We start from the raw sequence: 72,089 nt of genomic DNA, 5'->3' as shown, positions 1-72,089 counted from the left end.
CAGAGATTGAAAACAGAATGCAATGTAACAAAAAGTTTGAATACAATATTGCTTTTATTCAGAACAGAATTCCCCAATTTCTGAAGTTCATGTCACCCTTTGAGCTTAGTTTCCTTTGAACCCTGTTATTCCTTTTCTTTGTTAGCTGCTTTTAGAAAAGTAAGGATGCTACAATTAACAACGCTGAGCTTTTCTGACTTATTGAAGTTGTATTCCATTAAACGGAATCTTAACACTTTTTCATTTATTATTTACTTTTAGGTTGTTAATTATATTGTTTTTATCTGTTGTACTTATATCAATGCTTATTTTGATGCAGACAGGATAACAGTTCAGATACATGTGATCTGTACTGAACTTGCTGTAAAAACTGCATTTTAATAGAATTGCTTTGTTTTTTTTTTATCTTATTTTCATAATAATAAAATTTAAATTACAAGAAAAAATGGTTGAATTTACTGTCATTTTCAACCTCAATATACAATATTATTATGTTTCTGTGATACTGTGTTTCCTTTTATTAAACAGTCTCTATTATCTAGGGAATAATATAACCCATATTGCAAAATATAAGTCACCAAGGAGTCCCATAACCACAAAATCAAAACAGAGTGCTTTACACAGGTAATGAAACACGGAGGTGACCTTCAGCTATACCATTACCTAACAGCAGGGCAATAAGCAATGGAGGGGCACAAGGTCAGACATCTCATTTAAAAGGCTTAGTTCAATTTCATGCAAGAAAAAATACACTTAAAATAAATTACCAGTATTTTCGCTTTTCAGAGACATTTATGGCATATGCATTAACAGAGGCAGACCTAGGGACAGCAAAAAGTCAGGTCCAGATGACCCTGTAAAAATGGTACCTTCCTGTGTTGTGGATGTAGTCATTTGGCAATGTTTTAAAGGGTGATTGGGTACAGTATATCATCCATTGAAAGGCACCCGCATTCCAATAAAGGGTTACTACACACGTGCTTCCACATATGTCATTTATAGTATTAAATGACGTGGAAAAGCATAGGTGGGAAAAACCATTCGGAGTGCAAGAGGTAGATTAACATAAATCAGCTATTAGGAACAGTGTCGGACTGGGACACCAGGGGCCCACCCAAAAACCTTTGACCAGGGGCCCACCAATTAATCTTAGACCAGGGGCCCACTCTCAGTACTATTATTCTTCCTCTCCTCACTCAACCTCTATTCTCCTAGTCTCTTTCTTTTACATACTATTATCTATTATTCCATCTATTTAGCCTCTTTGTTCTCATAGAATTTGGGAATGGCCATGAAATAGGCCAAATGTTTAGCAACATAAGGGCCCAATGACACCTTGGCCCACCGGGAGTTTTCCTGGTATCCCGGTGGGCCAGTCCGACACTGATTAGGAATAAGCTAAATCAACCTATTGCTTAGCATTTTAATGAAAATGGACACACCATTAGTCAATTGAGATTTCAGATTCTGTACCAAGAAAAAGACAGGGGGGAAGATAGAGACAGGGAATTATTACACAGAGAAGTACATAAATTAGTAACTATGTCCTCTAATGGACTCAATCTTGAATATGATTTAAAGGGGAAGTAAAGTCTAAAATAGAATAAGGCCATAAATGCTGTATTTTGTAAACTAAACATAAATATAAACGTACTGCACCACAAGCCTAATCAAATAAATGATTTATGCTTTCAAAGTTGGCCACAGGGGGTCACCATCTTGGAACTTTGCTCAGTGTGGTCTGGGCTGCTTAGGGATCATAAATTATCAAAACAGCACAAGTCAAATAATATCTGCCAGAAGCCGATACAGCAAGACTGATTAATAATCAGAATATACAGACTGCACTGGGTCCTGTGTTGTCATGTAATCTAATGTGGATTTTATCGTTTTTGTATTGTTTAATACAAACTTTCTCCAACTCTGCAGAACCAGTGGCTGCAGCAAAATAATCCTCCAAATAGAATCCCAGTTTATCTGTTTAAATCTGGCTCCATGATCTTTTTCCCTGCAGCTGGAGTTGGAGGATGTAAAGGCAAAAATAAAATCCAATACAAATCTCTACCCAGTCGTTGACTGCTCTACAGGGAAACAAGCAAAGCTGCTTGAATTCTGCATGGCTGGGAAGTAAGGCGGGGGCTCCCCCTGCTGTTCATAAGTATGATTGTTTCCCTGCTCAGCAGTTAGGGACCATCTGACAATTCCTATCCACAGCAGTAAATGACATACAGTCAAGTAAAGTATATTGGAGATAGGTTTCTTTTTCATTAAAAAAAGTAAAAATGGGATTTTCATTTTTTTGCCTTTACATGCCCTTTAAATCAATTTTTATTTAAATAGATTGTAATTTTTTTAAATTGATTGTATTTCTTATAGGTGATCACAAGAACATATGTCCTTGTCCCAACAGGAATAAAATATAACCAGTATTGAATACTGACATTTTTAGATCATTGTGTACTATATTTTTGCATATGGATATGTTTGGGTACACTTGGGGGCATATTTATCAAGGGTCGAATTTCGAATAGAAAAAACTTCAAAATTCTCATTCAAAAAGACCAAGTGAAATTAAGTTGACTTTTTTTGGGTTGAATAAGTCAGTTTTCGATCGAATAGATCCGTATTCCACCATATTCGAATCGTATGGATCTAAGGAATAGCGCATTCGGTCGAATTCGATTCTAAGTTTTTCCCACCAATTGACTCCAAACAGGTTCTAGGGGGTCTCCCATAGGCTAAAACAGCAATTTGGCAGGTTTTAGATGGCGAATGGTCGAAGTCGTATTTTTAAAGAGACAGTACATGATATATTTCAATATTTGAATTTTTGAATTTATATCAAATTCGAATCGAATTTGGACTATTCCCTAGTCATAGCACACAAAAAATAGCTAGAAATTCAAATTTTTTTTTCATTCGAAAATTCACCTCGACCTTTGATAAATCTGTCCCACGGACTTTAGAACTTGTGACACTAGGGGGCAGTATACCCCTGGCTATATAGGATTTTGCATGTTTACAAGATTTGCTATAATTATCACATACATATTAGCATTACCTATTACAGTATGACTTCAACAACAAGCTACTGGATTACCTAGAGCTTCGTCTGTGTGGAGATCGCAATCGGCTCCAACGTCTCTCTCGGGATCTAGAGCGTTCTCTTCTCCTCCTTTCTCACTCCCTTGAAGCGGAGTGGGAACGTCTGCGCTCTGCAAAGAAAAATAAGCGCTAGTATCTTTATGTTCTCTGTTCTCTTGAAAAAGTTTGGTGTGTGTGCATGTGCAGTTGTCATTAGTTAACGTGAAGGGCCTAGAGTGCATGTTGAAACATCATTTGTGCATGTGTGATGATGTCACACCCATGATATCATTACATAACACCCCCCATCTTTGCAGCTCTTTGCTATGTGCAGTGTGGATCCCCTGGTAGCGGGACTTCACTGTTTGACATCTTTGGCTCTGTATAATTCTATAATGGTCATGTGTATCATGGGCGTGACTGTGCATGTGTGGTTTATTTTTTTAAATTGATGCCCCATTTTACTTGTTGCCACTTGTAGACTTGCGTTGGTGGGGGGACAGTTTGGGCATCTATTTACTTGGAATGCCAGGGTCTATTTTGAATCCCAGTTCGGACCTGATGAAGACCCATGATTACTGTTACTGTATGCACGTTCCATTAGAATCTTTAAATCGCCCAGGGAATGTGCAACAATGGCAGATTCTGAGAGTTACCTTTATAAAATAGATTATCGTAGACTCCTAATTAGCAGATGCTTGATATCAGGTTTTTAGTTACCACCTTGCTTTACCTTTACTAATTTGTGAATGGTATGATACCTGTATGATATTAACACAGTGACAGGAGTTCAGTGGTCCCAATTTAATCTGGAAATTAATGGTATCAATATAGATTAAACGACAGCCTTGTTTGGTTAATTGTAAGAACCTTATCTTAGATGTTTCCTTGTACTCTTTTCATTATATGACCGAGATGTGTACTTTGGTTGGAAATTGATTGTTTTGGGGTAATATGTTTTGATAGTATTGATTTTAATCAGAGTAATTAAAAGTTACATTTTAGTGAGTATCCCAGACAATACTCTGTCCTTTTCTTAGTAATTGTTTCCTGCACAGAGGGTATAACCTAGCAGATAAGTGCCTTGATTGCATTCTCCAAAAATATACAGGCAGGTGTTTTAACAAAACTGTCCCTAGTGTAGGTGTGTGCATAGTAGGAACCTTGCATTGTACATTTTCTTATGTTTCACTTATGTGAACAAATAGCACAAAGCACCTGGCAGGATAAACAACCCTTTATCTGAAAAGCTCTTATGACATACCTGCTGAAGGAACCAGCTTTCCGAAGACAGTCCTGAATTTCAATAACATAATCAATAAAAGATGCAGGGAGTATAATAACAAGGGTGGGTTAAAATGTGGAAGTTCAAGCTATATATTTTCTACTTCTCCTCTCTAAGTTCTCCAACCACACACATAAAAGCTAATTATGTGGGGAATAAGTAGGATATAGACAGTCATTGATATAATTAAGCCCAACGTTTTAGGCACAACAGTGTAGACACTTCCAGGATGCTCACCAATTCTAGTATATTCCCATACATAAACCTATAAAACCCTAATTAATCCAAAGTATCTGTAGATTAAATATCCCCTTGCTGTGGGGTGTGGGTAAAGTTGAACATTAAAGGCTCTGGGTATAACCCTCTCTTCCTTGTGTAGAACTTGAAAGAAGGGTATTGAATTCATTATGAGTGGGGTACGGAGTATGAAAGTTCAATTAGGAAAATAACATATTAATGTAATATGGGCAGTATTAATGTAATAAGGGCACAACGTTCTCAGGTGTAATAACCCAAAGCAACCAATAAGGTGTCTGAATCAAATATCTGACCAGTAAGTGCTTCCTTCTGATTGTTTTGTTATAGGTTACTTGGGGGTTAAATTCTACCTGCTGGTTGGTTATGGGTTGCTGGTAGCATTAGACTGCAAAGCTGCATTAGCTGCAAAGTCCAATCTGCCGGTAAACCACCTTCCCCGTGCACTGCAGGTGCGCATACTTGGGCAGCCAAGTTTGGGAGTTTTACTTTGAAAGCAGCTAGTAAGTTGCAGGTAAAACGCATTCGTCCCTTTTATAAAATGTATAATGAAACCATAGAATTCTTAATGAATCAAATGAAAATTGAGCATAGGACTGGCCAGATATGGGATGACTTTGACGTAGTTGGCCAGCTTAAATATATTGCAATATATGGACAAACAATCCCTGTTTTGTTTAAAGGGTAAGGCATTTTTCAGTAGCAGTATGCACAAAATGTCTCTGTCTTAAATATATTGATAATGGGTTGAGTGCAGAGGAATCTTGTATTTGTCTATATGTATTTTGTGGTCACACCCTCATTGCACCCCCGCCTAATGATTTTAAAAACTAGTGGTGAGCACAACTTTCCCTTGTTTGTTATATATATATAGTTTCAGTGGGTGTGTGTAAGTATGTGCGCTGGGTTTCATTTGAAGGGGTTGAACTTGATGGACTTTGGTCTTGTTTCAACCCAACTTAACAATGCAACTATGTTGCTCAACTGCTCTACAGTTTCCTATTTCAGTAACCAGGCCCTGGTTTGAACAAGAGACTGGAATATGAATATGAGAGGGTTTGAATAGAAAGATGAGTAATAAAAAGTAACATTAACACTGCAATTGTAGCCTCACAGAGCAATAGTTTTTGGCTGCCGGGGTCAGTGACCCTCTTTTGAAAGCTGGGAAGAAGTAGAAGAGGAAGGCAAAGAATTAAAAAACTATAAAAAATAAATCATGAAAACCAATTGCAAAGTTGCTAGGACTAAGGCATTCTTTAACATACTAAAATTTAACCGAAAGTCACCCCTTTAAACAAGTGTTAAACGCGAAATATGTTGGCTCTTTATAAATACACGTTAATAATAATAACACTCATCAAAATGAAAGAACTTGGCAACAATTTTATATCACTGTGGAATGAATTTATTTTGCAGGTACAGAAATAAGATAGGCTTAAGTGAATGAGCACAGAGAGAAAAGCCAGTGCAGTAAAGGAGATATTTACATTTTCTGATACATCACAATACCAAGGCATATCTGCAAAGAATGTATATACATTGGGGATACACTACAGACAGATTGTCGCACACACGCACCCTTCCCATAGTGGAATACAAGACAAGATGCATTCACTGTCAAAGTTTGGGAATACAAGTTCCTTACACACTCACAAGCAGCTACATGGGCACCTAAAATATTCATTCTCAGACAGAATTATGGACAGCTGCTGGTCGGTTCTGCTTCCGCCACTTCATAAGGTGCGAATAAGAACCACCGAATGTAAACGTGCTTAGCTCTATACAACACCGTCATTTCTAAAGGGCAGAGAAAGCTTATGGAGCTCCTGACTGACAATAGTTGCTGCTCGGCAAGTCATTTGTTGAGTTTGTGCCATGCTTGTTAATATTTGACAGTCGCAGCAAGATGCAGTAGTGTGAGACATTAGTAGGTCAGTCTGTCTAGAAAAACGCGTGCAGCAAAACTAATTTGGACCCATAAGCTACATACTGAAGAGATACAAAGTTTATAAACACAGCACCATATATACCGCATTCTTGCCAAAAGTCACCAAATTCTTTACATTCCCCAGTGGCAGTAGGTATGATTCCATTCTGTATATGCACCTATCGGTGTAGCACTAGCTTATTCATTATAGAGAGCTACCTATCTTATAATATTGTATCTTGACTATAGAATATAGGCATTCGTTTGTAATCACTGAACTATATGCAAATGCTATTGTTTATTTATAATTAGAAACTTTATATACCTAGGCTACAAATCCCAGCACACGTCATGAATCATAGGCGGCCCTGGAAAGCTTTTATTGGTGGTTCAGTGGAGAGCCATTGGGTGATGTCTAATTATTACTATTCTCTTACAATACAAGGTTGTATTTCCACAACAACACTAATTTCATCCCTTACTTTAAAGGGGTTGTTCATCTTTAAATCAACTTTTAGTACGATGTAGACAGTGATATTCTGAGACAATTTGAATAAGAAAATGGAATATGAATAGGAGAGGCCTGAATAGAAAGATGAGTAATAAAAAGTCATAATTACAATACATTTGTAGCCTTACAGAGCATTTGTTTTTTAGATGGGGTCAGTGACCCCCATTTGAAAGCTGGAAAGTGTCAGAAGAAAAAGGCAAATAACTCAACTATAAAATATAAATAATGAAGACCAATTGCAAAGTTGGTAGGAACTGGACATTCTATAACATACTAAAATTTACCCCAAAGGTGAACAACCCCTACTAAAACTCTATAATAACCTCATTTGTTAATTACATGTTATAGCCCAGTGTAAACAAGCAGCTCTCACAATAACTCGAGTGATACGGAAGTGCACAATGAGCAACCTCAGAGCCATCAGCTGATAACATACATATAATCAGGGTTTTCTCTTATTTGCTTCATCTTAAAAGAGAGTTAAGTAATAGGGCATAGCATACTGTGTGCATAGAACATTCTGTCTCTTCATTTATTATTATTTATACATCTGGCCCTTTTCCGTTTTATTGGTTAAATGGCCCTTTAAGAAATATCATTGCAAAAAATGCCCAGTTGAAAAGTTGCTTAGAATTATCCATTCTATAACACACTAAAATTTTACTTAAAGGTGAACCACCCCTTTAAAGGGCATGTAAAGGCAAAAAAATAAAATCCCATTTTTACTTTCTTCAATGAAAAAGAAACCTATCTCCAATATACTTTAATTAAAAAATGTGTACTGTTTTTATAAGAAACCTGACTGTATGCAGTGAAATTCTCCCTTCATTTACTGCTGTGGATAGGAATTGTCAGATGGTCCCTAACTGCTGAGCAGGGAAACAATCATACTTATGAACAGCAGGGGGAGCCCCCGCCTTACTTCCCAGCCATGCAGAACTCAAGCAGCTTTGTTTATGACGATCCCTAAGCAGCCCAGACCACACTGAGCATGTGCACAGTCTTAGTCTTGCAAAGATGTTTAACAAAGTTACAAGATGGTGACCCCCTGTAGCCAACTTTGAAAGCATAAATTATTTGTTTGATTAGGCTTGTGGTGCAGTAAGTTCATGTTTATATTTAGTATACAAAATTTACAGCATTTATAGCCTTACTCTATTTTAGACTTTACATGCCCTTTAAAAGTTGAGAGCAAAACTTGATTTGAAAGGCAGCATGGCCATTTAAATTCAATTTTATATCACAGTAAGGTGTAGACTTTCTTTCACATTCAATCTATGTACCAATCACAATCTTATAATAAAACCATTCACTAATTGTACGCATAACCCTATTGAGAGCAGTAACTCAGATTTCCTATTGCAAACAGATTATAAATGTGTAAAATCAAATTCATCACAGCTTTATGTTCCTCGAGGAGGGGGCAACCCCACTACACAGTTTTACAAAAAGAAAGATGAAGAATAACAGGCAGTATGAGTGATGAGCCGAGAAAGTTATACAAAATCCAAGCTGCACAATCTTAATTGGAAAAACGATTGTTCCAAGAGGTGGGAATTTTGTAGCATTCATAAATATTTAAGTATTAATGCCTTTGAGTAACTACAGGGTCACAATATAAAGAGTGTTGCATGAAAACAATGTACGCGTTTACAGGTATGAGATCTGTTATCCAGAAAGCTCCAAATTACAGGAAGGCTATCTCACATAGGGGCAAATTCACTAAAGTGCGAAGCGCCTAACGCTAGCGCAAATTCACCAGCGTGATGTAATTTTGTTACTTCGCCGATTTACTAATGGGTGCTGGCGTAAATTCGCTAGCAAAGTGGACCTACTGTAGCGCTACATCGCACCCTTACGCCAGGCGAAGTTGCGCTATGGCGAAGGGACGTAACTACGCTAATTCACTAACTTGCGCATTTTACTGAACGTTACCTATTGCGCCAGACTTGCCTTCGCCACCTCAGATCAGGCGCAGTGCAATAGAGTAGATAGGGATTGCTTCAAATATAGTTGAAATTTTTTCTAAGTCCCAAAAATTTCAGCGTCTTTTCCTTTTTTAAGGGTGATAGGCTGAAAAAGATCGTAATTTTTTTTGGGGGTACCCTCCTTCCCCCCACATTTCCTAACATATGGCACCTAAACTATACAGTGGGCACATGTATAGGGCAATATAACAACTCTATTTTATTTTATGAAGCTTTCCCAGGCTTGTGTAGTGTAATGTATTTGGTGCTACATATACGTCCATTGTACTTTAACTTGGCGCCGTATGCAAATTAGGCATCGATAGCGTAACTTCGCTTTCCTTGACAAATTAACGCTAGTGAAACTTCGCTACCGTTCGCCTCCCTGAGCACAACTTCGGATTTTAGTGAATTAGCGGCGCCCTGACTAAACTTCGCCTGGCAAAATGTGGCGAAGCCTGCTCTAGCGCAACTCCGCAGGTTAGTGAATTTGCCCCATAGACTCTATTATAGTCAAATAATTAAATTTTTTTTCTGTAATTAATCTTAATTGGTACGGTTTTATTATTACAGAGAAAAAGGAAATCATTTTTAAAAATTTGGATTATATGGATAATATAATATATGGGAGAGGCCCATTCTGTAATTGGGAGCTTCTGGATAACAAATCCCATACCTGTAATAGGTCCCATACCTGTACTGAGTTTAGTGCTGTAAACACTGGATTTTAACTTAATTATTAAAAACTACAGGCACTTTTCTGCTTGCATATTCCATAGAACACACTGCCCTAGCCACTATCTTCCACTTGTATGATTGTAGTGCAATCACATGCACGCACACACAACAAATAGAGTCAGTGGTCTGAAATCCTTTCATTGTGATATGTAACAACCCTGTAGCCTTATCTATGAAGGGCTATTCCACACGGGGAGATAGCGACGCGTTTGCGGTCGCGGCGACAAAGCGCCACGACAGTCGCCGCGACCGGCGCAGGCGACAGTTTTGTATGGGCGCCTATGTAAAAACGCCTGTGCTAACCACACGAGGCGATGCGCTTTTCAACAGTCGCCTGAAAATGCCTCGCCAGGCTTTTTCAGGCGACTGTTGAAAAGCGCATCGCCTCGTGTGGTTAGCACAGGCGTTTTTACATAGGCGCCCATACAAAACTGTCGCCTGCGCCGGTCGCGGCGACTGTCACGGCGCTTTGTCGCCGCGACCGCAAACGCGTCGCTATCTCCCCGTGTGGACTAGCCCTAAAAAGAAGGAGATCGGACAAACACATAAATGATTTCATCACATGACTAATCACAAGTTTAACAGTGTATACAATATTAAATGGGATAAAGAAAACTATAATATCCATGTACCCTTTCTTATATGCTAAGACTGCAGGGTTGTGAAGTATTTCTTTCTACACTGGCACACAGAGCAGACTTTGCCATGAAAATGCATACTGTAGCGTTTTCATTGTGCTGACAGGCTGAAACAAACAGAAGAAAATAACCTGCATGCCATTAGCCTTAGTTTCTGCTGGAACAAAGTGGATAAGAACAAAGGTATAACCAATATATTCATTTCTGGAGCTGGAAAAGCGGCAGTTACAAGTAAATCTATTGTCATTTTATAAATGTCACAATTGTTTTCAGGTGTAAATAAAACATTTGTTTTCCTGATAATAATGTCTCGTGAAGCTATTAAAAACCAGTGTTTTAGCTAGTGTATCCGCTTGGGGGAACATCCTAATGTGTTTCATTTTAGAGGTCACAGATGATATATGATAGCAAGAGCTATAAATATCCTGAACAAGTATGGGATCCGTTATCCAGAAACTTGTTATCCAGAAAGCTCTGAATTACGGGAAGCCAATCTCCCATAGACTCCATTTTATCCAAATAATTCGATTTTTTAAAAATGATTTTCCTTTTCTCTTTAATAATAAAACAGTAGCTTGTACTTGATCCCAACTAAGATATAATTGATCCTTATTGGAAGTAAAACCAGCCTAATGTATAGAAGCACTCAGCCTTGTGCTTTTATATGGTCATGGAATTCTTTGGTGACTTATAGGGGCAGATTTATCAAGGGTCGAATTTCAAAGTAGAAAAAGCTTTGAAATTCGACCATCGAATTGGAATACTTCAACTTCGATATTCAAATAGAATTTGGCCTTATGCGATCAAAGTAAAATCGTTGGAACGATTCGTATTTCATCCATCGATCAAATGATTTTTCTTCAACTTCAAAAAACTTAGAAAAATGCGGTGGAAGGTCCCCATAGGCTAACATAGCACTTCGGCAGGTTTAATTTGGCGAAGTATTGAAGTCAAAGTTTTTTAAAGAGACAGTACTTCGATTATCGAATGGTCGAATAATCAAAGTATTTTTACTTCGAATCGAATTCGAAGTCAAAGTCGTAGTAGCCTATTCGATGGTCGGAGTATCCAAAAAAATTACTTTGAATTTTGAATTTTTTTAATTCGAAAATTCCTGTAAATTCACTTCGACCCTTGATAAATCTTCCCCATAATATCCTTATAGTTTAAATGAGGGGTATTTTATTCACTATGTGTATATATATATATATATATATATATATATATATATATATATATATATATATATATATATATATATATATATATATATATATATATATATATATATATATATATATATATATATATATGATTGTAGAAAGTGGTAGATCTTGTGCAATACATGACCTTTCAGACATGGTTGTACCCTGTTACTCACCAAGAAGCTCCATAATTTCATTTGATTGGCAGAATCCAGCATTGCTCTTCATGTATTTCCTGTATATATTTATCAGTGTTACAAATGGAAGCATGCTTTAGCTAGAAACCTATAGTGCAGAGATGGGCAACCTGTGGTTTTCAGGATATTGTTAAACTCTAACCCCAAGCACCTCCAGACAGTTTTCAATGGGATCCTGTAGCTGGAGTTGAACATTATCTCAAGAAGCACAGATTGGATATCTTTGCTAGAGTGACACCAGCTGTGTTGCATTGATTTGGGGATGACAAGCAGTTCTGCAGCAACTCCTTCTAATTGTACCACCTTTAGGGCTCTTACAGACGAGCGTTTTTACCTGCGCTCCCCTGCGTTCCATTTTCTGCGTTCAGCCGCAGGGGAGCGCAGGAATAGACGCATCACATTTTTTCCAATGGGGCTGTACTCACACAGGCATGTGTAGGCGCCGAACGCAGGTTGAGACGCAACATGCTGCATTTTTCCTGCGTTCGGCGCCTACACGCGCCTGTGTGAGTACAGCCCCATTGGAAAAAATGTAATGCGTCTATTCCTGCGCTCCCCTGCGGCTGAACGCAGAAAAACGGAACGCAGGGGAGCGCAGGTAAAAACGCTCGTCTGTAAGAGCCCTTAAGCTTGCCCCAAATTGACAGGGTTTATTGGTCTGTCACTGACAATCAGCATTACATATGTAGGTTTATTTCACTCTAACATACCAGGGATAGAAAAATAAATAACTGAAAGAAACCACAAAAGCAAACAGTTTACTATGACAAGCCCAGTGATGTTGTGAGGAAGCCATTTCTGGATGAAGTTATTATTTTTCTTTATAAGATCTATGCCGGATTGTCCCATGAGGCAGTGCCCTTTTCTGTACCAGCAAAATCTAGACAATCACAGAGAACACCCACGGCATCCATTCCTGAAGGAATATGCAGCTCATCTCACCTTTGTTCCCTTATTTGGAAAGGTCTGTTTATTCCCCTTTGCTGCCACAGTCATGGAAGCAAGGGGACTTGTATATAAATAGAGAGTTCCTTTGGACCTCTGCTGTCAGAAGATCAAGACTCTGCTTTTTCTTTCTCTTTTTCTTTCTTCTTTCCTTTCTTCAGGAAGGATGGGGTGCGGAATTTCTTTTTCTTTTTGGAAGGCGACTTAGTGGGAGATCCCTCTGGGGATGCATTTTGTACGGTCTCGCTTTTTCCTTTAGGAGTTTCTGTATCTGTGACTTTGGGTGGCGTTTCCTCGGGAGGAGACTGATCCTCCTCTTTCCCATTCAACACCACTGCCGGTGGGATTTTCTCCTCCGTGGTGGTGGGCAAGTCTGTGGGTACTGAGGTTTCTTCCTTTCTTCCCGCTCCTTTACAAAGACACAACACGAATGTTACTAGAGATGTTAAGATTTCTTTCTCTGTTCTATGCCTTGCATAATTCATTTGTAACTATTATTATTACAGGTATGGGATCAGTTATCCGGAAACCCGTTATCCAGAGAGCTCAGAATTACGGAATTTCCGTCTATCATATTCTCCATTTTATCCAAATAATTTTTAAAAATGATTTCCTTTTTCTCTGCAATTATAAAACAGTAGCTTGTACTCAATCCAAACTAAGATAAAATTAATCCTTATAGGAAGCAAAACCAGCCTATTGGGTTTATTTTATACATGATTTTCTTGTAGACAAGGTATTGAGATCCAAATTACGGAAGGATCCATTATCCGGAAAGCCCCTGGTCCCCAACATTCTGGATAACAGGTCCCATACCTGTACTAATCTGAAAAGACGAGGCTGGAATCGCAATGGGTAATTTACAACTAAAGTAAATGGGAGCACAATAAAATTAACTTCATTTCACATTCATTTTTGCATAGGGTTTTATTTTTTTGTGATAAAAGCTGTTCACATTTCCTTGCCTTGGTGAAGAGCCAAAGTGAGGTGAGAACTACTTCATAGTGGAAGGGAGACTGGGATTCTTGTATTTAGTTATTCATTATTGAATAGACTGAGAGTGCAGGCAGCACATAACAGGGTGGAAGAACTTATTATGGACATACTGATTTCTAGGTATAACTAAACGTGAGCAATAAGTGAAAGCACAGGGTTCCCCAACTTAAGTGTCATTAGGGTAACCAAGCTATTTCAGCAGTTAGTGATTAAGGTGTGCATTAGTAATTATGTGTTAGTTCAGGGCAAAAAGCAGACCATCCCCTGTGATACCAGCATACAACATGCATGTCTACCCAGGAGCCTGAAAAGGGAAAACCTAACTCTCAGATACCTTCCCACACTAAAAACACACAGCAAAAAACACAACTCATTTGTCAGTCAATTCATTTCGAGTCAGACTTGCAGTGAAACATGTTTAAGCAGGGGTGGCACTCAGGATCATTAACAAACACTGGGAACATTTGCACGTGGGCGGTTACACATAGCAACCACCCTATGATTAGGTATATTCAGCCAACTGCAGGTAGAACAAAGAAAGCAAATGTTTGATTGGTTGGCAAGTTGGTACGTTATCTCCTTACAGTGGGCAAACGTGCACGTATGAAATAAACCACAACGACCAATCAGAGTCCTGCTTTTATTATCCTTTCCGCAGTAGACTTATTTATGGGGTAATATTGCTCAGTGTTTGTACATGAGCTCCATTGTCCTGCAGCTTTTGGGAACTTACACAAACAATTATCAGTTGCTGAGGAATGACAGACGTTCACATCAGCTGCAGGACCATGAGTGGCATCCCTGGTTTAGAACATAACAAGGCTAGATGGTTTATTAAACAGTATCAGTCTTTATTATTCTTTGTTAACATTGCAGAATCATTGCTGCATCTGGTTACCCTTTAGCCAACACACAAGCTTTTGCTCGTAACCTTAGAGGCTGCCATACAAGGTCCAATGGGGCTTTAGATTTACAGATAATGTATTTATAATTTAATAAATATTTAGTTTTCCTTGTCATGTGACTCTAGGTGAGTTTAACCCAAAAATACAGCCAATGATCCATAATTCCTTTGTTCTCTTATATTACAGTTCTGCCGCTTAATGATTTATGAACACAAAAGAAATGATTCTAGAACAAATTACAAATAGTCAACTCATAGTATCCCCTTAGCTTTTCTTATATTCACAGGCACTCTGTGACTTAAACAAGGGTCTAGAACCCTGCAACGTGTCTTGCAGTTTAATATTTTACATTATTTTCAGGTATGAACACATTTTACATTTTTTTTTGCAGGATAGTAAATTTAATTCAGAAGAGCTGATCATTTTTGGACCCTTGGAAATGTTGTACAGGTATGGGACCTGTTATCCAGAATACTCGGGACCTGGGGTTTTCCGAATAATGGATCTCCGTACCTCAAGTCTACGAGAAAATAATTTAAACATTAAATAAAGCCAATAGGCTGGTTTTGCTTCCAATAAGGATAAATTATATCTTAGTTTGGATCAAGTACAATGTACTGTTTTATTATTACAGAGCGAAAGGAAATAACTTTTAAAAATCTGTATTATTTGAATAAAATGGAGTCTATGGGAGACAGCCTTTCCGTAATTCTGAGCTTTCTGGATAACGGGTTTCTGAATAACCTGTAGTTCAACAAATGTGTGGACTGGAAATATTTTTTGCAGCCAATTTTCTCTAAATCCACCTAGTTATAAGGTGAGTATTTCAGATCCAGGGTAACCAGATGCTTACAATGTGCTGAGAAGGGGAGGTGAGAATATTTCCAGAGAAGCAAACAGGAGTGAGAAGAGCAGCAAGGTGGGTTCAGCCATACTTACTACAAAGAGAGGTATTCAGAGTCTGAGGTGACTCCTGCCATGAGAGAGCACATGGAAAGAGAAGGGAGAGGTTGTGGGGACACACACAAAAGCACAATGACAAAGTATGACCACAATGAGTACAAGAACAACTGGATGTGTCACAGAAGGAGAAGGAGGACAGGGCTGCGGGTGACACTTCTACTTTCCATGAAGAGCAGCTGCATTTCAAGAAGTGACAGTTTGCCTTTGTGTGTGTGTGTGTGTGTGTGACACAACCTTACACTGCTATCCACCACCTCTTTAATAACTCCCCCCCCCCCAGAAAATGAGGCACGGTTTGCAAACTGGTCAGTTTTTAAACTACTATGGATACTAAATGAATATGAATGATTTAGGCAGAACAGTATCCCACTGAGAAGTCTTCCTTCTCCCTCCACCCAAATCACAGTTATTTAAGGGTAAATATATCCCTTTTTAGTGACGATAACTCCCCCCCCCCAGAAAACGAGGTACGGTTTTCTAACTGGTGAGTACTTCATTTTATTAAAAATGGCAGTTTTTAAACTACTATGGATACTAAATGATAATCTACCAATTTGCTGATGTCCTACTGTATATTCTGCAGAATGATTTATCTAGAACAGTATCCTACTGAGAAGTCTTCCTTCTCCCTCCACCCAAATCATAGTTATTTACTTAAAATGTATATATATCCCAATTCCATGTAAGGGAACTTTTTTATGGTTTGGCTATTGAAAAATCAAAAGATTGATGTTCCATATATGTGCCTCAATGGGAAACACTAAACTCTTGCAAATGCAAGTTGGACTGTATGTGTTATTAGGGTGCATACTCTATATGAATGGCTAAATTATACTGATCTAAGGATTCTCCATGCAAGGGAAGCTAGAAGGTGTGATCCTGTAGTCTCAATAATGCAGGCAGTCCAGCTGAACAATGCCTGGTCATAGCATTCCCTTGAATGACTTTCATATTTTTAAATTTGGTAAGAATTAGGGGGTTATGTACTAAAACTTAAATTAATCTCAGTTTTTTTATGTAAACAAAGTCGACTAAACTTCCTTCCACAAATTGAACTCATGTATCAATCATTTTTCTAGACGAAATAGAAGCGACAAAACCGATCGTCAATTTGTATCGCACAATTGACAGTCCAAAAACTTGACTTTATGGAATTTTCGCTGCGAAAACTTGACTTTTTTGGATTATTGGACAAAACCCCCAACTTTAAGGATTATCCAGGGCAGATCAAGATGTGAAGAAACAACTTTAGGGAGATCTGCCATTGACTTCTATGTGGCCTCGACAGGCTTGAGATGGAGTATTTTTGGATTTGGATTTTTAGCAGAAATCCAAACCTTGACCAGATAAATTTGAGGTTTAATAAATGGACCCCTTAATGTGAATCCAAAATGTGGGGCTATCCCCCCCAATAAGGTTCAGAATAAATGGAATGGAGAACCCTCAGAGCAAATTTAAGATTTTTGATAAATAATTTTGGCTGACTTGAATATCCCTGGAGGTCCTGATTAATGTCACAGGCTACTTGTTTCTTCTACTAAAATTGATAAAATCCCTACATTTTAAGATTTCCAAAAATATGTGTTACATGTTCCTTCCAAGCTTGCATGGGGATTGAAGAAGAGAATCAGAGGATTTTCTTAGGATCAAGACACTGAGCTTGTTCTACCTACCTTCAGTGGACTTGGAAGGAGAAACAATAGGGACTATGGTCTTGGTGGGACTTCTTACAGGAGAAGTGGGTGGGGTCACCAGTGATGGCTGGGAATCATCTTCAGCTGGTTCCCTCTCATTTGGATCTATAAAAGATATATAAAAAAAGATTATGATCAAACTGGTCAATGGCTGCAACAATAATCCATAGATCTATAGTTTTAAATGGCTTTCCATATACAAATAAAGCAGTAACTAGTTTAATAAATGGAAAGTTGCATACATTTATCACAAGGGTTCCAGTACCAAGCACACCTTAATGCTTAGAATGTCCACACTGTGTATGTGAATACAGGTCCTCCCCATACCTACCATCAAGGACATGCTTTTTCCTCTCCACTTCTTTTTTATACTCTTCAAGCTCGTGGTCAGTCAGTTGGCTAAAGGGGTTTGGGGGCTCTGGTGAAACATCTTCTAATGGCTCCTGTTTGATTTCTGTTACAGTTCCTGAAGCCAAGTGGCTGTCTGCAGACTACAAAGAGAACATGGCTTAGCCTGAAATCACCCAATTTCACATGCACATTTATTAAATCATCACCTTCTATGCCCATGACATGCCGAATGTTTGCTCCATCAGCATATTTCCATTGTTGAAGAAATAAAAAAGTAATGGCAATGTCCCCAGTATAGAAACAAATGTTTAGAGTGTCATAGGCTTTGAGCACCATGAAAGTTTCATTATTATTTCACAATTTTCATTATTATTTCACAGTTCATCTCAAACAGAGAAATTGATTTGCTAGAATACCTCCAATTTAGAGAATTCAAGTCTAACATGGTCTAAATTTCTTGAGCCAAAATCCATAATACTTGACCCTCAAAGTTTCACTGAGGTCAGATATTCAGCCAGGGTGGCATTTATTATGCACATTTTCTGTTACAACTCAACAATGGCTTCAGATTTCTAGCATTGATTTGCATTTTTATATACTACAGTGGCCAACAGGCACTCAGTGGCTTGGAGTATTCATTGGTGGTAAGATCGGTGAACTGATGAATGCAAGAGATTGAGTTGGTCACCACCAGGGACTATAACTCCGTCACTGCTATTGTAGGAGGCTCCTTGGAGATCCTCATTTCCCTTATATATTTTTGAAGGGAAATCACAATAATCTCCTTATAGTTATAATTATACAGACTATTAATAAGCTTAGTGTATTGCAAACAATAAAGCTGAGTTCCTTGGCCCTCAAGCCAACTTTGCTAGTTGGGACAACAGACTGATTCCCAGAGGTTGTCTATTTCTGAGTTAGGCGGTTTTGCAAACATTTCTGCTGTAATGAACATTGGCAAAATAAGCAACGTGGTAGTTAAATGATTCTGAGCTGAATAATTAAACAACTTGTATAAAATCAGTTTGTTTCACTTACTGGTATGTCATGCATATGGATCCATTACAAGAATATATAACAAATAAATACATGGAAATGGCAGAGTTAAATGGATAGCACCAGTAAGACTGAGACTTACATTCCCAGCCCCCACTGTTAAATATACTGAATGTGCACATTTCAATCCTCACCCCCACTTGGAAGTAACATAGATAAAAAGAGAGAAATGTTCTTACCGGACTTCTGCTTTTGTCAGTTATCACGCCTGCTAATAATTGAGACTGAGGCCCAGCAGACTTGATATCCTGGCGATTTTGTTCTCTGATCTATGGATAAAAATATACATTGGTTAAAATGTACAAATATATATTTTAACATATGGTAGTGCTGGATGCTATTATTTTTTCAACATTAACTATCTCCAGTTGGGAACTTCTTTACTAAAATAATAGATTTAAAGCAGATGAGGTTGAAATAAGGCAGAGAGGGTTTGGCTGGCAGTTAGCAATGCCTACCCAGGCCAATATGTAGTCCTACTGCAATACATGCGGCATTTTACACAGAGAACTCTATTTCTTACCTTATTCCTTGTCTCCAAGACTTCTTTTGGGTCAGTGAAAAGTGGCACAAACTGATTGGAGTTCTCGATGCGGATGGGCACTCCACTGCTGGGTTTAACCACTTCATCTGCTTTCAGCCACTGTAAATAGGGCACCAAGCAAGAAAAGCCTTTTTTTATTCTTATCACTACAACCAGCATAATCAGATTAACATCTTTACAGCACTTATATTACTTATACACTGGTTAGTGAACTGTTATGAACAGAAAATATCAAGGATTTTATATTATAGAGGCTGCTAAGCCTTTTTCTCACACCTGGAATTGGAAGGCTCTGACCTAGTTGACATAGTTCCTTACCGTGGTCTTGGGGCTGCCTGTGTCTTCAGCCACATTGACCCGTAGGTAAGTGTTTGGCGTGTTCAGCCAACGGGTCTTCTCCTTCTGCTGCTTCTGGGCATGCTGCCGCAGGGTGGACATGGGCACACCTTCCTCCTCAAAAAGGAAAGCAGTTACCGTGGCTGGGATCTCCACTTCACTCTTGTGCCTAGTCTTTTCCTGAACAAACGGGTGGCGGTAGGAGTAACCTGTTCTGTAACCCTACAGGAAAGCAAATCAAAACAACACCACTGAAGTAAATTAGCCAGGTCTGAGAAAGGAAACACATAACAAAAAAAAACCCAGTCTTGTCAGCTCATATGTAAAACCTTGCATATAAACAATTTTCATAATAATATACTATTTTATTACTATGTGTCATTGGGTAATCATAAATAGAAAACAGCCATTTTAAAAAATAAGGGCCGCCCCCTGGGATTGTAGGATTCACGGTGCGCACAAACATACCAAACAAACCATACATGTTAGGTCACATGAGCCAATTAACAGACAGAGTTGTGTCTTTTGCTTCCACACTTCTTCCTGTTACAGTTAGAGCTGTAGAATTTCTGGTCAGGTGATCTCTGAGGCAGCACAGAGACCATCACGTAATGGTGGTTCAAGGAAAGAGTTGTAAAAGGGCAATATTTACTTAAATATATATTCCAGTTTGATAAGATTTTTTAAAATGCCACTTAATTTGATATAAGCTATCTGTTGCTCAGATATTCATTTTGGGGGTACCGTTTTCCTTTAAATGCTGCTGGCAAGGTTCTCACAGGCTCACTGACTGCTTACAGGCTCATGGGCTAAGAAGATGAATACACATGAATGGAGCAGAGAACTATTATCTGCTCTAAATGTTCTACAGACTTACCAAATTATCCATCATTCTCATCAGTGCCTCAAACTCATGTTCCCCCAGCCTGCTCTTCTGCATGGGTCCAAACTTGCTCCCAGCCCAGCCCACTGTTCCCACTTCATGGGGACGATATTTCTCCCTGTCCAGCAGGATAAGATTATCTGGGCCTCCAGCACTGGGCACGGCTGACGCCTGAAACCCAAATCAGGCAATATCACCATTAACACAAGAATGAATCAAAGTGTCATTTGCAGTGTTACAGCATTATGCATATGGTCTGTAATCATGGGACTGTCCCAGTGTAAGAGGGCTAAGGGCATCTGTGGTGGATCCAATTCCAGCTTGATAATGTCTCTACATTCTGCTGTTCCCTTTGCTTGTATCCACTAGGCATACATACTCAAGTAAACTGAATGGCAGGAGGCAGAAATATAGATAGAAGATTTTCTAGGTGTGCCATTAGCCTAAGTTATATGATAGGACTGTCTGTGTTTTAATTTAACATGTGTCCTGTAATGACAGGGGATGCATTATAGCATTAGTTTTTGAACCATTGCTAACTTGGTTGCTAACTCTGCTGCACTGAAATCAATGCTAACCTGATGTTTTATGTTTAAAGTGTTGACTATATTATGGCCCTTGGTGACGTGCCTATTCATTTTAGTCTATGTAAGAAGCTTGTGGAGTCCTGCAGAACACAACAGGGGGGAGAGAAATGACAAAATGAAAGCGAAGCTCTGCCAGAAAACAAGATGCTATGCCGGGTAAAAAAAGAGTCATTTTTAGGGCTGAAAAAATGTACAGGTACAGGACCCATTATCTGGAAACCTGTTAACTAGAAAGCTCCGATTTACGGAAAAGGCCATCTCCCATAGAAATCTTGAAATATTGGTTGTGCCGCAGGAGTGTGTGCTCATTTCAGGATTTCCTTGAATCTCACCCCAAGCTACGGGTTCGCACTGGACCACCCATCTTCGTCGGTGAGCGCGAACAATTCACACATATACATTGTTTATGTAACAGTGCCGAGAAGGTTGACCCCTTTAGAGACGGACCTGGGGCTTTGCACCCAGGTCAATTTTCATACAGGATGAGCGCCGGCTTTTTATTAGAAATTGTTAAATATTTAATATTTGGATAGAGCCGCGGGTTTTTCTTCTTGTTCATCTTCCATAGACTCTATTTTGTCCAAGTAATCCAAAATTTTAAAAATGATTTCCTTTTTCTCTGTAATAATAAAACAGAACATTGATCCAAACTAAGATATAATTAATCCTTATTGGCCTATTACAGCCTATTGGGTTTATTTAATCTTTACATGATTTTCTAGTAGGTATGAAGATCTAAATTATGGAAATGATCCTAATTATCCAGAAAACCCCAGGTCCCAAGCATTCTGGATAACAGGTCCTATACCTGTATAGATATGTTAGGAGAAAGCTACGAATTGCGGGAATGTCGTCTCCCATAGATTCCATTTTAACTTAATTACTCCAAATTGAAAAAAATATATCCTTTTTTCTCTGTAATATTTCCCTTTTCTCTGTAACAAAACAGTACCTTGTACTTTATCTCAACTAAAATTAAATCATTCCTTATTCATGGGATAACAATCCTATTGGGTTTATTTAATCAACATGAAAAGTTGTGGTTGATAATGGGTCCAATAGGCAGAACAAAGTTCTGCCCAGTGGACCCATTATTAACCACAACTTTTCATGGTGGATATTATGCTTCATTGGACGGAAGCAGTGCTTATAATTCTTTTACACTGAATATACCGCAACTTGGGTTTATTTAATGTTTAAATTATTTATTTTTAGCAGACTTAGGGTATAAAGTTCCCAATTACAGAAACAGCCGTTATCCGGAAAACCCCAGGTCCCAAGCATTCTGGATAACAGGTCCCATACAGGTAGTGACTTTTTCAACTTGCATGATCAAAAACAGCATTTCCTCATGTTTATTCTATGATACCAAACAAAGGAATAGTACAGAGTGTACAAAGTTACAAATTGTAACAGTAAAAATAGGTAAGAGAAATCATACAGAATTATAAAAAATCGGAAAAATAAAATGATAGTGTTTCACCTAACACTTGGGTTCTGGATCTGAGAAGTTTCTCCCATTGGTTTCATGATTAAATCAGTTTGATCCTGATTTTCTATAAGCTCCATCCATTTCTTAGCCTGTTTAATCTTTTCTCCCTGCATTACCATTGTCTGGCCAGTAGGTCACGCTCTCATGTCACCGTTTCCCCTTCTACATTCATTTACAGGAGGAAGCATTTTCTTAACCACTTGTGATTTGGCAACACACGGTGGGGTGACCAACATAAGCCGTTCACTGGCAGTTGCCATGGTTATAACATGACAGTTTCTATCAACGTGTTGATTATTAAATACCCCTTATTGTGATCTATTCTGGCCCACTTGTGAGCCATAGTGACGAATGTAGTTACAAATATAACGGCATTAATTATATACGGTAATAGTGTATCATTGTTTTATCCTGTGCCATTTTTAATACAATGACCTGCATTATAAACATTATAAACATTGTCCCTTAAATAGTAAATGTAGGGGTTAGGTAGTCCAGGTATGGGTTAAGTTAATCTTTAAATGATTTTTAGTAGTCTTAAGGTATGGGGATCCAAATTACAGAAAGATCCCTTATCCAGGAAACCCCAGGTCCCGAGTATTCTGCATAATAGTTCCCGTACCTGTACTATAGAATGCTGTCTATGTAGAATTAGTAAATTTGCTCCGGATAACACCATGTTTATTGTTTCACTGTGCATGACAAAGGGTGGGCATGCTTTCCAAAATGTTGTGAAATTAAACATTGAATACAGATTTATATCCCCCCAGGAGCTGCCTGCAGCCTCTGTATATGTGACACAGTGTCGGACTGGGCCCCCTAGGGCCCATTTAAGAACATGACATCGAGGCATTATGTTAATGTACTAAATGGCATCTCTGTTACATATCTCTATGGCAGAAATGAGAGAGGATGGCATTTGCCAGGCAGATAGGGTTGCCACCTGGCCGGTATTTTTCCGGGCCTGGCCGGTAAAAATGATGGTTGATCCCAATGTTATTAATAGGGGAAAAAGTTAAATATATAGGAAGTCCGGTATTTTTTTCTAGAAAAGGTGGCAACCCTATATGCAGAGGGGAGATCCCAGGTATCCTGAGTCTGGTCCCACCCTGATCTTTCATTCTACCTACTAATAGGTGGTGTTTGCCAGTCACAAAAAAAACATGCTGACACCAGAACTGGAAAAGCCAGTATTGAGAGAGGGGTGCTCCTGCTAGTCTCTTCCACAGTCAGCTTGTAGGCAGGGCATATGTTCCTCTAAACAAAAAGGGTGTTATTGTTTGTAAATACATTTATACTCTTCTTTTTTCCCCCTTGTATGCATATGAATGGGGATTGCAATATACAGGTATGGGACCTGATATCCAGAATGCTTGGGACCTGAGGGTTTTCCAGATAAGGGATCTTTTCATAATTTGAATCTCCATACCTTAAGTCTACTAAAAAATTATTTAAATATTAATTAAACCCAATAGGATTGTTTTGCTCCCAATAAAGATTAATTATCATTTAGTTGGGATCACGTACAAGGTACTGTTTTATTATTACAGAAAAAAAGGAAATCATTTTGAAACATTTGAATTATTTTATTAAAATAGAGTTTATCGGAGTTGGCTTTCCCGTAATTCTGAGCTTTCTGAATTATGGTTTTCCGGATAATGGATTGAATGCCTGTAATATATGATTCTCTGCAAGGGACCCTTTCCTAATACATGCCCTGAGCAGACTGTAAATACTGGGCTTCCTTTTACCTTGAGCTCTCAGCACTCCTGCTTTGCATGCTGCAAGGTTACTGGCATTCCAGGAGGCAGGACAATCCAGGGTCAGATTTGGCCAGCAGGACACTGGGAAAAACCCGGTGGACCACAGTCTTCATGGGCCCCACCAGCCCAGATCCACTCCCCCTGCCAGCCTGAAAATATCGCTCCCTGGCTCAGATTTCCCCCAGTCCAAAACTGGGCACAAACAGAACTGCACACGGAGAGAGGTGAAAATCTTTGCACTTCATTCTGATCTGTGCACCTTCCCTGAGGTGGGTAGGAAATGGGCAAGATGAAAAGTGCAAAAACCATGTTTTGGCATGATAAAAAATTAGGGGCTAGTCCCCCTTGTATCAGTTTTGAGTTGTGTCATAAGACTTCCATCTAAATGATACTTTGGAGGGAATGGCATCTCCCGAATACTGAGCACCAGGCACACAGTACAAGAGGCCTGGATGTGCACTTGATCATTTTTCCTTATCTGATAAGAAATGGAACTGCGTTGGTTACCTGGGTTTCACAGGCTGCCTGCAGGTGAAAGATTTTATAGAAAGCCTCTTCTACGGTTTCTCCCAGCGCAACAACCCCATGGTTCCGCAGAATGAGGATCTGTGGAGTTAAAGATGAACAGATTAGAACAGCATCCAGCTCTGGCATTATGCATACAGATGAGCCAACAGATGTTCAGCGTGTACACATTAAAGGATCAACTTAATCTAACTGCTCCACTTCCAATCTTGGTGTTACAGTAATAAACAATGTTCCTAGAGATGATTTCATTTGTATCATTTGTACATAGTCCCTGGAATGCTTGGGACATGGGGTATTCCAATAAAGGCAAAACCCAGACACCTATTACTTTGATTTTGATAAAAGATTAATTATTTCCAAAAAGAATATTGCTATAAACATGCTGAGCCAAGCATCATTAGACACAGTACAGCAGATGGATTTGCTGCCTGGTTTACATAGAGGGAGAAAGGTTGAAAGTTTGGAACATAGAACTATCCTTTGCCCATGGAATTCCAACCCTCAGCATAATACGGTCTGACAGGCTGAATCCCATTGATCTACCCAGATTACAGCAATAGCTGCATTCCTTCTAGCAAGCAGATAGAGGGACACTATTATGAAGTAGAAAAGTATTGTGTTTGTGCCCAGAATAATGACCAGAGTTTAGGCAATGTCAGTGAATGATGTTTCAGAGGACGTCACCTCCCTCCTACAGTTTTCTAGTGGTGAATCAAAGGGGTCAGAGTGTCAAGCTCAGGGCCGGATTTACATAGTGGGCGCCTTTAGACCCGCTATTGTTCAGTGTCCCGTCCCCTCCCTTTTATTTGCTCAAATTAACATCATCAGGACCAGATTGGTGCACGGAAAATTTAAAAAAACTATCGTATCTCCTGTACATCCCCAGTGTATCTAAACCAATGTGGGTGTGGTTGGGCAACATGCTGCCCCCTAAAATTCTGCCGCCCTAGGCCTGGGCCTTGGTGGCCTCTCCACAAATCCGGGCCTGATCAAGCTTCCTAATGCCCAGAGCATTATTAGAGAAATACTCTCCCAGTGGTGAAAGAAAGACATTGGTCAGACATACGGTGAGTGGGGTCCATCAGTTACCACCTTTGCCACATGCAGAGAACTTCCCATGATTTTCTATATTTACTGTAGCACTGTGTAACATAGACACAAAAGTCATTTTTTTAACAATTTTTCCATATGTTGATCTGGAACTGCATGGATAATAATAAAGACTTAGGAAGGCTTAGCCTCCCCAATAAAATGACCAATTGCCATATATAATTATAGTTATAAGCTGTCCAATGGAAAACCATACTGTATATTGTTGTTTCCCCAAACAAAAATGTCCCCCTCTTCCCTTGCCTAGGTGCATACACAATAAGGTGGTTTACAAGCTGGACTCTGGCTGACAACTTAATTTGCCACCTTACCAGGTAAGAATTACTGGGCAAAGAGGTTAATTGGCATGGCAGTGTCATCAGGGGGAGGTTATTGGGTGAATCTGGGGCAGTAATCTGTTTTGGGAGTGGGGACTGAGGTGGATTGGGGGTGTTATTGGGTATGCCAGTGGCAAAATAACATGGAAGACTACATTTACTGGCAAAGTTTTGGTAGTTTACCAGGTGGGAATTGTACTATGAACTTTTGAAAGGCAGATGATTGCCCTTACCGTCCTGAGGACCAGTGATGGGCGAAAACCACTGCCGAATAAATTCACGAAACAGCCACAAAAATTGTGGACACGCGTCAACATTATTCGGACGCCCATTGACTTTGACGCCAGCGTTAAAATTGACGCGAACGTCAGAATTAACGTGGGCGTCAAAATTGACTCGGGCGTCAAACTTTTTTTTCGCAAATTTTTTGCCGTTTCGTGAATTTTACGGGAAATTCACGAATTTTACGGCGAAGCCCATCACTACTGAGGACTAAACAATCCCATCAGCCCAATCCATATGTCAATGCTGCCCAGTTAAATATTGATGGGTCAATAAACATATACCATTGGTCAAGCACCGCATTGCACCCTGAACTAGCCTATTATATTATCTGATAGCATGAGTCACCACTTCTGAGCCTAATCAGATAAAGATCTGGAGGCAAGTACTAGCAGTTACAGCAAATAAGGAAAGCTTGTGAAAAATATAAAAATAAAATCTAATATAATTCTTACTCCACTGAGCATATGGAAATATCCAGTGTGGGAACACAATTGTATATCTACCTTGCAGGTAGGTCCCAGACACTTTTGGAGTTCAATCCTGTCATCTTCCTCATCCATGTCTCCTCTGTAATCGTAGTACATCACTTCCCCCGCTAGCAAGGCATCATGGGAGATGGGTAAGAGGCCACATTTCATTGCTGATACCTAGGACACATACAGAACTAGTTGGTAGAACTCGTTAATGTGTAAATGTGGCATTTGCACATACAGGAACATTTTGTATACCTTAAGTAACAGAAGGGGGGGGTGTATTTCTGAACCACCCTCCCAGAATGCCATGGTGCTTTAATCCATATCAGTGATAATTCCCTTCAGTGCTACTAGGGAATGGTTTGATTTGAAGAAGGGATAGGCACCTCCAAACATTGCTGTACCTCAGCTCCCAGCATGCCACAAGGGGCTATAGGGAAAATGCTGAGAACTGTAGATTAATAAGAACCCAGGAGGCTGCAGATGGTTTCCCTGCTTTTATTATTAGTTAGTCATTCCCTGACACACACACAAAGTGCATACACTGAAGCCGCCCACACACTGTGCTTCTCTTCGCGCTTTATTTTATATCTTACTAAGAATATCCCACATTTCCATCCCTGCACACTGCATTACTAGTAGTTCTATGGATTGCTGTCATGGTCGTGGAATGCCTCTCCTACACAGTTTGGTCAATGGAAACCCCATGAGTAGAGCAGATCTTACCGCTGTAGCGGCTGCCGTGTGTAACTGGATGATGCACCTCACGTCTGGTCGTGCTGAGTAGATGGCTGAGTGCAGGCTGAAGTCACAAGAGGCCACCTCAAAGCTGGTACTTCCCGATTCCACCATCTCCCCAAGAATGTTAACCTTCACCTGTCGTGACATTGAACAAGACTGGCTAATATTTTGCTCTGTAAGCAGAAGGATGTTTTCTGTTTCTGAATTCCTTAGTGCTTTACAACATGAACATTATTACCTGCCATTTGTGTCTACCGTCCAACAATGGGCTGGTTGGTGGCTGTGTTGCTGGCATGAGTTAAACATGGACGGAACAATGCCACGGATGCACCACCAGCCAACAAGTTATATGCCCAGTGCCAATTCACCCACCAGCAACATGTTGGATCCTGGAAAGACCTTGGGGTATATTTATCAAAGAGTGAAGTTAGAGATCGCCACAGTCCTCTAGAGTGAAATTTCGCCACTCTCCATTCATTTCTACAGGAGTTTTAAAAGAGAATTTATCAATGGGTGAAAGTTCAAAATTTCCATAGAAATGAATGGAGAGTTGTGGAATTTCACTCTAGCGAATGGTAGCCATCTCTACTTCACTCTTTCATAAATACACCCCATAGTATCTGCCTCTTCTGCCTTTCTGGTAAGAAAAAGCAGTCCGGTCTGACTTATATACTGACAGGGATTCTTGATATAGATCAGTGTTCACTCTAAGCCACCATCTCTTATCCTTTTATCAGGGGACCCAAATATTCTGGGAGCCCACTTCACAAACCAAAAAAAAAAGGTTTAAAAGAAATTATGCAGCACATTTAATATTTTACATTTACTATTTTATACACCAACATTATTACATTCCACTGTAATGAGGGAGGTCAAATTATAATAAAGGCCTGATTACTGTGTAGGGGACTGGTAAATTAGTTCCCTAGTATTATTTAGCAGGCAGTTCCCTAGTGTTTTAGACACCTAACAGGGTCCTAAAATACAGTTAGGAGGTGGAACTTTTTCCTATTTCTGCTCTAAGCTATGCCCCTTGTTGTTTCTCAAAATGACCAGTAGATGGCACTGTGCTAGAGTATAAAAGCCTCTGAAGCCATGTTTTCAGGGTCCATCTTGTGCTAGCTCTAGCCTGAGCAGGCAGGCAGAGCTCGAGTGGAACCTAGACAGGTCAAGTCTAGTAAGGATAGGCTACTCACCTTCATAGGTCACTCTAGGAGTGACAGATAGACAGGATATTTAGCCGAGCAGCTTGAGGCTCCTCTGAGGATTGTGAGTGGGATTAAGATCCCGGGTTCTAATTGCCCAGAAGTAGGGACTAAGTGTACAGACCTAGGGTAGAGTTTCCCCTCAGATTCCACTTAGGGAAAAGGCTGAAAGCTGGGTGTACCTCCTCAAGGCTGCATACATTGTCCTCATTCACGAGGGAACTTATATTGACCAAAGGTGCTGTGAGTATTGCCTATCCAATGTTGATGTATGATCCTGCATGTTCTCTTGTGTACACTTCACTGAGGATTGTATACAGTATGTCCAATAAATATGTTCTATGGTTAAGTTATAAGAACCACTGGTGCCCAATTATTTGTACCCTGAATACAGTTACAGTTGCACTACACCCTGCCTCCACACCACTGCGAGGGTTCACTCCCTAAGATTTTAAGGTCCCATCCAGAGCACATTTATTGGGAGTGGAGCTTATAGTAGAGTAAGGTGCACTCATTTTACTATAGCGCTACAACTGAGTGACATTATCAATAATACAATACTTTTCTGGGAATAAAGAAGAACTAGAGAAAATGTCTGGTTCTGTTTGTCTGTTATGCTAAAATACATTTTAAGAAGGTTAAGAGGTCAGATATGTATCTTTATACATAAACAGGGCTACTAAACATAGTAACATACACACAGAAATAATTATACATAGAGGTGGTCACTTGCTACATGAGCAACCCTATGTTTGGCTGCCCTCCAGGCTTGCCACCCAGCTCCCCCATTCCTGTGCCTGAAAGGGGTGGTTCACCTTTAAGTTAACATATTTGTATATAATGGGTAATTTTAAGAAATATTCTCTTTCTCATGCTTTTTTCCTTATTTGCCTTTTGCTTCTGATTGTTTCCAGCTTTCAAATGGGGGCCACTGACCCCATCTAAAAATAAATGCTCTGTAAGGCTACAAATGTATTGTTATTGCTAACAATTTTTTATTTTTTTATTACCCATCATTCTGTTCAGGCCTCTCCTATTTTTATTACTCATCTTTCTATTCAGGCCCTCTCCTATTCATATTCCAGTCTCTCATTCACATCAATGCATGCTTGCTAAGGTAATTTGGACCCTAGCAACCAGATTGCTGAAACTGCAAACCAGAGAGCTGCAGAATGAAAAGCTAAATAATTTAAAAAAACTGTAAATAATAAAAAATGAAAGCCAAATGCAAATTGTCTCAGAATATCACTCTCTACATCATACTTAAAGTTAAATTTAAAGGTGAACAACCCATTTAAAGTTAAATGAGCTCCTTGGGAGCCCGTGTAACTGTTTCTGTTGGTGACTATGTCCCAGCAGGAGAGTCACCTGAGCGAGGTGGTCTTGCCACACATCATGGCTGCCAAACCAGAAACATTGCTGCTATGTGGCATTGTGTTCATTCCAATGCATCAGCATGTGTTATGCTTTTCTCTGTAAGTCTCTCTCTCTACATCTCTAACATCAGATATAATATTATAGATATAAAGTTCTGTGTGCATGCGCATTAAACTTACCAGACTTGATGCCGTCACCTCGTTACAGGAGATTCCCCGCGGGCTGATTAAGAAGTGGTCTTGCTCTTTATTTACTCTTATCTGAAAGCCAAACCACATTCAATCATGGGTAAGTTGTTTATTTTCCTGCCTGTATGCCCAGCATTTCTATATAGTTAGCGACTGCCTGGTGGCAGCCATGTGACTTTTGGAAAATATCCCTGATGCAATGGGGTGGGGTGGGGTTAGATAACACTAATGTAATCTGAATACTAAGTTAAGAGCAGGCATATTCTGCCCGTATATTTTCCTAGCTGTAATATTTTTAAATCTATATTTATCATTTTACTTTTGATTAGTGATTTATGGGTAGATCTCCTATTACTGCTGAAAACCACCCAAACTAAAGCAAGAATCTCTTCCCCACCAAAGGACTAGGCAAATGAACAAATGGAAATTGGGGCATTGACTTGTGAGACCATGATATTTCAGAGCAGTGGCATACATAGAAGTTACTGGGCTTCACATCAAAAATATTGTTAGGGGCCCCAAATCTTTGTGAATAAGACATTTTTGGGAAACATATATTGAAACTGCTCATCAGCCAGTGCCTACTGGACCTTCATCTCTTGGGTGTATTTATCAAAGGGTATAGACCCAGTGCCTGGGTCCTATCAGTCGCAGGTTCTGTACCCTTTGATAAATACACCCAATCATCTATGGTTATTCTTCCAGGTACTAGTATTACTATTACAGGTCCCAGTGGTAAAGAATATCATATTCTAGGGAGAAAAGGCTACATGCTGGCTATAAACCAATAATTAGCAGATTGCTATGTAGCTGTCTTTCACAGTACTGCCATAATGGGCATGTTTATACTACTTGATAACATACAAAAGCTACAGTATTAGATAGGAGGATAGGAGCTCTTTGGGAGACTACATATGGATCAGCACTCATGCCACATATTATTATAGTCCATTAGAGTGGCATCATATTCCTGTCAAGAAAGGTCAATGTAAACTGTACTCACTGAGGAAAAGGTACCACTAAGCTGAGCCCAGCCATTAAGGTCCATCAGTCTGTAGACACTGGCAAGTTTGCATCTCATGAGCCTCTCGCCTTTTGCCAGAGGGACAGGGTCATTGCAGTGGATATCGTTGATTGGCAACACCATTGAGGAGCCTGAAATGAAGTTTGTTTAATTTCCAATTTTTTTGTTTCATTCTCATTGAGACCACCCCACTTATTCTCTACACACACACATACACACACACATATAATACTATTAGACTGACCTACAGAGAATTAAATATCAAGCTCAATGTATCACCCTCTACCCCTGAGATTGGACGGTATGCTTATCTTCTCAATGGAAAAACTTGAACAACAATTGTTTCTGGCAAGTTATAAGTAAAAGGCACCTACTGACAGGACAGGTTGGGAAGACGGATGGAGTAGTGCTGGCCATAAAGTCTGCGATTTGCCTGAGAGCCCAGATATTAGAGGAGTTGTTTCCCTTCTTCATCTGTTCCTGGATGAGACTCTCCAGCTCTTCCCTGAACGACTGAAACATAAAGAAATGTCATCACTTTCAGTGGCGTAACTATATATTACTGGGCCCCACAGCAAATTATTTTTCAGGCTCCCAAAATGTCTATAGGTTAACCTGTTTGACCAATATTTATTGAAATTGTATATGAATTAGGACCTCATGGGCCCCTATACCTTCAGGACCCCTTCAGTCACAGGGTCTGCTTCCTCTGTAGTTACCCCCCTGATCATTTTATAGAATTGTTCATTATTGTGCCTCTGTGTTAAAGTATATAATAGAGATCACAAAGTTTGCACCAGATCTAGTAACCCATAGAAACTCGCTCAGATATTTACTCAACAACTAGTCACCCAACAGATGACCAGTAGGGCTGATTGGTCTATATGTTACTAAACCATATAATAAATTTTATTATATTGTAGTGTTAGAGTCCAAAATGTAGCTTGCAGAAGGTATACAGAATACAACATAATAGGGAACCTGTCAATTATTAAACTATTAAAAATAGCCACATTAGATATATGATTGGCTTTTTGCACTTCTTTTGGAACTCATTCCAAATGGAATCAGAAATAAAATACCTCCTTCAAGATATCTCCCAGCTTTGGGCCTCCACATCAACAAGAGCTTCAACCATGCTGTGTCTGAATTGGAGTTATAAGTGATTCATAGTTCCAGATTGCTCTGGACCTCTTTAATAGATCCAAATATATTTTTTTGATATTAAATACATGTAGAACAGTAGTCAATGTAATGGACATTTATTGTCCCTGACTTGACTGAGAGGCTAGACATCAGGAGCAGGATATAGATGAATGGATGGAAAGAACCACTGAAAAACTTGGGATAAGGCTCCCAGTAAGGCTCAGTGTATATACTGTATACTTTAGTACAGCTGGATTTCATGTGCCTTTAAAATCTAAGAGAGTGGTGGCTTTATTTAAAAGGAAATCCTCCAGAGACCATTTTATGCCTTGAGCATCAAGAAGTCAAGGCCAATTATGGAGTGGAAACGGTGGATTTGTGCAGATCTCATTTCACTGCATTAATGCAATAAATTATGCATTACAATACAGCAATCATTTCATGAAAGCATAAGAGGAAACAATAATTCATGGACAAGGAAAAGAGGTGTCGGAGAAGAGCATGAATACTTTGAAACTTCAGCAAACTGAAAATACATTTGTTCCCTGGCAGAAGTAATAAGACATTGCACAAATATTAAGAAAGGAGTAAAAATGTGAGTTTTGCCTTTAATTTCTCCCCAATAGGAGATGAAAGCTGCAAGGGAGATGTTACTAAACAGTGAATGGTTTCCCTGTTTAAAGGATTTTTGCTGTCTGGACTTGGAATCTATAGTGTTGTGGAAGGAACAGGCAAACCAGAAAATCCATTCCAGTGGTCTAGTTTGCATATTGGAGCTCACTTGTCTCATAATTAATGAGAGTGTTAGGAAGGTCTCTCTGAGTAGTGCACATATCAGGAAGGTCACCTGTCTGTGTTAGGAACTCCAAGTGGCTGGGGGCGCTGTCTGCAATTGCAAGGAGCAGAGGGAGAAAAACTAGAAGGTGAGAAACCCAAACTGGGGAAATGTTTTGAATGGGTGCTGTTGAAATGCCAATGAACTGTGTTCCTGTGACTTTATGTTGGGAAGAATTTGCCAAAATAAACCTTTGTTTTTGCCTGAAGATGCTGTGTCCCTGTCCAGGGTCGGACTGGCATATTGCTCCTGCTGCGACCTTCCTTCCAAAAATACATTGTGCACACTTGCTTGCACACGTGCATGGTGGGGGGGGGGTCCAGAGCGGGGCCCCGGGCCCCCCAGTCTGACCCTATCCCTGTCTTTATGCTGCTGATCCTCTGCTTAATTACCTGTCTACCATAGCTTATTTCCCCAAAAAATTACATGTACAGGAAGCCAGCTTGTCACAATATGTATGTATATATATTTATATAGTATTTGCCCAGGGCACAAAAGACCGGGCTGGCATAAAATCAAACCCTTTATTGAACTGCCAGTAAAAATGACTAATTCACTCATTAAATACAGAATCTAATCCTCCCTGCTTTATGGGCAGAAGAACAGTTTGTAACAGCCTGAAGGGAACAATGAAATGGCAGGATGGAAACTCGAACACTGTCTAAGCAGAGAAGAACTCTACATCATCTTCTACATCAATCATTTACACTCAGAAAAAGACTCCACCACAATATGACTTATATTTACTTTTTTGTCCAGGTCTACAAACCTATAAAAACCTACAAGAAATGTTTCTTTATTCAAATTGCACTAAATGCTAACTGTTACTTGATTGCTATGGGATACTAGAACCTGGTCCCAGTATGCTTCTATTATTCCCTTCTCCCTTTGCAATAAGTTCACAAAATAAGCAGGACATTTCTTGTGAAGCTGAAGTTACAGTTGGCCAGACTCAATAACAACACATTATTTTATGGTTTATCATGTGCCAACTATAGTTTGATTATAGTTTGAGGAGAAAACATTTCTCTCCTAATACAGTTCCAGTTTTTCCCCTAGACTGCAATAGAGTTTTCAATGAGATGAGTTTTTTGAATATTTGCAGAGCAGTGGTTTCCAGACTTTTTCAACTCTAACACCTCTTGGAGGTGAAGCCTTTGGTCAGGTCACAACATGGTTACATATATAGCAAAACATTCGTGTATCAGGGTTGTATCTAGGGAACAAGTATGTTTTCACCCCAAATGACTTTCATGCTGGGCTTTCTGGTGAATCTAGTAGAGCAAATAGGCTTTCTCCTCACCTCTCTCTCACCCTAAGTAGAGTTCAGGCTTAAACTCCCCTCCCACTGTGCCAAGCCAACCCCTAGGGCGGAAGCCTCTACAGTTTGGGCAGCACTGCAATATAAGTATTTCTATTAGTGAGATTTTCTCTAATTATTTCTTATCTCCACTGTCTGTCACTCTGGTACTTTTCTATATGTCTTTTTCTTATTATTATTTGATGCAGTATTCCTTAGGGCCTTTGCACAAATCTAATGGGGGGATGTGTGACCATTAGGCTCCTTCTACCCCTGAAACTCGGCCCTGATGTAGATGCAAATGTCAGTGGACCTCTTCGGAGGTCACTGGTTATCCTTTCCCTTTGAAAGTCATGTGGCTGTAGAAGACTGGACAAACGGACCCCCTAGCCTTGCAACAAAGGGGGTCTGAAGAATCCCTTTTTACATTGTGCATTTTGGAATGACTAAGGAGATGGGGACTTGTTTTTCTTGATGCTAGTCCTATTGTTTTTTTCACTGGTGTGATCACGAAGCACTCGCTCGGTGCTTCAATAAAAACAAATTTCTGTTAGTGAGATAATCCTATCACGATCTCTTCCTTCAACAGCATTATTAGAAGGGAACTACAGTGGAATGAAAAAATACATTGACTGATGCTACATAATGAGAAAAAATCTACTACATTGCTCTATTTGTACTAATTAAATTATTCCTCATGTCACATTTTGGACCAGATTCAGTTAGATGAGAAAGACTTATCTCCTAATGCAATTCAATGAGATGCCAGATGCAATTCAATGAGAAAAACGTATCTCACTGTTTATCGCATGAAAACTATTGATGTCTAGAGGAAAAACTGGAACTGAATCAGGAGAAAAGTTTTTCCTCCTCTTATTGAATCTCGCCCCTAAAGTTATCATGTTATAAACCATATAATAAGTTTTGTCTGGCCCTTTATTAGAAATCTGTGATAGAATTAAGTTTTTTTTTGTAGAAAACACTCAACTGGACTGGTCAACTGGTTGCCAGCTCAAGATGAAAATTTAAGGCATTGCTGATTTAGTGTGTAGTGAAAAGCACCATGAGAATATGGGGTAGGCGTTTAATAATGTGATTGTGTCCAGTGATAAACATTTCTTCCAATCACTCCCCAGTTTAGCACTTACTGGACTTTGCATTATCATGGTCACTCTCTTCTTCTGCTCCATTATATTAAAGTCTTGCCTGACATCAGGCGCCATATTTCGGACACGCAGATATTCCGGGTCATCTTCAGTGTATCTGTCAAAATATTTCTGCTCCAGTGGAGAGGACACAGCCTCAGGGGTGGCCTCACTGCTCATCTTTGCGGGTCACTATGTTCTCCACCTTGTGTTGACTCCTGAAAGTCAAGAAACATATTCAGTACGTTATGGGGAATATCATTACCATCACAACACCACTAAGCGATAAATACTTATTCAAGAACAGCCTAAATATGGCAAATATCTATTTCTGGGAAGGTGCTTTTAGTACAATAGTGTTAAATGTGTTGTTAGCACAATATCATGAAACCCATCTGCTACCTATTTATTATACAGTACAGGTATGGGACGTGTTATCCAGAATACACAGGACAAGGGTTTTTGGAAAATTAATCTTTCCTTGAAACTTCATACCGTAAGTCTGCGAGAAAATCATATCAACATTAAATGAACCCAATAGGCTGATTTTGCTTCCAATAAGGATTAATTATATCTTAGTTGGGATTAAGTACAAGCTACTGTTTTATTATTAAAGAGTTTTTAAAGATGTGAATTATTTCATTATAACTGAGTCTATGGGATATGGTCTTTCCGTAATTCAGAGCTTTCTGCATAACTGGTTACCGGATAACGGATCCTATACCTGTATAACCAACAATGACATTGACGTGTTTCGATCCACCTGGGACTGTCATTAGGGTGTGAAACAGAAAGTGAGTTCACAGCTTAAATACCCCACGCACCACTTATTTGTTTTCACATGAACACATGAAAAACTTCCAACAAACATGTCTTAAGATCATACAGATAAAATATGCAACAGTGTAATAAAGCAATGTGTTTAAATGTATCATTTATAGGGATACATGTGGTACTGTCAAAATTGCATCAATTCAATAACTCAAAATATACAAATGATAACATTATATATATATAATTTGACTTCATTGACTTCAATGCGTTTCGCAAATTTTTCGGCAAAGCGAAACGGGACTCCGACTGCCTATTATATTATAGGGAAGCATGGACACCAGCAGTGTTCCATTGGCTACTGTACCTTGAGAAGAAGGGACCGTCAATTCCTATCCACAGCAGTAAATGAAGGGAGAATTTCACTGCATACAGTCAGGTTTCTTATAAAAACATTACACATTTTTAAATTAAAGTATATTGGAGATAGGTTTCTTTTTCATTGAAGAAAGTAAAAATGGGATTTTATTTTTTTGCCTTTACATGCCCTTTAACCACTATTTGGCTGAAGAAGCCAGTAAATCTAAGGTCTAAGGAACTTGTTTGTATTTTTAAATGGATGCTTCACCATTAAATTAACTTCAAGTATGATGTAGAAGTCATATTTGAAGGAGATTGCCAGCTGGTTTTCATATTTTATATTTTATACAATATAAAAAATGAAGACCAATTAAAAAGAAATATTAGTTTATGGATTGTGCTGTGTACTGTGTGCATTATGAGAGTGTTTCCTTCACATGGTGGGAAGATATGGTTATTAGTTTCATGCAGAGAGCTCTGTTTAGTGGGGGCCCATGGGACCTCAAGAGCAGAAGGCATAGGAGCACTGAGTGCATCTCCCTCTTCAAATATGTCAGCTCCCAAGTGGCCTATGTGCTTAAAAGTGTCTCCAAACCCTGACCCTCTCCCCCTGATGCTGATGTTAGTGAAAAAGAAGCTGCTGCTGTTTTCCATCTTTCTATTAATAAGCATGCATGCATATACACACATATGTGCACACAGGGAGGCACATTTATCAAGGGTCAAATTTCGAATTCATGTCAGTAAACTCCCATAAATTCGAAATTCGACGAATCAAAATGTATTACTAAGATCAAATTAATCTAACTCGGACTGATTTAAACGACCCAAAAATTTTCAAATCTAATTCGATCAAACTTGATTCGCGTTTTTTCAATTCGAATGTCAGAAATGTCCAAGATTATCCCTTGACATATCCCATTGATTTAAACAACAATTCGGCTGGTCTTAGGTGGCGAATAGTCGAATTCGAATTCTTAAAGGGCCAGAGTATGATAAATCTTGAAAATCTATTTTTTTTTTAAAAAAAAAACAAAAAACTCAGATCGAGTTTGGATAACGCCCTTGTCGAATTTGACAATTATAACCATAACAAAAAATTCAAAAATTCTAAATTTCTATTTGACCCTTTATAAATCTGCCCTTTATTGTATGTGTCCATCGTTTCCACTGTCGCACTATGCGTTACAATTGCTGCTGCTGATTGGAATCAAATAAAAAAACATGGTGGATCATGTCCCACTGGCAGCAAAGAATAAGTGCTGCCTGCCGTTGCTTTTGTTAAGAGCAGTGAAGGATCGACAAAAGATTAAATAAGATATGATGTAACAGGCATAAAGCTACTGTACACATTGGTTGTAGTTGAACTATACCATCATCTATATAGTATGTATTCATTTCTGACCCCAGTTTAACTATGCTGCAGATCATTTCTCCCCTCTGACTGGGTACTACACGCAATTTGTTTTGTGAATTGGAAAAGACTTGGCATTTAAACCACTGTGCATCTGGAGCCTTTTTTCCTGCAAGTAATAACGCTCTGTGTATCATCACTCGCTAAAGTAGCCTGGTGAATTATTTAGTTTCTGTGAAATGCCCCTTGTGATGCTCGTACCTGTAATTCTGCATCTGGATGAATTTGCAATCTGTGCATTTTCCTATATACAGCACCGGAGTCAACCAAGGCCAGTTTATGGGTAGAACGGAGAGGACGTTTTTCTGAGCCTCAGTCTCGGATTCAGCTCCATGCTCAGTAAATGATTTGGTAAAATTAAAATCTACATTATTACATTATAATACACAAAAGCCATGAATATCTTGTAAATGATATCCTTATAAACGGTGAGTTCTGATGTCATCAGTTATAAACGGTGAGTTCTGATGTCATTTCAGTCACATGACTCATTGAAATCTGTGTATTATAATAAATAAAGTACCCCCAGTTGTAAAATATGAGGATATTAGAAGTTACCTCGGAGTTCCATGACCTGTATAAAAACACTCGGCCTTCGGCCTCGTGTTTTTATATGGTCATGAAACTCCTCGGTAACTAATAATATCCTTATATTTTACAAGAGGGGGTACTTTATTCACTATATTACTACAATATTATTTCCCGTAACATTCTGTAGAAATAGTTTGATATAATGGAGGTTCATCCTGCGGCCCTTCAGCTTATTTATTCAAGCCTTGGCATGGTTAAAAACAGGGAGGGGGTGTGGCATAGGGGCATTCTCAGGCATTAAGTTCAGAGCTAAATTCTGTATTTTGCACTGGGCTTCAACTGACCAATGGCATTCATACAAGCAATAATGCAGCACTTATCACTCCAGAGCTTGTACCAATACCCAAAAGGCCCCAACCTCCCTGTATTATACTATTAGCCCTCTATTTCTCTGATTTAGTCTTTGTGAATCTAAGGAGTGACTTGGGGTACGCTGTAAGTATATAAGTATATAAGTATATAAGTATATCCAGGTATGGGTCCTGTTATCCAAAATGCTCGGGACCTGGGGTTTTCTGTATAATGGATCTTTCCATAATTTGGATTTTCATACCCGCATATTTATTCGATGCAAATTCATGCTCTAGATCCAATCCCTGTATGTGTAGCTCGGTGGACTTTGTACGTAAATCTGCATCTTTTTGCTTTTCATGCACCTGAGGCCGTCTGTTACTGCGTCTCATTACGCGAGCATCTCAGGCTATTGTGAGCATCTCAGCGTGTGTGTGGGTGTGCAGAGTAGTAGATAAGAGAACTCTACCACCAGTACCAGGGTATCCTTGTGCTGAACAAAAAAAGGCCCAAAATGACAGCAGCTTTAAATTCTGTTAATTTATTGCTCTATGACAACATGCCAAGGAAACCAGTGAAATGTTCTCTCTTGATAAATATGGATTATTTGCTTGACAGCAGCAGCGTCCTAGTTTTGCCTTGATAAATACTATCTCAGAACTGAACATCCATCTGCACTGTGTTACATGCCAGCCTAAATCCTCCTGCTTCACAGCCTTTATTGCTCATTATAGGGCCTCTGGTGTGTCTTACATATAATACAGGTCACCTACAGGCACCTAACAGGAACCACCGGGACATGCAAGCTGAATTAATAGACTGTACAGGCCTTGTAGGCCCAAACATGACTCTATGGGCTGCTTCCGTGTTCCATGAACTAATCTGCTGGCTACAATATATGTTCTGTCACCATAATAATTAACATAACATTTTCTGTATTTATTTAGATCTGCCTTTAACTTGCCATTCTTTATATCATATGAAAAAAGAAAGTACATTGACTCCATGGTACTGAAGCGGTTAAAGGCATTAAATCCCAGTTCTCTCTATTGCCCTCCTCCTCTTCTACAGAACTGCAGCATCCCTGGGGTTGCTAGGATACAGTGACAGGAGTGAGGATAGTCACGCAGCAAGCTAACTGCCACCCTCGCTCTATCTCTATAAAGTCATCTAGTCATAAACATGTACAAACATACGTGTTACAAGAACACAGGCAGCTGCTGCCAGCCAACCGTCCCCCAACAATTACTGGCAACCCAATGTCCCAGCTGTATCCAGAGGCTCAGCTGTTATAAACATGTCACAGAATCAGCACAGCATTCACTGTAGGTTCACATGATTAAGGGCAGCCATAAACCTTACAAAAATAGCACAAAAATGGGGAAAATGTTAGCAGTAAAAAACAATTAAGGGCCCCGTCCCCCAATGCTAGACTAGGGTTTGGGGTCCGTATAAATAGCTTCTAGGGTTGCCACCTATTAGTTCCGCAAAAAATGAATGAGGGTCTGGATTATGGTATCGAGCATGATGCACTGATTTATGGGGTGCTGTTAAGAGATTTGGGGGCATGTTTGTGACTTGTGCAGGAGGAGTTTTTTTTGGACAGATTATTGTTCGGGTTTCACAAAGCTGCAACCCGAACAGGCAGTTGAGACCCCAACAACCTTAACATCATAAAATAGAATTTGAAATTATTTATTAAGGTGACAAGTCCCCTTTAAAGGGGACCTTTCATCCGAAGAAATAATTCCAAATTTTATTTTTTGGTGTTAGTCAAGCAAAATAAACTTTACTCACAATTCTTGGAATTCACAATCATGTGAAACAGGCAGCAGCCATTTTCTCAAAAGTTTTATTAAGGCAAGCTTTGCCGCAAGACAAAATCTTATTTATGCACCGGAATGGGGCACCTTATGCCCATGCACTGGCTACACAATTAGATGGTGAGGAGGGAGAGGGAATGTGGGGAGAGCAATGACATCAATAGCAAGTGCAGAATGGAAAGTGAAAGTAATTACCTGCCCCATCTCTATGGCATAGAGGAGGGGTAGACAATATATGATTGACAACTGAGACGTTTAAATGAGTTTATAACAGTTATGGGTGTCTTAATAAACAAAATAATTTGTAATTCATGTTTAACATGAAAATGACTTATTATGCAGCTTTTTTTTTATGAGTGACAGGTCCCCTTTAATGGGACTGCATTAGGCAAATCCATAATGGAAAAGGAACTTGGAGTCCTTGTATATAAACTTGGCTGTAGCAAGCAATGCCAGGCAACAAGGTAAAACAAGGTAATGAGCTGTATTAAAAGGGGCATAGATTCATGGGAAGAGGGGGTTAACCTTCCACTGTACAGAGCCCTGGTAGGGCCCCATCTAGAATATGGATTATGGATAGAATATTTGGTCTCCAGCACTCAAACGGGTCACTAATGAATTAGAGAGGGCCCAGAGAAGGTAAAGCTGGTAAAATGTATGGAAAATTTCAGCTATGAGGAAAGATTTGGCAAGTTGGGTTGTTCTCGCTGAAGAAGAGGCCCTTAATATATAAAGGGATTGTACAATAACCTCTCCAATACTTTATTTAACAGTAGGTCTTTCCAGCTGACACAAGGTCACCCATAACGATTAGGAAAAAAAGAGGTTCCGCCTCAATATTCGGAAGGGGTTTTTTACAGTGAGAGCTGTGAAGATGTGGAATTCTCTCCCTGAATCAGTTGTACAGGCTGATACATTAGATAGCTTTAAGAAGGGGTTGGATGGCTTTTTAGCAAGTGAGGGAATACAGGGTTATGTGAGATAGCTCAGAGTACAAGTTGATCCAGGGACTGGTCAGATTTTGGAGTCAGGAAGGAATTTTTCCCTCTATGAGGCAAATGGGAGAGGCTTTAAATGGGGTTTTTGCCTTCCTCTTGATTAACTAGCAGTTAGGTAGTTTATATGTAGACTTAAAAGGTTGAACTTGATGGACATTTGTGTCTTTTCAACAATGTTAATTTGTATAAGCACCATAGAAAAAGCACTTGTACAAAAAAAATTCCCCTAATTATCAGATATCATTTCATACATGGACTCTGGGAAATAAACATGAAACATGAAAAATTGCACCAGTTTTAGCATTTTGCACCGTATCCACTTATACTGTAAATAGTGCCTGATAACTCTTTAGTCTGCTGCTACGCTCCCCCAGCCTGAGCATGCAAACTGGTGTGATGGTGCTGAAGTTAAATGTTCCCAAAGCAATTTCATTATCTTACGGCTCCTCAAAACCTGTAAGAAGATGATCCAATTTGCACAAATATACTGAAACTGTTAATTATTCAGAACACGATTATGTCCGTATCCTGTTTATAGTCCCTGTTAATAAATGAGTGCAGCTCTGTGGCAGGAATCACCTTTCCCCCCTTTTTTGACGACACTCACCAAAAACCTCTCTAAATTGACCAAGAGACGTGTTTGTCAAAGTTTGTCAAAATCTGATAAAATTATGTATATATCAGGGATGGGCGAATTTTTCGCCTTGTTTCGCTGCGAAAACGACGACCGTAGACTAAAAAAAATGGGCGTCGGCGAATTTTTGTCGAAACGGGTCAAATTCGCCCATCCCTAATATTCACAGATATTTTATTTTTTCACAACTCCTTTTGCATAGAGAAAAAGAACCACTGTTCATAACAAAGGGACAGCCAGCAGTCTCAGCGTGGGGAGGAGCCACAAAATGTGACTACCCTTTATATTTAATATTAGATCCTGGGGTTTTCTTTTCACTTGTGCAAAATATAGGGGCCGTGAGCTGTTGTGAACTAAAACTCCCAGTAACCCTAGTTGCTTGCAAATTAGAATAAATTCTTTAATACAGTATGTTTGCCCTCCATGGGGTAATCAGACCTATTAACTTACCCACTCTAGGAAGTGCAGCAAACAATGTGAGGCTGAATAGGAATAATATATATTCATGAATGAAAATTCCCAGCATTCCCCAGTGGCCTGATGGCTGAATTACATACATGAGGCATGTAGTCCTCTAGCGGTTGTATTACATCTCCCATAATCCCCCAGGCAGCAGTCAGGAGCTGGGAGTTGTATTTTAAGGAAAACTGGAGCCAAGCCTTACATACAATATATACATACAGAAATAATCTAATGACTGTTACACAAAATATTATTTATTTTGTACTTTGATATATGGGGCCCCTCAGATTCTGATGCCCCAGACAACTCCTCTCTTTCCTGCCAAATAACTGTCCCCACAACACACAGTTACTCACTGAGCATCTCCCAGCAGCATCAGGCAAGAGGCAATCGTCTCAGACTTCAGGGACCTTCCACTCCTGGCAACGGGCTTTGGGCTCCAGTGACTGTCCCATGTGGGCCACCGTGTACTGTCCCTGCAGTCTGAAAATGTGACAGCATCTCCCACATGCAGATCTGTCTCATGATCTAGTCAGAGAGGGGACAGATGGCTGCTTCCAGGAGATAAACTCACTGCCTACTCCACCCACTGCTCTACCTAAAAAAATAAACTTCATAGCTATTAAATAAAAGCTCAAAGAGGGAGGGAAAAGTGACACATGTTACCAAAATGAAAAGGCAAAAAACAAGTTCCCATGGGCCTCCAGTCTCCAGTCCAGAGAAGTAAATGTCCCTAGCATAAGTACCAATGACCAAGTTGGAAATGAGACATTTTTAATAAATAATAGAATAGCATAATACAGAAAAGCCTATAATTGGATTTTTACAGCCAGCTGTAGGTTGAACAATGAAAGGCAATGTGTGATCGGTTGCCATGTGGTTACTACCCAGTTTTAAATCTGCCCACTGTTTATAAACATAACATAGATGCTAAACTATACCAGTACCGTTACCCAGAGATATCCATCAGCGATTAGTTTTGATTAGGGATGCCATCTTTTCTGGGGGAAAATAAAGCTAGAGTGACATGTCAGCAGATAAAGCTAGAAAGTGTGGACAAGCATTGAAGCATTAAAGGCTGATCAATGCAAGGATGCCAGATGCCAAGCTTCTCTTTGAGCAGATCTAGGTTCATACAAGGTTAGCTTTTATTAAACTTGAATTCCTGAAATGTAATGTAGTCAGACGCACAGCATTCGGTCATTTACTAACAGGGATATAGGTCAAGTGATGAGAGCTGAATTCCATCCTTCCCAAGTATCTTGTGCTGTCTCTTTAAGATGGCGTTCCCTTTTTATCAGGTGACACAAATAAAGCAACTAAAAAAATAAAGCAACACCACAAGGACCCAGGCTGTCGGTTAGAGATCAATGCTCTTAAAGGCGAACTATCACGAAAATTTAAATTTTATATAAGCTTCATCATATTAAAATAAGAAGTTTATTATATTAATATATAATAAAAATTCTGTACCTTTTTCTGAAATAATAAGTTTATCTTCACTATCCCTCAGCTCTGTTTCTCTTAATTCTATCTTCATGCAGCAGTTGGGTGTCAGATATTCATTGACAGTTAGATCCAATATATCTTATAGGGGGACTCCCTTTCCTAGCAGATGTATTAGAGCTCACTCTATTAAAAATCGCCAGACATCATGTGTCTTTACATGCAAAATTTGGGCAAAAGGCAGTTATTTTGTTAGATTTTGTTTGTACTGGAATCAGTTATTTAATTCATCTGCTAGGAAGGATCCCCCCCTATAAAATATATCTGATCTTAATGTCAATAAATATCAGACACCCAACTGCCGCATGAAGACAGAATAAAGAGATAAACAGATGCTGAGAGAGGAATAATGAACATAAACTTGATTATTTCAGAAATGATGCAGAATATTTAATTGATTGTATTTAGAAGGTTTCTTGTCTCAGTATGAGGAAGCTCATTTTAAATTTTCATTTTCAAGATAGTTCCCCTTTACATTCAAGACATTGACACATGTTTTGTCACCTGCATAATTTCCAACTTCAGCATTTGGCAAAACACTAGAAATTTCCAGATGCATTGATCTAAATAGAAATCCTGTTGGTTCATTTTTTGGTCATTAAATTATCAGCCAGAGACATGGTTGCCAATAAAGGAACAACTGCAAGTGTTTGGTTTGCCCTAGTGTCCATCAAGCTGGAAATTACCCAGAGCACCAAAACACCAGTTGTGTTAATCAGCTTGCTGCAACGTTGTGTCAGGAGTCAGAACCAGGAATAAAGCCACACAGATACAGCTTTCGATCGCAATCACTTTTATATGTAACTTTACATCTATTAAAACATGTGAATGAATGTATAGTAGAAAATTGCTTAATTTTCTTAAATTATGCAGGGGTTCCTGCCTCAGTTTCTTAAACTATAATCATGCTAGTGTTCTGATTTCTACGTTTCAACATGCTGAATATCTGAACTCAGTTCTAATGAGCCCTGAAGCATGTCCATTTGGCAGGTGCTTGCTTTCAAAGGCACAGCTATTAAATACACAGGCGCCAATGGATGGTTAGTAATAAGCTGTGCTGTATTTTATATGGCTGCACAGAAGGGAAGGCAGTCTGCTGCACAAACTAAAATGGATTTTTCATCAGCCATTCAGTGCACTTTATAGTAGGCTGCCAATAGCATCCTTTAGCTGGCCCAGGTCCATAAAATGCATGGTGTAAAGGTAATGTTTTAAGTGCGTTCAGTCATATAATTGTATTTATTTATCCCGATTAAAGCCATCTGTACAACATACTCATAGATAAAGGGATGGAATGGCGACCCTATGTTGCATTATACTCATAAAATCTTGTATCTGTCTACAGAAGCCTCAACCTCCTGGGAATAGAACCCAAAGGGGTCTATGTGTAGATTGCAATTATGGGCACAATCCACTGTGTTGTACTTTGCGTTGTACCTTGCACCCTGCTCTGTGCACTCAATGAACTGCCCGATGTTTCTGCATTCCAAAAGAGAGCCCATAGACCTCTCCTGAGATGTTCAAATGAAAACAGTGTTGGCTGATGACTGTCAAAAGCAATGAAGTCCTGGCTAGGATTCAATATAGGTCAGCCCCCCTCCCAGTTACTAGTGATTGTCTATGGCATCTTACAGCAGCCCCCCTGGAATTTCCGGAAGCTACAGTCTGGGCCGTATAACAATGCATTTAACCTGAAGAGTTTGTAAAATACATGGCATAACTGTTTATTATATTTTTTATTTACCTTTGCTACCTATTGTTTGTTCATGCTAATGAGTTTTTATGTGCAGGATGCAGCCTTTCAGAGGCCCTTTCCTTCAAGACATTAACTCCATCTGCATTGTTTACTCATTAATATTCCCTTTTCTCTTCCTAATACAAACCGCCTTTGCAGTCCCCAGTACACAAGCTAATTAGAGAATACTGATATATCACTTATTTCTCTGCAGTTCCAAGCATATCTAGGTAAGTAACCCATTTTCACCCTAAAGATCACCCTAATTGACCTTCAATCTAGGCTTTCAGGTGTATCTAGGAGAGCAAATAGATATTCTTTTAAAATCCCACCCAAACTGGCATATTTTGGTGATAAACATTTCAAAATTATGTTGGGGCATGACCACTTCCACAAGTGTGATAAATTCATTATAAATAACACCAATAAATTCAGATACTGCCTATGCTCAGCTGTCACTTTGTTTCCATAATTCTTTAAAGCAATGGTTTTAGATGGGATGTTTTCAGGGCTCTAAACAGAAGGCAGGATCCATTTTACCTTCTCAATAAGAGCAGCCAACAAACAAACTGTTTCCACTTACCACTAGACTGAAAGTGATCATATTACTATGGAGGCTCAGGATAAAAACATGTGGTAGAGAAGCCAAACTGAGCCAAAAATACCTTTAGAGGAATGTTATCTAACGTTCATGTTTTAAAGGATGGATAAGTATAATAGTACTCAAATTCCATTGCCTTATGAAGATTAAACATTTGTGATCCACTTGATGAGTTTAGAGTTCAGCTAAATGTGTAAAGAAATCTGCTTTTAGTTGCATATGTAAATTCTTGTCATACAGTATATATGACTCTGGGAACACCCAGTCCACAAGTCCAGTTAGGGTTTGATTTGGGAAAAAGTCTATTTGCTTTCCTACATATTCCTGGAAGTTTAGCATGAGGATCACAGAGAGTGGGGCTTGGGAACGAGCACACATTTGCTGTTCTATATATTATTATAACTATGGCTGATACTGCAAAGTTTTCATATAAAGTATATCAAACATTGCTATGAGTTCTTCAAAGAGATGACCTTCAAGGTGGGCTTGACCCAAAAAAAATCCATCAAACGCTGGGATAGAATGAGAATGGCTTTGGAGAGCTGTCCAGAGTGCTGAAACACAGTAAAAAGAATACACCTCTCACTGTCAGATCTGTTTCATTTGGACACAAATACTTTTGTGCTGCTTTGCTCAGATAAAGATACAGGGGACGGTAACTTGTACTGTAACAATCTTTGAAGCTTTGGGCCATAAAGCTTCTTTCCCAATAGGCAGAAGGGACACTTTAACTGCAGAAGAAACTTAAAAGACATTGGAAAGTTGTATTTAAGGTATTAGTGAATATGAGGGGTCCCTGTGACTCTTAGCTATTCTTCCTTTGTGCCGTTTATTGTCATGACCTTATTTTTAAACAAAATGAATTGTCTTACATTAAAGGGGCTCTTTATAACTTTTAGTATGCTGCAGAGAATGCTATTCTGAAACAATTTGCAATTGGTCTTCATTTTTTATTTGCCATCTTTGAATTGTTTAGTTTTTTGTGCAGCAGCTCTCCAGTTTGGAAATTCGGCAGCTCTGTTGCTGCTCAGGTCCAATTTAACCTAGCAGCCAGGCAGAGTTTTTGAAAGAAAGACATAAATATGGATAGATGAGGGTCAAAATAGAATGGAAAGAAAAAAAAGTAACAATAACAATAAAACTGTAGCCTCACAGAGGAACTTGTTTTTTTGGCTGCAACAGAACTCCATTTGAAAGCTGAAGAGTGTCAGAAGGAAATCCAAATATTCCAAAAACAATAAAAAATAAAACTGGGGCCATTCTATAACATACTAAAAGTTAACCTGATGGTGAGCCACCCCTTTAATTCGATTGTGAATAATGACAGTTGCCATAGCAGTAGTGGTGGACAATTCCACAGTTATGCCATAAGTTAGGGGGTTCCAATTATCATGTTTGGGAAATGAAAAGAAACAATTCCATGTGTTTTGCCAGTGCTGATAGTTTAGAACAGGTTGTCTGATTGGAGGCCCATTGGGCTTCATAGACTGCTTTCTATTACATCTATGATATGACTTCTAATGACTTCTTTCAGATTATGAAAGTTTTTGGTTTTACATTGGATTTTTTTTTCTTTAAAAGCCAAGGTACTCAGGCCAAGAACAGATGACCTCTGCTCGGAAATGTGGAGTGTCTCAGAGTGGAGTCTGCTGTATTTGCCATAGTGTTTCTTATGGTTTGCAAAGGGACGTAATGAATGCTGATTTTGGCCATAATTGACTACCACCATTCTCTTTTTGAGCACCACAACCCCAAGTGCCGTAGATCTAAGCCATAGGGGCTATTTCTATGCCCTGTTTTCAGTGGACACAGGATTAGACCGGGTTAGGGCAGTCAGAGTACTGGGCAAAATTTTGGTGGGCACCAGTGTATGGTCTGAGGAACAGGGGTTGTGTTTCCTTCGTGTGCATATGTCAGTGCAGCAGGGTCAGACTGGGTCGTGGGAGACCAGGAAAAAACCTGGCAGGCCCTGCCAACCCAGGCCAAATCCCAGCTCCTCACACGGTCACATATAACTTTGAAAGGCTGTGCAGCAACATCAACTGATGTGATGCTGGGGGATGGGCATGGGCAGGGCCCAAACTAGGGGTAGGCAGAGTAGGCACGTGCCTAGGGCGCAAAGTTGGAGGGGCGCCAGGCACGTACCTGCTCTGTCGCCTACCCCATGTCCGGTTCTCTCATTTCCCGTCTTCTTGCACGCGATTGATGCTTCTGCGCATGTGCGCACGCCGACTTCCGCTTCTGCGCATGCGCACTGGCGCTAAAACGCGCATGCGCGCCGGCGTCAACTTGCGCATGCGCACATTCAGCCGGCGCAGCGTCGGCCCAGGTTGCCTAGGGCGCCTGCCCAGTGTGGCCCGGCTCTGGGCATGGGTTGGTATAGGATGGGTTGGTATAGGATGGCCTGCCAACTTAGCAACTGGGGTGGGAGCCCTGGCGGGCCCTGGACACCCCAGTCCGACACTGCAGCGCAGCCAGAGGTACCCTGCATGGGGGAGTAGACTATTAAGTCCCTGTAAACTATTTTAGAAATAGCAGCCACTAACCCCTCTGGGTGACATATGCATTGGAATTTGCATAATAATATTACTGCCTTACATACAAATTATCCAAAAATAGTATAGTGGAGTTCATTCTAAAATGTGGTGATTCACAGGATGTAATAAAGGGGTGAACCTTTATCAATATTAATCATTTTATTAATTAATATTATTAAAAATATTAATACAAATATACAGTATCAATGATACAACCTTTTGATATACTGCTTGTGAGCAATAACTTACACACACAAGTAAAAACATTTACTTAGCTTCGTATGATAGTAATTTACAAGAATAGCCAGTTCAGCATTAATTCAACACAATCGGGGAGCCCCACAACCTTTGGTTCATCACCCTCAGGTTCCTGATAATCAAGCGATGATCCAAATCCTGGCACCCACTCATGGGTCCAAGGTGAAGCTCCTGATGTAAAGTGAAGCTCCCTTTTATAGAAACCCCTCAACCCAACTGCTTACTTGTGCATTAATGTGTTATGCAAACTGTTGTCATAAACACAAATTTCTAACTAGTCAAAGTATTAGCTTTGTACCAGGCCTTATTTGTTACTCAGATAAGTTGTCTGGATAGCTTATTGTTAGCGATAGGTGAATTGTTCCGGCAGGTGCGAATACGCTGTGAATTTCTGCGTCTTGCTGCCGGTGAATTAATTGGCCGCGACAATTTGCCGACACTGGTGACAATTAAAGCACGCCCATCGACTTTAATGCGTGTCGGAATTGTCGCCAGCGTAAAAATTGTTGCCGGTGTAGATTTTTGATGCCCGGAAATTGATGTCAGCGTTTCGCAATTTGGCGGGAAATTCGCCCATCGCTACTTATTGTCTGCTGTCTGTTTGTTAAGTCCAAGGATATTTGCTGGGTAACAATACCCGTGTTTGCTGTTTACCCAGCAATATACATAGAACAAAGACATTGCACCTTGACCATTGGTTAATAGCCGCCCCAAAATCTGCTGCTTTTACCTAAACCAAGGATTTGATTCATATATCAAAGCAGATGTATATATTGTAAATCATTATCAAACCAATTATTTAAAAACCGCTACGCGACACAGGAAAATTATGTTCATTTATTCATTAGAATATTTGCATTCAGAGAGAAATGTATATCAGTGTACATTCATTAATGTAGCTTGAATGGTCTAATTCAATAGTAAATCTGTAGGAGGCAGAAAGAGGATATCGGCATATACACCTTCTAATAGCATTGCTAGTTGGACAGGGGATGCCCAAAAAGGAAATACACATTTAGGAAGAAATGTTCCAGGCTGCAATAGCACTGAAAAGGTTACCAATCAATGAGACCATAGCTACAACAAGGAGCAGAATGCTGGGGAGATGCAGCAGGTTTGTGTTCATGTGGCTGCGTAGGAGGATAACAGAGGAGCGAACTTAAAATAGCCAAGTGAGTCAGACTGACTGCTGATATCTTAAGAAGTGTCCCTTTTCCTTATTCTGCCAGGAGTACCTGGAATCATCAGACAAAGTATATGGTCTTTGTCTTTATGATTAAGGTCAATTTAGTAGTCATACAGGCCATGAGCAATAACCACCTATGAAACAGAGCACACAAGCATCATCTCAATGCTCATTCAAGACTCAAGAGCCGACGGTATCTGCTCTTAAATCCTCAACTATGTACTGAATCAACTACAGGAACCGCTACAGCTCCATACAGCTACTAGCTCAGCTGTTAATAGAGCAATTCACAATGGGGAGTTCCCAAATGTATTTAGTGTTGTACATCAAACACATGACATTTCAACCGGGAGGACTTTATCAAGAGCAAATAACAAACCTCCCATCAATAGTAGCATAGTATTTGGAAAAGGCAGGTTACAATTAAACATGCACATCATTTCCTTTGAAATATGTGAATGGGGCTGTGCCGTAACAAGGGCAGCAGCTTTCTGGGGAAGATTCCAAGGATGCATATGTTCCCTAGGGTTGCCACAAAAATGAGTACTGTAACCCACTGAATATGACATCTGCCCTTATGTGTTTAGCTGCAGACACAAAGGCAGATAATGGCAACCTTTATGGCCAATTTGCCTACCAGTGTGAGTAGCTAAAGTAGCTAGTAATCTTCCGTTCAGCTGTTGCAGATGAAGAGACACATCTGTATGTCTGTATACAAGAATCTTTCTTGCCAAATGCAATGCATTTGGAGTTATTACAGCGACACAGTGAAAAAAAGGGTCTAGGACCAAGGCCAGACTTGAGTATTGCATTAAAGTCTTTGTATTTGCCCTGCAATACTCCACACTAGTCCTGACTGACATCATACTCTGTAGAATAGACAATAACTGGGGGCGTGGCTATGTGAGGGAACGGAGCAGACGTGTCTGGCTGGAGCTCCGCACTTAACCCATCCTGAAGTATACCCAACGCCGATTTTTTACTGAGAAAGTGAGTGGGCACTGCACCGGATACTCTACTTATCTCGTCCATATGAGCGGTAGGCGCTCGAGGCGATCCCAAAGGGCACCGCGACTCTCTAAAAAACAACTACGCAACAGCGGGCCGGACGCCATCTTGGGTATGACGGAGACACCTCCGGGAGCGGCGTCTCCACCGTCAGCGGCTGGGGCTTCAGATGCCGACTCAGTACAGCTCAAAGAACTCTCGCCGGAGTCCACTATGCTGCTCAACGCTATCCGGGAATCCCAGACGGCCCTCTCCTCCAAAATGGACGACCTTCGCATGAAGATCCAGGCTGAGGTCTCCATATTTCGGGCGGATCTCGAGAAGGTGAGAGAGAGGGTGTCGGAAGCTGAGCGCCGCGTGGGGGATGCGGAGGATACTCTTGCAAGACAACAGCCACTGGTGGCGGAGTTGCAGCGACAAGTAAAGTTGCTACACCAAAGGGCGGAAGACGCTGAAAACCGCTCGCGGAGAAACAATGTACGCATTATGGGTTTGCCGGAGGGAGCTGAGGGGCATTCTCCTACTGATTTTATTGAAGCTCTGCTTAAAGATGTGTTGGCGCCTGTTGCTTTGTCCGCTGCGTATACCGTGGAAAGAGCCCACAGGATCCCCACGCGGCGCATACCAGGTGAGACGCCGCGGCCCTTTATCCTACGTCTCCTGAATTACAGAGATAGAGACGCCATTCTGTCTGCAGCTCGGCAAAAAGGCGAAGTTCGTTTTCTCAACGCTACGCTGCAATTCTATCCTGATTTTACTGCGGAGATTCAAAGGCAACGCCGCACTTTCCAGGATGTTAAACGGAGACTACGTGAGAAAGAAATTAAGTACAGCATGCTTTACCCCAGCAGATTGCGGATTATTGATGGTGCAGTTACCCGCTACTTTACAGATCCGACTGAAGTCAGCCAATGGATCGACAATCACCATCGTTAAGGCCGGATGGCCTCCTTGTCTAGTGCACTTTACGCAGTAAGGCTGTTTGCAGGACTGTGACAACATACGGGGTAAGACACATTGGAGCCCCAGCCACCATGAGGAAGTTTTGGTTACACCTTAGATAGTTACGGTGTGCCTCCTTAGTTAGTTAGACAGGTTTTGGGATTAGGGCCTCCGTCTTTGGTTCGGTAGGTCAGGGCGGGGGGGGAGTTAGTGGGAATTTGCAGTTAGGTCTGCCTTACGGGCTGATTTATAGGCCTATGCTTGATTTGCCTAGGGGGATTCCCCTGTATGATGTGATGTCATGTTTAACAATGCTTCCTCTTGTATATTTTTTGTTTGGTTTACTTTTTCTATGCTTTTTCTGTCTCTCCTCTCTTTCTCCTTCTCTTTCTTCCTCTCGTCTCTTTTCTGTCTTGGAGTGTTGGAGGGGATCTAGATGGGTTGGCAGTCGGACGGTTCCTATTTGCACTGTACACTTATGGCATCTCTGAAACTACTCACTTGGAATGTACGGGGTTTGGGTACGAAAGAAAAAAGAGCATTAGTGTTCCAGTTTGTGAAAAGGCATAAACCAGATGTTCTTGTGCTCCAGGAAACCCACCTCTCGGGGCAAAAAATTTTAGCACTTAAGCGGGCATGGGTAGGGAGAGCCTTTCATGCCACTTACTCCACCTATTCTCGGGAAGTGGCGATCCTGGTGCACAGGAATATTGATTGCCAAGTAGAGAAGGTCAAACAGGATCACCATGGGAGATACATATTTGTCCAGGCCCGATTTAATGGGGTTAGTCTTCTACTGGCCTCTATCTATGCCCCCCCTGCTGTTGAACCCACTTCCTACCCCATCTTGTAACGCTTCTGGCAGACATGGTCCCGTCTCCTATTGTATTGTTGGGGGATTACAATGCGGTTTTGAACCCAGCGATTGATACGACTTCTGGCTCGCACTACAGCAAGCTGCCTTTAAAGAGCTGGGCGGATAGCAGTGCCTTTACTGAGGCGTGGAGGTGGAAACACCCGAATTCGAGGGAATTCTCCTGTTACTCGGCCACACATAAGTCGCATTCCCGTATAGATCTGGCCTTTGTATCTCCAGATATATTAGCAAAATTGTCCTCAGTGGAATACTTGCCCAGGGGCATATCGGATCATTCCCCCTTGACGCTCACATTGGTCTTACGGGCCGAACCTATTGATAAGATTTGGAGGCTCCCCTCCCACTGGATTGATACCACTGCCACTGAACCCGTAGTTCAACCCGCTTTAGTGCAATATTGGCAGCTTAACCCGGGCACTGCCGATACGTTTGTGGTCTGGGAGGCGTTTAAAGCAACAGCAAGGGGGGGTGTACGTGTCGGGCATCAGCCAGGCAAAAAGGAAACTGGGTAACACGATTGGCTCTTTGGAGTCAGACACTGCTGCCAAAGAACAGGTATATTTAGCTGATCCCTCTGATGCGAATAGGAATGATTGGTTGCAGTCCTCTCGCTTACTTGCACTGGCCAATGTCGAACAGGCACGGGCGTACATTCAGAAGCAATCGCATAGGCTTTTTGAAATGGGGGACAAAGCTGGTAAGCTTTTGGCCATGCTGGTGCGAGACGAGTGTAGTACGGCTTCCATTCCATGTATTGAAAATGATGCTGGTGAGTTGATAACCCAACCTCGATGCATTGTGGATGTATTTCGGCAGTTTTATCAAGAACTTTATTCCTCAAAGGTGACATGTTCTGACGTACAGTTGCTTGACTATCTGGGGGCCGTCCCACTGCCATACCTTTCTGATGCTACACAGGAACGGTTAGATGCGCTCATAAAGCAGTCGGAAGTAGAGCAGGTAATTAAATCGCTACCTACAGGCAAGGCCCCTGGCCCTGACGGCCTCCCGGGTGAGTTTTACAAACACCATCTCTCTTTGGTGGTGGGGCCACTTACGGAGATATTTAACGATGTTGCTCTGAGGGGTGCAGTGCCTGAGTCCATGTCCCGTGCATATATTTCCATTATCCCTAAAAAAGGCAAAGATCCGCGGAAATGTGCTTCTTATAGGCCTATATCGCTTATTAACTGCGACGCCAAGATTTTAGCTAAAGTGTTGGCGAACAGGCTTAAGCCATTTATGCAAGATTTAGTCCACTCGGATCAAACTGGCTTCATTCCCTCTAGGGCGACTGATATCAACATTCGGAGGCTTCTCACTCATCTACAGGTAAGGCACGACAATGCTGGCTCCCGAACCATTGTGGCATTAGATGCGGAGAAAGCCTTCGATTCAGTCGAATGGGCCTTTTTGTGGCAAACTTTGAAGCGATATGGTTTTGGCCCTAGATATGTGGGGTGGATTCAGGCACTGTACCACTCACCGGTGGCTCAGATTAGGGCAAATTCTATGCTCTCGGTCAGTTTCAATTTGGGGAGGGGTACCAGGCAGGGCTGCCCCCTCTCTCCTTTTTATTTTGTTTGGCGATTGAGCCGCTTGCAGAACTAATTCGCATTCTGATGGGATTACGGGATTGAGAATTGGTACTCTGACCGAAAAGATATCGTTGTACGCTGACGATATGTTGATATACCTTGAGAACCCTGGCCCGGCCCTTGATGTCCTACTGGGGATTATAACTGAGAATGGGAAATACTCTGGGCTTCATGTAAACTGGCATAAATCCACATTGTTTGCCTTGGATCAGGCGGCCAAAAGACAGTTATCTCCGGATTCTCCGCTGCAATGGGTTGACACCTTTTTGTACCTGGGAATTTGGATTACTCAAGAGATAACCCGCTATAAGGCGGTCAATGTTGATCCTATTACTGCAGATATGGTTGCCAAATTTGCCCAATGGGAATTTTTGCCATTGTCACTATACGGTAGGATCAACTTATTGAAAATGAAGTATGTTCCTAAATTTCTCTATATGTTTAGAAATTCTCCTATATGGCTTACCAAATCCTTTTTTCAACAAGTGAACTCAGTTATATCCTCCTTTATTTGGGCCAAACGGGTTCCCAGAATAAGTATGGCAACATTGCACAGGTCCACTCAGGCCGGGGGTCTTGCCGTCCCAAATTTGTACTTATACTACTTGGCTGCTTTATTGGTAACGGTGCGATGGTGGTTTGAATCTGATTGCACTAATGCATCCTGTACTTTAGAAGCAGGGATACTGGGCTCGAGGGAAGCCTTGAGGCTTTTGCCTTATAGAGGGCAGGAGGCACACCCACAAGCTACCCACTCTATGAAAACAACAGTCAGAGCCTGGCAGCTGGCTCAAAAATTGGTGACTCCCACAGGTTTGACCTACTACTCTCCCCATGCTCCGCTGTGGTGTAATAAGCTGCTCCCACATTTTCTCACTAACCTGGATTACAAATTTTGGGCAGGCAATGGACTCAGATATGTGAAAGATTTGTATAGTGAGGGAGAGCTAAAAAGCTTTCTGGAACTTCAGGCCTCCTGTCCAACACGGCATGTTACACAGTTTCGATATGGTCAACTTCGCCATGCTGCTCAGGCGCAATTCCCGGATCCGCAGTCTACTATTGTAGCCACCTCTTTGGAAAACACTCTGCAACTTCAGGCAGTCGTCAAACCTCTTTCAGCCATCTATCATATCCTGTTGGCACCTGAGGAAAAACGCCCGCTTAAATGTTTCCAGAAATGGATCAGGGACATTGAGAATTTGGACGAGGAGTCCTGGGAGCTGATTATGCGCCACATGTTAGCCACCACAATTTCGGCTAGAGACAAGTTGATACAACTGAAGTTTATGCACCGTTCTTACCTCACGCCGGTGCGACTTCATCATATGGATCCTACCAGGGATCAGAACTGCACCAGAGGCTGTGGGCACCCGGGGACTTGGTTCCATGTGGTGTGGACGTGCCCCAAACTGACTCGCTACTGGACTGATGTTTTCTCCTTTACTTCTAAAATTCTGGTTTTCCCTATATTGCCTCAGCCCAGCCTAGCGCTGCTAGGATGCATGGATGGAGATGTGGGGTCAATTGGTTGTCGGACTTTGCTCCAGCTGCTGATGTTCTATGCTAGGAAAATGATTGTTCTTCGGTGGAATAAGTGTGAAGCACCCAAACTCGAGGACTGGAAGGACCTTGTCAATAAAGCCCTCCCTTACTATAAAGCAGTATATATGTCTAGAGGATGCACGGACAAATTTATAGCTGTCTGGATGCTATGGGTATTGAATTCTGACACTAATAGCCCTCATGTGTTCTGAAAGGATGATCTGTGCTAGCTCCATCTGATTTTAGTCGTGTCTACTGTCCACCCCCTCCACACTCCACACCCTCTTTAACTCTCTTTCTCTCTTTCTTTCTTCTCCCCTCTTTCTTATTTCCTCTGTTGGTTTTTTTTTTTTTTTTACTGACTCTGTATACTTTTTGTTTCCTTTATGGGACACTGTCTGTCTTGTTTTTTGTGTGTGAGAAAACCAATAAAAACACTTTAAAAAAAAAAAAAGAATAGACAATAACTAGGAGGAGACTTTCTGTAGTATCATTCCTAAATGTCAGGCTGCTTCACACTTTCCTTGATAGATGTGGCCATTAAACTGGCTTTCCTTGTTGCTAATGTCATATCTGGAAGCTGAAGTGACCGCATCAATAAGAAAGTGTCAACTATATTGGCAGATCCCCTATGGATCTGAGTGGTATTTAAAAGACAAAACGCCTGTGGGTGTGCATGTGGTTTATCAAAGGGACCCTTGCTGGCTTATTAGTAGTGATACCACAATGGATTCTTAAAGGAATTGTTCAGTATAAAAACAAAAACTGGCTACATAGATAGGCTGTACAAAATAAAAAATGTTTCTAATATAGTTAGTTAGCCAAAAAGGTAATGTATAAAGGCTGGAGTGACTGGATGTCTAACATAATAGCCAGAACACTACTTCCTGCTTTTCAGCTCTCTTGGTTTACACTGACTGGTTACCGTGGTTACCAGGCAGTAACCAATCAGAGACTTGAGGGGGGCCACATGGGTCATATCTGTTGCTTTTGAATCTGAGCTGAATGCTGAGGATCAATTGCAAACTCACTGAACAGAAAAGTACCATGTGGCCCCCCTTCAAGTCACTGACTAACTCAGAGTTATAGAGCTGAAAGCAGGAAGTAGTGTTCTGGCTATTATGTTAGACATTCAGTCGCTCCAGCCTTTATACATTACATTTTTGGCTAACTATATTAGAAACATATTTTTTTGCACAGCCTATCTATTTACACGGTTTTTATTTTCACACTGAACTGTTCCTTTAAAGGAGACATTTTGTGTAAAAAATAAGAACCTACCAGTGTATTATACTAATTTAGATTTGTGCTTAAAAAGCAGTTTCAGGCTGATTTATTTAATATTTCTGCAAAAACCCTAATAATCCCTCCCTTCTGTTCCACTTCCTGCTCCCTGAATTCCCAGGCTGTGTAGAGGAGCCATCAACACTCAGCTCACTGCACTGTAGGACAGGAACCAATCAGCAGCGAGCAGGACCTGATAGGGAACTGAAGCCTGTCTGTGCTGGTGTGACTGCAGAGCTGTGATTGGCTGTACCCTTCCTACTGTGCTTCTGGCAGGGACCGTTAGGACACACCCTGCCCTCATTTGAAACATCTATAGGGAGCTTCAATAAAGGGGCTATTTTTAAAGATAATATACATTCTTAGCACCATGTAAAAGCAACACCATATATTACTCAAAATTGCCTACAAAATTAGTTGTTGTTTTTTATTTATCCTGTATGTTTGCTTTAAGCCCTAACCCTCAGCACGCAGGTTGCCAATTAAGTTGTTGTGTGGTCCTAAACATATCTTTTTCCATGTATTAATATGCATTTGCTATGTGTACTACTGGCCACACAATACACATACATCCATTTTTCTCTATTCCTAGGCCTCCTACCACCTTGCCTTGTCATGGGCACAGCAGTTTGCCTAAGTTTTTCCAACATTTTCCCTCTAAATGTGTACATGTATACATGAATCTGGGTCAATCCTGCGGCACAGCGAGATTGCCAGTTGCCATTTAGACAGCTACTAGGGCTGCTTAGCTATATATGATGCAATGATGCTGCAATAGGATAACGCTACAATGATATAGTTGCTCTTAAAATTCCATTCACTAAAGAATAATAAGAAAATGAAGCATAAACTTCCCAGTAAGTAGACTTTTTAAGGAAATAAACAATGAAATAAAATTGCCTTTTGCATTTAGGGATTTCATTGTATCACAGGCTCGGCTCACTTTGAATGCAGGTCATTTATGGAAATAATAAAATGTAAAACTTTAATACTTTATACATACTAGGGAGATTTGAGTGCCCACAGTGAGACCAACACTAGGCTTGAATTTAGCGCAGGGCTCTTTTTGGGAGGTTACGCTGATTAATTCATACTATACGGGGCAGATTTATCAAGAGTCGAATTTCGAAGTGTAAAATCCTTCGAAATTCGACCTTTGAATTGAAATACTTCAAATATCGAAGTCGAAGTATTTTTCCCCGAATTTGGACATCCTGCAATCAAAGTAAAATTGTTCGATCGAACGATTTTAGCGTACGATCGAACGATTTTACTTAGATGGGTAAAGACTTATAAAATGGTTGTAGAAGGTCCCCATAGGCTAACATAGCAGTTCAACAGGTTTAATTTGGCGAAGTATTGAAGTCGAAGTTTTTTTTAAAGAGACAGTACTTCGATTATCGAATGGTCGAATATTCGAACTATTTTACTTCAAATCGAATTCGAATTAAATTCGAAGTCGTAGTATCCTATTCGATGGTTGATGTATCCAAATAATTACTTTAAATTTAGAATTTTTTTACTATGAAAATTCCCTCGAATTCACTTCGACCCTTGATAAATCTGCCCCAAAAGGTATGGGACCTGTTATTCAGAATGCTTGGGACCTGGGGTTTTCCGGATATCGGATCTTTCCATAATTTGGATCTTCATACCTTAAGTCTACTAGAAAATCATGTAAACATCAAATAGGCTTGTTATGCTTCCAATAAGGATCAATTATATCTTAGTTTATTTGATTAAAATGAAGTCTACGGGAGACGCCTTTGCGTAATTCAGAGATTTCTGGGTTTCTGGATAACGGATCTCATACCTGTATAAGGAAACTCATTTTAAATTATAGGAAACAACATCACATGGCCAAAAAAACATTTATTTGGAAGAAGCCTTAGCTCACAGGGCAATGCTTTGCTAACCTGCTCTTTCTCATGGAGATAGAGATATTGTCGATCGATATGTGAACTTGGATTAGACATTGTTAAAGGAGGCCATGGCCCCAAAGTACCCATTTAGTATCTGCCATATAATTTTTTCCATCAGAAAAAATGTCATTTACTTACATTACAAGATGATACACAAACCTGCATCACAGAAGTACAAGTAACTTGTGCAGAATTGTTTACTCGCATAAAGATAAATCCAGTCTACCGAAATGGGCAGCAAGGGGCCATCATGGAAAATGAGACCACAAGCCAACACTAAAAAGGAGGACATATTTATATTTATTATCAACAGTGCAATTCGATTACATTGTTCTCATTTAGGAAGAACATGCAAATAGATTCAGCCGCTACCAGTGTCCCAGTAAGATTTGTTTCCTCCTACACGAGCTGCTGACCATTGTATGTGCGGAATTGCATTGAAAACAGAAGCATTGTAAGCATGAGCAATGTTCTACCACCCAGTATCAGCATCTTAGAACAACAATAAACTAGTTCCTAAGAATTTACCTTGACAATACTGAGGACGTGCTCCAGCAATTAATAGAAACTATCCGATCACAAGAGCAAGGCCATGTGTCCGTAGCATTGGGTGTGCAGAGCTTCAAGTGGGGGACAAGGGAGTGGCAGCACCACTGATACATTTCGGGGTGTTTATATTATATCACTGTATTTATCAAACCATCAAAAAAGCTTTAATCAACCCCAATCTGGCCAAATGTATGGAATGTAGGAATCTTTTAATTAAACACCGGAAATGTGCTTGGGGAATTCATGGTCAATGTTAGCTGCAAAGTAGGGAACACCCAAACAAAGCAGCAAAGTACTGAATGTCTATGAAACAAGTGGTTGGCTAAATGGTGCCCATCATTGCAGCCTGCTGTAATTCTGCAGTGATATTGGCTCTAGCCTTTCAGTTACACGATGCAGTTTCACATTTATATAGGGAAGCATCACACCTTGCTATAGCAGCTTAGCCTGAGCTTATCTGGCTGCCTTTCTAATAGATCTTTATGTAGGGTTGCTTCCGTGTGTGGCCGGGGAAAGCACAGAAAGCAAACAGAACCAGTATGTTATACAATCTCTCGCACCATAATTGTGTCACTGAACATTTCCTAGTAGTAACTTATTAACCTATTATATACCCATGTGAATCCACCATCTCTTCAACTGGATCAGTGAAGTAAACAGGTCACTCCCTTAAATAGACTTCGGGTTGGGTTTGACTAACCCTGCTGAAATGTCACTAGCCGGGCTCATTACTCGGGGATATTTACATGATATAAATGCAATGGCAACAGGATTGCTTCCAGATCACATTTAATCCTTTAAATCTGTAATTTATGCACAGAAATAGCAAGAATTTCCTTACCTCCTGCTGGGACCATCCGAATGGTTCTTTTTTAATTATGAGCGTGAGATCTGCTCCACCTTCATGCCCACACTGGAGCTGCATGAATTAATGCTGCTGCATAGCTACTCCCTAGTGCCAAGAGAAAGGCAAACAGGGCGACAGCTGGTAGCATTTATATCTATATAATGCAGAGGATAGAGGGTGGTGCACAATATCCACCCTGATTTTTGCCTTGCTTTTAAAAGGGGCACATTTTGATGTTAAGCATTTTTGCCCTCCTGTGGTCATTGAGAGAACTGCAAATAAGGTCAGCAGGATTCTTTATCCATCCATTATGTTTATACTCACATCTCCCAGGATATATTTTATATATTACATATATATGTAAACATACAACACATGAGAATGGCACACAACAGGCTTAAATTAAAATGCCTTATTGCAAATAAATACAAAATAACCATACACCACAGCATTCAGGTGAAATCAGGAATGGATAAAAGCCAGAACCTGCAAGCAAAATGTCTGTCCATCACAGAGCGCAGCAATAGATTCATGCTCTATACCTTCCCTGTGTCAGGAGCAATGCAGAAGGCCAACCAGAATTACCTTTAATCTCCAGCCATGGAAGTGTTATCTGGTCCAGGATGGAAAGCCCATGTTATCTCCAGGATTATAGTCACGGAGCAGTAGCCCAGCCTCTAGCTCTCAATGCTGATGGCAAACAAAAGCCCGTGACAGTGATATGCCTGGGACCACCCACTGCCACACCCACCTAACTGCCAGCATCCCTGGGCTTCTCTCTGTGCAAAGCAATGACAATGGAACCTGATGGATGCTGCAGGCTGCTCCTGCTAGATACAGTTAGAAATAACCATGAGCTTGTAGTGCAACAGCACAGCTTGATACCGACATTCTGTGTGATATTCCACCATGATTCCACAAGATTAGGTTTAGAAAGGTTAAACAATGAATAAATCCTGAGCCGACAAATGTTTTTTATTTATAATAATAATAATAGCGGAAATCCCTGTCTGTATGTAGAGACGGTGCATCCTGATAATGCTTAGTCCAAAAAAACAAAAACGCTATATAAGGGTACTGCTACTTTTTATTACTCATCTTTCTATTCAGGCCCTCTCCTATTCATAGTCTCTTATTCAAATCAATGCATGGTTGCTAGGGTAATTTGGACACTAGCAACCAGATTGCTGAAAGTGCAAACTGGAGAGCTGCTGAATAAAAAGCTAAATAACTCACAAAACACAAATAATAAAAAAATGAAAACCAATTGCAAATTGTCTCAGAATATCACTCCCTACATTATAATAATAAAAGTTAATTTAATGGTGATATTGCAATTTTATTGTTTTTAGTGTTATAATGCATTTTTCAGGGAGGGGAGTGCCTTCACTCAAAAGCAACCAAAATATTTTTTATGTCAATTAAGAGGCCCACTTATTAAAGGTCGAATTTCGAATTCATGTGAAATTTTTTTAATTAGCATAAATTCACAATTCAAATGGGAGGTTATTTAAAGGAGAAGGAAAGTCTTTTTGCACTTGGGGGTGCCAAATGTTAGGAACCCCAAGTGATTGAATTTACCTGAAATCCCGGGCCGGTGCTCCTATCAGCAGAAAACTGCCCGGCTCCATGGCATTAGGCCCGTTTACCTATTTTGCCAATTATTACGCTAGGGGGGCAGATTTATCACGGGTCGAAGAGTGAATTTGAATTTTCGATTTTCACACATTCGAATTTTAATCTTCCTATTCGAATGTAAATTCAAATGTGAGATTTATCACACCTCTGCCATGGAAACAGTCCTAATTGAATATTCGCCACCTAAAACCTGCTGAGTTCATGTACAAGTAAATGACAGAGGTCCGTTAAACCATTTGGAGATGTTAATAGCCTTCCTGATTTTTTTCCGGGAGAAAAACTCCATTTGTACGAATCGAATACAATTTGAATTTTCGGGTCGGAACCATTAGATCGAATATTAGACATTCAAATTTTTTCTTAAAGAAGAAGGAAAGTGTTCTTGCACTTGGGATGCCAAATGTTAGGGAAACAAGAAGCCGGAAGAGGATCGATCCGTGGTGCTCGCTGGAAGAACCCCGGGCCGTTGCAGTTTTCTGCTGATAGGAGCACCGGCCCGGGATTTCAGGTAAATACAATCACTTGGGGTTCCTAACATTTGGCACCCCCAAGTGCTAAAAGACTTTCCTTCTCTTTTAAATAACCTCCCAGTTGAAATCAGGGCCCCACAGAAAATTCAATTTAGGGCCCAAAAATATTGGTAAATTGACTTATTCCACCAAGATATGTTGAAAATGCTAATTAATTAGGGCTACACTGGGCCCCCTGCAACCACAGGGTCTGCTTCTTCTATAGTTCCGTCCCTGACTGAAAACCTAGACATGGGCAATGTTAGGCAGTTATTAGTTCATTACACTGGAATCTGGGAGCAGAATATCTACATCCCTATGTTCAGCTCTTCTAGCTTAAATGAGGGGACGAAGCTGCTCTAATTCTTGCCCAATTAAAGGAAATGTAAACTCTGGGAACAAATGAGTGATGTTCGAAGCAGTTTTGCAAATTCAATTTTCAAGATATTAGCAGCTTTTAAACTGCAAGAATAATAAATTTAAAATAATAGTTGAAATAACAGTGCCACCCAGCTGTTCAGTTCTGCCAACCAGTTCCTCGGCAGAATATTAAGTTAGTGAGCAAAGGAAAATCTAGCGATATTGCTCTGCTTAGAAAGTTTAGTTTCAAAGCAGAAAAGAGTCCAATGTTTCCCTATCTAGTTCTAAGCAGAACAACATCCAAGCAATTTTACATTTATTTGTTTTGAAGGGTTTTAGTTCCTTTAACAGTTTTAGAAAAATGCTAAATGCCTTTATATTGGCTCATCCCTTTTGAGCCCTACTTTCGTTATTTCCCTAGGAAGTAAGATCCAACCTGCAAAACACAAAGGTGCTTCCCACAAAGTGATATTTATTTATAATCATATATTTGTAATGATATTTTTCAGTAAATCAAATAAAGATCTCCAGACACAGGAATTCATGTTTAAGTGCACCAAAAGTTTAGGAGGCTTCTGTCTTCCCCAAATAAAGTCTTCAGCAGGTCCTACAAAACAAGAACAAGATTTTTCATGTCATGGCTGGCAGAGATTGACACATGTTAAGAAGCCTAACATATTATGTCCAAGAGAATAATATACCGGTAGATTTTTTTAAAAATGTATTTAAACAATTAAAGATGAAAACAAGGAGGCAATGTAATTAAATATCATGAAGTACAGATTGGCAAGGTAGAAGAGTACATAGGTCATAGAAGCATAAATCCAGCAATCGAGGTAAAGTCCCAATTATATCGGGGGGGGGCGGGGTTGAATGTTCGGGTTTACGATCTCTGTTACCTTGTGTGTAGGTGTCTTCCCATGTTTGCCAAATACTTTCATACTTCTGGACCAGTATTTAAGTTTAAAAAAGAGGCAGTACTGTTGCTGCAGTGTTCCTCCATCCCTTAAAGGAGAACTAAACCCTAAAAATGAATATGGCTAAAAATACCATATTTTAAATACTGAACTTGTTGCACCAGCCTAAAGTTTCAGCTTGTCAATAGCAGCAATGATCCATGACTTCAAACTTGTCACAGGGGGTCACCATCTTGGAAAGTGTCTTCAGTGGGCTCTGAGCAGCTGTTTAGAATCTAAGCTTAGGGGTAGTTGCTAATTATCCAGCAGAAAATGAGGTTTGTCTGTAATATAAGCTGATGCTACAGGGCTGATTATTAAATTCTGATGCTAATTGCACTGGTTTCTGTGCTGACGTAGTAATTATCTGTATTATTTACTAATCAGCCTTATATTGTGACATTTATATTATATCTATTCAGTATCTGACAGCAGCACAGAGCATGTGCAGTGAATCCGAATAAAAGTAGATGGGGAGCTACTGGGGCATCTTTGGAGACACAGATCTTTACTGCTAAAGGGCTGTGGTTGCCTTGGGCTGGTACAGATGCCGAAAACATAATGTACAACATTTCTAGCTACTTCTTTAGTTAAGTTTTAGTTCTCCTTTAAGTGTTGGTGAAGTGATAAATACAGAATTTTAGAGGAAATGTATCATTTATCATTGGCAATCCTAAGTGAAGGAACTGAACAACTTATTATGGGTTAAGCAGCCACCATATATTAATTATATTTTCCTAAATGACATATGACTTTTAGAAATTCTACATGTCTCCTATTTTTTCCATTAGTCTTTTCTAATAACTAGTGGTTCAAGGACACAAAGCATGGAGACAAATCCCTCCACTAAGAATTTTTGATGTAATGTAAAAAGGGGAAGTTAATCATTGAATAAACAATGGTATTGTGAAAGGCATTTGCAATGGTGAATGGTCCGCACCAGAGCTGTGGGCTGGGCTGAATTGCTTCAGTTCATACATACTTGCACAAGGACACACAAGCCCTTCGGGAGATCAGTTTACAGCAACATATTTCTGAAAGTGAGCAACATGAATGAGACACATTTCAGAGGAACAGAAGCTGTGTGTGATTGCACTCAGCTTACATCAATATGAATATGTCGACCTATGGTTGCATTTCATACCACAAGCACATATTTCAATTATAGACCTTTCTGATAGTGAAGAGCATCCTTACTCTGACCACATATTGTTTGAATTCTCTAAGAGGCATCACCGCATTAGCATCCTCATTGGGATCCCATTTCATTTTACTGCAGTCTATGAAAGACACTGACAGAAGGCCCCAGTTTGTACATATACATACATTTTATATATGAAGTGAAGAAAGGAGATAAGCCCTTCATACTCAAGTCTATGAAAGACCTACAGCAGGTCCCAGTTTGTATACAGTATATACATATATTTTATATATTAAGAAAATAATGGAGATTGACCCTTTATACTCAAGTCTACTAAAGACCTACTGCAGGTTCCAGTTTGTATATACGCATACATTTTATACATTAAGAGAAGAATGGAGATCAACCCTTCATACTCAAGTCTCTGAAAGACACTTACAGTAGGTTCCAGTTTGTATACAGTACATACATATATTTTATATATTAAGAGAAGAATGGAGATTGACCCTTTATACTCAAGTCTACTAAAGAGCTACAACAGGTTCCAGTTTGTATATATACATATATTTTTTTTTTTATACATGGAGAAGAAAGGAGTCTTAAGTCAATGAGGCACAAACAGCAAGTTCCAATTGTGTATGTATTATATATATATATATATATATATATATATATATATATATATATATATATATATATATATATATATATATATATATATATATATATATATAGTAAGGGGCTTACTATTGCATGGATCGGAGGTATGTGTCTTACAGAGGCGGCGATAAGGTAAAATATATGCGCTGTGGGTCTATTCCTGGGGACAAGAGATTAATAGCGCAACAATGTGTGCGCTATGCTGATGACATGTTTTTAATCCACTTAGTTACACCGGATAGCAGCACGCTAACACAAGTGTCACTATTCATAGATTTGGATATTTTGTTTTTTCAATAAGTCCTGGAGTACTCTTAAGTACAGACACTAGAATACTATTTTTTTAGAACTTACCCACTAGGGGGCTATACACGTTGTGTTCACGATCACCAATGAAAACACAGTGGTTTGATGACGTCATCATTACATGGTCGGCGCCATTTTAGCATTTAAATATGTGTGTTGTGTGTGCAGTTTTCACCTCCTGAAGACGGCTTGAGTTAAGAGCCGAAACGTCGAAAATAAAGTAAATTTTTGTTTTTTCAACACTTATGAAAGTCCTGGTTGTGCGGTTTTTTTGACCATTTTGCTGTTTATGTTTTAACCAGCACCTAGGCATTTACTAATACTTGGGAGTGCTACAGACTGTGAATTTTATATATATATATATATATATATATATATATATATATATATACACACACACACACACATATACAGTAGTTCATAAGCATATGTAAATAGACCCAACACATTGGATACATATCTCCCATTAATACTTAGCCCCCTAGCTACAGAAAAACAAACACAAAACAAAGTTTCAATAAGCTACTATTTATAAAATATCTAAAATATAAATCGGATGCTCTTAAAAGGAAAGGCCTTATAGCAACATAAGCTCATTCAGGCAAAGCATCAAAGTCCCAATCACCGGGATGTTTTTTCTGCCCTCACTGGTGCACATTTTTCCTCCTTTCCTCATCTTCAGTTAATTATCCCGTAAATCTATATTAAGTTAAAAATATTCCTTTATTACAAAAACATTAAAAATATAGGCATACAAACCACATGGAATTGCCTATGATTAAGAACCAGAGGGTATGAACGCATAAGGCGGAATATCATGTGGTCTGTATGTCTATATTTTTAATGGTTTTGTAATAAAGGAATATTTTTAACTTAATATAGATTTATGGGATAATTATTTGAAGTTAAAAATATTCCTTTATTACAAAAACATTAAAAATAGAATGCGTTTCATACCCTCTGGTACTTAATCATAGGCAATTCCATGTGGTTTGTATGCCTATATTTATATTATTTGATTTTGGACTTTTGGTGTACCCTTTGAACTGGGGGTTTTATCCCAGTAAATATGGGTCCTTTGGACAGGTCATTAAAACACTAGCATCCCACTGTAATATAATTTTTGTTTTGTCTCTCCTCTTTCCACCTTACATCATTCCTGTTCAAAGACTTCAACCACCTCCTTGATTTTGTTGTACAGAGCACAAGTTAGCCAACAGCTACTATGCCTCACACTCTACACATTTCAGAACCGTGTCGCCAAAATTATTCAGGAAAGAAAAATCCATTTTCTCCATTAGTCATAAAAAATGTATAACTGTTGTTGTCTTACACCACAGACCTCTCCTCTCTGTAAATGCTCATATTCCAACCCATGATGCATGCTTTTTGAAAGATGTATCTACCGGATGTTTGGTCTTCCATGAAAGGGTTCAACAGCTTTTCTGCTTAACTGGACATAAGCAGACTCAAATAAAAACACAGGGATAAGGGTTCCAACACAAACTATTCCCAGGCAACAGGAGGTTTAGAACTTGTGAGGTTTTTTTTTTTGATTGTGCAACATCAACTCCCTTCATCCATGGCAGGAACTAATGTACTGTGTACACATGGATCTGTCCCATAAAAGACTGAATGAATTTGTGTAATTGCTAGTTTAATGGAGAAGAGACAATGACTACTTTTACATCTATAACCTTTTGCCCAAGTCATGTACTTATTTCCGCTAAAACTCCCTGCCAATGTGAAAGAGCAGGTGAGCTGACTAACTAAAGCTTCTCCATATTTGGCCCTTGGGAGGCATAATTATATTTAAAGGGGTTATTCACCTTTAAATTAACTTTTAGTATGACGTAGAGAGTGATATTCTGAGATTTTTCATTTTTTATTACGTGCGGTTTTTGAGTTATTTAGATTTTTTATTCAGCAGCTCTACAGTTAGCATTTTTAGCAATCTGGTTGCTAGGGTCCAAATCCCTAACAACCATGCATTGATTTGAATAGGAGAGGGCCTGAATAGAAGCGGAGTAATAAAAAGTAGCAATAACAATACATTTGTAGCCTTAGGGTAGGGACACACTGGGCGATTTGGGGAGTTTTAGTCGCCTGGCGACTAATCGCCGCGACTTTTCTCCCCGAATGCCTCCCCTCGCTCTGCGCCTGGCTAGAATGAAAAATCGCCTGCGCTAATCACACGCGGCGATTCGTTTTCCGAAGTCGCCCGAAGTTTCCTCGTGAGGCAGTGCCCAGTGTGTCCCTACCCTTACAGAGCATTTGGTTTTTAGATGAGCTCAGTGACCTCCTTTTGAAAGCTAGAAAGAATAATTCAAAAACCATAAAAAAATAATTACCAATTGTAAAATTGGCCAGTCTATAATATATATAGTTATCATAAAAGATAACTTGAAGGAGAACCCCCCCACATAATGAACTCCAGCTAATAAACAACAAAGGGGATGGGAGGGGGCTTCATACTGGTCATCTCATCTTATCTACTTCACATGGAGGAAACATGGAGTAACCTCAAGTTAGTCAGATTCATGATTAAAACAACCAGCTAAAAAATATGTTCAGCACAACCCCTATTCATTCAACTTGTATTGAACAAGGGGGGGGTATACTGGCCTCTTAGCTAGAAACATAAACAGGTCAAATCTTAAAATTTATATATAAATAGTGATATATATAGTGATGTAATTCATCACATGACTAACTAAAACTTGCACACTATAAAAAGCAATGTATCCCCTTCTATAAAACATGTTTTAGAAATCACAAACCTGCATAAAAGCACTGGGGCTTCAGCACATTATTCCCTATATACAGAATATATTCATTTTATAGTGTTACTGGCCCTTTAAATGGCATTTAGTAGGGCAGAATGCATTCTTACTGAAAAATCAACTAATTTACACCAAAACTGCCTGATATCTTTGGTGGGACTACGGTGATGACAAGGTTAATGCAAGAATAATAAAGCAGTTTAAATACTTTTAAATATTTTCAATACTGAACACCCTGTACAGTCCAGAGGTTCAGCAGCTCTATAACACTATAATCATCCAGGCCTTTAAAAGTGACCACAGAAGCCCTCAATTTTTGATTTTCTTAGGCCGATGTTGATATTCTAGTGGTGCAGCAAATGCTCAGTGTGCTCTGGGCTGCTGTTGGGAACCTAAAATAAGGGGTTATCAGATATTGTCAAAACACAATTGGGCTGATTTATTAATTTTCTAGCCTTCAGGTGTGTCTTCCTAAATGCTTTCTGCATCTGTACATCTGCATTTGTACAGCTGTATAGCTCAGCTTTCTGCTGACAGTTGTTTTTTCCCACAACAAAAAGTAAAAAATAAAAAGCTCTGCAAGTATTAGGTGCAGAGTTTTTTTTTTTTAATTATTTGCAGGAAGCTCAGGTATTCCAATGCAGATTTTACTGGCCTAATGCTTGAGCATTAATAAATCATCCTCAGGTGGTGTAGCATGTCTAGACATAGGGGCTGATTTATTAATGCTTGAGCAATCAGACATTAAAACCACCTGCAAGTTCTTAAATTCTTGCGAGTGTTTTTAGTAGCCAAGGGCTTGAGCATTACCAAACTGGCCCCTTCGTCTCTGTTGAGCTTTATTTCTCCCTTCAAGTTCTGTAATGTCTTCCCAAGTTAAGCTAAAGAACTTTATTCTGACTCAGAACTAGTGATGGGCGAATGAATTTGCCTGGCGCAAATCCGCGGCGTCTGAAAAGTCGCTGGCGTCAAAATAGCTGCGCGTTAACACTATTTGGACGCCCATTGACTATAACACCGGCATCGAAATTGACACAAGCGACTTTTCGGACGCACATCCGTGTCAATTTTCAAGTATCACATGTTTTTTGTAATTTTGCGGGAAATTTGCTAAATTTTTGGCGAAACAGGAGAAATTCGCCCATCAATACTCAGAACTAAAGAAATGGCTAGAAAATATTTGACAGAAAAAGTGGAAAGGAGACTTTTGAGTATGCCAGGAAGTGAACTGAAAGTGCTGAGAGAATGAGAATGGCAGTCAGAAAGATCTTATCTTCTATAAAAACAGAAAATCCATTAAAATAAATCAAAAATACCCACAACCCAAGGAAAATAGGTTAGACAGTCTAACAGCACAATAACAGAGTCAATTAGATCCTATGACACGGGACTGTCTATGCAACAGCAATGAAGGGTATGGCAGATTAAAAAATAGTGACAGATATTACTCACCAGGAAAGTAGCCACTGGGTAGATTTATCGATTGTTTTGAAACATCTATCAGAGAGAAGGGACGGCATCAGCAATAAACACTTTAGGGAGGCAATGTACCGTACCACACTAGAAGCAAACTAAATCCCACTAGTGATTTGGAAAATAACCAATACATAATAATAGTGTAGAGCTCATGTGGGTGGAAGATGTGGAAATTACCAGCCGGCTTGCTTTGTGGATCTGCAAAATTCCCAGATATCCAGGAAACATGCCTGCCGCCCTCCACAAGCACACGGGTTCCTTGGGTTTAATCACAAAAGGAATGCCCCCTTTCACATCTCCCAGGGGATTTATTCGGAAGTCAGTAGGGATTGTACCCCTGAACTCTGGCATGAGGGTTCCTGTGTATCTGTCAGTCAGTTCTACGTCAGGAAGGTCTTCAACTTTCTGGAAATAATGAGAATAAATATAGGTTACTGCAATTATTTAAAAAGGTTCCACTGGTCTGTCACCTAGCAATGGCAAAACCCATGCAAAGCTATGTACCCCTTGTTAACTTAACTCTGA

The 72,089-nt window shown here is 39.9% G+C and overlaps 2 protein-coding genes across 7 annotated transcripts in view; both read right to left on the bottom strand.

The window, feature by feature from the left end:
• Window positions 1–12,354: 12,354 nt before the first annotated feature.
• Window positions 12,355–62,467, bottom strand: add2.L (adducin 2 L homeolog). Of its 4 annotated transcripts, XM_041586946.1 has the most exons (16): window positions 62,321–62,467; window positions 36,000–36,214; window positions 31,945–32,083; window positions 31,550–31,701; window positions 30,538–30,618; window positions 27,762–27,911; window positions 27,066–27,209; window positions 24,830–24,928; window positions 20,475–20,651; window positions 19,580–19,819; window positions 19,241–19,360; window positions 18,897–18,986; window positions 17,642–17,801; window positions 17,290–17,415; window positions 15,593–15,626; window positions 13,031–13,161 (listed from the first exon to the last, which is right to left on the bottom strand). In XM_041586946.1, coding segments are annotated over exons 2-16 (1,890 nt in total). In that variant the 5' UTR covers window positions 36,177–36,214; window positions 62,321–62,467; the 3' UTR covers window positions 13,031–13,160. The 4 variants fall into 4 exon arrangements, with proteins under 4 accessions (XP_018108878.1, XP_041442879.1, XP_041442877.1 ...); XM_018253389.2 differs by lacking the exon at window positions 15,593–15,626 and having other exon boundaries at window positions 12,355–13,161; window positions 62,321–62,463; XM_041586945.1 differs by lacking the exons at window positions 15,593–15,626; window positions 62,321–62,467 and adding an exon at window positions 61,730–61,863 and having other exon boundaries at window positions 12,355–13,161.
• Window positions 62,468–64,694: 2,227 nt separating this feature from the next.
• Window positions 64,695–72,089, bottom strand: part of figla.L (folliculogenesis specific bHLH transcription factor L homeolog) — a 16,669-nt gene continuing 9,274 nt past the window's right edge. For all 3 annotated transcript variants that reach the window (XM_018251148.2, XM_018251149.2, XM_018251150.2), the window contains exons 4-6: window positions 71,742–71,969; window positions 71,541–71,585; window positions 64,695–64,849 (exon numbers count right to left, since the gene is read on the bottom strand). In XM_018251148.2, coding sequence (XP_018106637.1) covers window positions 71,565–71,585; window positions 71,742–71,969 — 249 coding nt within the window. In that variant the 3' untranslated portion in view covers window positions 64,695–64,849; window positions 71,541–71,564. The remainder of the gene's footprint in view (window positions 64,850–71,540; window positions 71,586–71,741; window positions 71,970–72,089) is intronic.

Source organism: Xenopus laevis, chromosome 3L (genome assembly GCF_017654675.1).
Source record: "Xenopus laevis strain J_2021 chromosome 3L, Xenopus_laevis_v10.1, whole genome shotgun sequence".
Taxonomy (NCBI): Eukaryota; Metazoa; Chordata; class Amphibia; order Anura; family Pipidae; genus Xenopus; species Xenopus laevis.
The sequence above is the reverse complement of the archived record's forward strand: the minus strand, read 5'-3'. Positions and strand labels throughout refer to the sequence as shown.

Bases quoted from the DNA above. Each gene is read 5' to 3' on its own strand.
- add2.L (XM_018253389.2), bottom strand. From the start codon at position 36,176: ATGAGCAGTGAGGCCACCCCTGAGGCTGTGTCCTCTCCACTGGAGCAG. The intron at 24,929-27,065 runs GTAGATATACAA...TTAACTCCACAG, and splicing joins GTCTGGGACCTACCTGCAAG to ATCCTCATTCTGCGGAACCA. The intron at 19,361-19,579 runs GTAAGGAACTAT...CCCTATTTACAG, and splicing joins CAGGCAGCCCCAAGACCACG to TGGCTGAAAGCAGATGAAGT.